Below are 72,089 nucleotides of genomic sequence, written 5' to 3'. Positions count from 1 at the left end.
ATGCAATGTTTTTTACGTTCTAGTTGCCAATGAATTAGTCTTTTGGTTATAGCTTTTAGGTCGCTAGGCGTGGAATTAAAACGGAGTGCCGGATATTAGGCGGACAGTACACCGGATCCAAGCACTAAGGAGCAAGGTTCTCTGTTACAACTCACACCTTCCAACAACACAACATACAAACTCTTACTGTAGATTCACATCAGCATTCAATTTCAGAGCCACAAACAGTCACAGAACATGTGTGATTGCCACCAAAATGACAGTAATGGTACAACAACTTGAATTAGTATGCGCACAGCATACTAATTCAAGTTGTTGTACCCACAAGCAGCAGAAACAAATACGATTGTATTTCTTTTTTTTATAAATCCTACCTTGAGCCGTCACGTCAGTGTTTTCATCAGTTGTGTAAGTGATGCCAGGGTCAAACTGTGGAAACCATGGAGATAGACCCCCTGACTCTCTCTCTCCTGTATAGTTCATGATGAGCCCTTCAGCGCCGTCTCTAGTCATCTCCATCCTCCATACATCTGGCTATCTGGTCAGTACTTTCCTGCTAGTAGCAAAGCCACCGACCAGCCTCATTCTCCTGGCTGCCATCTCCTCACTCAGCCTTGGATGTTTAGTAGGGCCTACTGCACATAGCATTCTGGTGTAGTGCAGTAATCGGGGATTTAAGGCAGGCTCTAGGGTCCAGCAGCATTCACAGCATGTCACACTCACAGCAGAATGGACTCAGGGGGGCTGAGAAGAAGCTGAGCTTTGGGGGTCTGGGGTCATCACCCTGGCTGGTGTACCTGTGGAGCAGGTTGAGAGAGACACCATAAACTTTGAGTATATAAGAAAGAAAGAAAGAAAGAAAGCTGACCAAGAGCCACATACTGTAGTACACTGTACAACTCACTAGCATCGTAGACAAACATACCCAGCCTGTATCCGTATAGCCTACTGCATCCTTCCAGTTACAAATAAATTACAGCCTAGTAGAAACAGTACTACAGTATATAGCCATCCTGTGAAATCACAGCCTAGTATAGTACAGTAGGTCTATATGTCTAATGTTAGTTTTATATCAGATCTTGGAATCTTGGATACAATAAATCGTACTCTTAGGAAGGAAGCTGTGGGGACTTGACATGCCTGGATGATTGATTGATTGAAGTATTTATTAACAGTCAAGCACAACTCAATACAAAAAAAAACTGTTAACTGTGGACAACACCATAAAGCATTACCATACACTTGTTTACAATAAGGCCCACTGTTTTCAATTCATCAAAACATTTAGAGACAAATATACAAATAGGGTATAATTCAATATAACTTTCAATTAAACCAACATTGGTAAACAGCATTGAAGTTCCATGGGCCTACAGGCTACAAGGATTTAGTGCTGTAGGCCTACGTTCGGGGCATCTTCATTTAAGCCTCGCACACGGACACGCACGCACGCACGCACGCACGCACACACACACACACACACACACACACACACACACACACACACACACACACACACACACACACACACACACACACACACACACACATATATCTTTTATTTTTATATATATATATATATATATATATATATATATATATATATATATATATATATATGTGGATCTGCTATACTTTCACTAGTTTGGGTCCCAGGCTGTCTCTCTCACACACACACACACACACACACACGTTAAAGCGTAGCTAACTCACCTGCACTGCAGAATAAAAACAAAGCGACCAGTTTGTTTATATGAAGATAAATTAACTTCCCTTAAACTGCGGTTTTCACTTCCTTCCTAACAACCCAGACTAGCCTACTCACTCAACTTCCATGAGGTATATAAAGTTAGTTGTTATAAGTTGTTAATTATTTCACTCTTTATGTCTGTCTGAGTCTGTGGGCACTGGCAGCAGCTGTGTGTCGACTGTCGAGGCGGGAGGAGGCGTGGCTACAGGGGATTAAAGAAACAAGGTCCATTATTTATTCTGCATGCATTTAAACCACGGACCATGACATATATATAGTCTCTCAGATAGGCTAAATTAACAATAATTTAACTGTTGAGAGCGTAAAATGAAACCAAAAGGTCCTGTAAAGAGTCCATTTGGTTTCAATTTATGCTTTCAACAGTTATAATAAGGGTCCATTTGGTCTCCATCATTTAATTTTAACTGGGGACCACCTGGAACCCCCTCAAACCTGAAGGACCACATGGTGTTCCCCAGACCACTGGTTAAGAACAACTGAAATAGGCTATACAAATGTATTCATAAAAGGCCGAGCTGTCCATGCAGGCACCTAGGTCGCGGGTTTGAGTCCCGGTGCCGACGACCTTTGCTGCATGCGTGTCTTCCCCCAATCCCCCTCATCTCTCTCCCAATTTCCTGTAAAACTACCGTAAAGGAAAATATTCATAAAAGTTATTTATATCTCTATTGTGTCATGCTCTCTAGTACCGTGAAAAACTTTTATTATTTTCTCTCTGTTCAAGCCATTGCTTAGACCAGCTCTGACCTCACCTATATTAGTAGGTCCTATCGCAGCGCAGAAACAGCCATCCACATTCAACAAAATACTCACGTTTGACATGGTACTGTAGATGACATTGCTGAGGTTTAGAAAATAATGAATAATCATGGGGCAGGGAGTGCCTGACGGCTCCACTCAAATTTCCTTGCTGACGGAGGCACCAGAAACATACATTTTCGTGATCAGAAGATGAACCAGAAGACAAATGGTTCATCTAAATAAAAGGCCTCGGCTGGCCGAGCTGTCCTAGGTGCCTAAATCCCTAAGAATATAGGGATACGGGAAAAGGGGCTACTTTTTGTGTATTGAGCATGGAGAGTGAAAACGAATCATTCCTGCTGGTTAAACACCTTGTATAGGCCTATCTCCATATTTCTACTTTTTGTTTCTTGTTGACACAGGAGTGTCATGCTCTTTTTTCAACGTAGACATGAAAGTGGATAATAGACACAATGTTATGCTCGGTAAGAGAGGGACGTCACGTAGCAACGTCGCTCTCCATTGGCCAGAGTGCCATCTAGCTTTCTTATATATATATATATATATATATATATATATATATATATATATATATATATATATATATAAGAAAGCTAGATGGCTCACCCGCACTCTGGCCAATATATCTATATATCTGCCACTGCCTGCATAGATCAGTCAAGGATCTGTGGAGGTGCAAGGACCTGTCCAGTTTGCTGTACATACGTTTGTTCTTCATTTCCGTAACTGTGTAAAGGGTGAATAAAGAAAACCACTTCTCTACAACAAGGACTCTCCTTTCCAGTATTTTTCTGGTTTTTGGCTATGTTTCACCAGTACCAAACATTACCCTCACTCAGGAGTCAGGACTATCATGCTATCAAGCTATCATGACTTGAAACTGAGACTAAATATGAAGACAATTTCGTAAACTATGTTACGCTGTTAGGGAGGGACTAGTGGAGAAGAGATCGAATAGAACTAAAAGACGAGTCTTTTTTTTGTGCTCGGGTGTTGTGCTCTGAAAATAGCCTATCTACAAGCTCACAGTGCAACGTAGCGTGACGCGTTGTGAGCTTGTAGATAGGCTATTTTCAGCATGCAACCAAGAGCTAAATCAGCCATTACGACACAATCAAGGCCCGCCAAAATACACTTTTTTTTAAAACCATGTAGTCGACTAAAGCTAGACTCAAACAAAAACATTTTATTTTAAGACTATATAAAACTAAATCAAAATGTGCTGTCAGAGTCAACATTGGCTCCTCCACCATTGTTGATGGGAGGATGCTGGTGGGTGGAGGTGTGTGACCCACATTACAGTCAGGCCTCATCGACCACCAGGCCATAATAAATGTCCGCGGATGCCCCGCTCTCCATCAACGCCGCATATAGAGTTGGTGTTCGTCGGTCGATGTGTGATCGATAAGGCAAACAGAGGAGGCCGTAAAGCAAAAGATAATTATCCGTTACGGGAAATTCACTCTAACTGGCGGTTTTGAGGCTTAATTGTTTACGTTTATCATTTGCCCAGTTAATTATACTAGCTGGTCTGCTTGTCAGCGTGGCATCACTCATTCATCGGTAGATCCTTGATGTCTTCGGATTGTGTGTTGCATGTTTGATGCCGACAGTTAATTGATTGAAATTTTTTATTGGCCATAAATTCAAAAGTATAAACAGCACACAAGACACCAGTAAGACACTCTGAGCCCTGTCGCCCTCAAATGCAAATTTTAAATATGCTTTGTGTTTCATAAAAAAAAAATGAAAATACGATGAGGGCTGATTCTCTCGCAAAGAAGCTAACAACAAAATACAAATGACTTCTGGAAAGAAATCAAGGTATTAATTAAGTGCAAAACATTGCTGCCTCAAACATTGATAAGGCTACTGGCTCAGAGGAGATTGCTCAACTTATTATGAACTGTTCAATTGTGTTCAAAGCAGCGCCTTTATAGTGGGCAACCTTGACAACAGTGAGGATGTTACCATTTCCCCACAAGAAATCTACGATGCAGTCAGAGTACTTAAAGTACAATTTGTGTTCAGTAGCCTATGTGTTCAGCTTCTGTGAAGCCCACACTATTTAAATATTTTTGCACACCTATGTATACTGCCCATGCACTTGTGGCGGCGCTACAAAAAGAGCAGTATGCAGAGACTCAATTGTGGCTTATAATGATGCCATGAGACTGCTGCTTAAAGTGCCACAGTGCAGCAGTGCAAGCAAAATGTTTGTCAGCATCGGCGTACGCCGCATACCCACCTGCTCAGCTGTGCTGAGGAACCTCATGTACAAATGTATATGTGTAGGCTGTCTGATTCTGCCAACAGCATTATTGTTATTCTGACTAACCCTTTATTGAGTTCAGTCAGTTTTGTTTCTAAACTGTGGAACCATTGGTGTGTAAGCCTGTATAGTATGCATTTGTGATTTTATGTAGACAATGTCTGCCTTTTGTTTGTCTCTGTATTTGTATGTTTTTTTATGTCACTATGGACCTTGTGTCTTTAATAAAGTTTGATTGACTGATTATGGTATGCATACATACCCCTAACTGGCTGTTGATGGTCACGTAATTAAGATATGTGGGTAAAAGGTTTGACATGAGAAAAGAGGCCGCACAGCTCGTAGTCACGATGCTATAAACCTTTTAAGAAACCAACGTTTCGGCAAGCAGATTGCCTTCTTCAGGGTATCAAAAAGGTAAAAGGTAACATATGTATGTCGGTAATTAAGAATGGTGGTCCCTTATTGGCTGTTGATGGTGACATAACAAAGGTATGCTGTATGCTGCCATTAACGGGTCTAAAGGATTTAGAACAGCAGTTGTTATAGACATTTGTTAGTAGCAGTACTCGCACACTCTGCTTGTGCACAAGTAAGCAATGCATTGGCCTTTTTATGTGCAAGGTGCACGTTGGCACCTCGACAGAGTGCATTTCTAGTTTCCATTGTGGTCTTTTACATAAAAGGGGTTAGTGGCTGCAGAATCTATTGACAGTTATAATCGCCATATAAATTAACTATGCGGGGCACTCATGACGAGTAGGCTCATCTTAAGGCGTTTGATCTCACTATAAAAAAGCCTCGCTGTGTTTCATCTTTGGAATCGCTCAAAACAAAATAATGTAAAAACACTGGTGGTGGTGTACAAATGAATTAATAAATACTTGGCAATCAATTAAAAAAGACATGTTATTAAAAATATATATAAAAAATAAACAGTGACCTCTGGGCAGCCCACAGGTTGTGAATGACTAAGTATGGGTGACAATATGTAGTAGATAAACTCTACAAGGCTCAGAGAGGAGCGAGCGAGCGCGGGACTGAATGGAGGGAGGAAGTAACACATGTTGGTGGGAGGGGAGGGTCAGTATCACAGGGCATATGCTGTCTCTCCATGGCCTGGCCACTGCTCCTTCACCGGGCAATATGGTACAGAGAGAGCAAACATCTGACCCAAAATAATACCGGCAACAGACGGTGGCGCACCAACAGTCGGCGCGTATTGCAGGCATGCAGGCCCCCACTCACTCGCCAAGGCCCTGAAAGCCCCCCGTGGCAGTCAGAAACGCACTCATCCGTTCGCTTTCTGTGGGTTTGTTTTTGTGGGTCTATTTAGAGCCTTGTTCCTCAGAAGTGTGTGTGTGTGTGTGTGTGTGTGTGTGTGTGTGTGTGTGTGTGTGTGTGTGTGTGTGTGTGTGTGTGTGTGTGTGTGTGTGTGTGTGTGTGTGTGTGTGTGTGTGTGTGTGTGTGCGTGCGTGCGTGTGTGTTTGAACACCAAACTGGGCGTCCAAATTAAAACGAGCAGTGCTGTAAATGGCTGCGTGTGCCACTGGTACTTCTTGGTGCATTTGGTGCACCTGGTTTGCAGTCACCACCCACCTGATACAGTCCCTCCACCTCCACATATAGGCCTATAATCACTAGTGTTGTGTCAGTCATGAACGAACAAATCAAATTAACTAGTTAGTTCTTTTTAGTGAACGAAATGCACCCGTTCACTTCTGTGAACGATCAGCTTAGGCCGTGCAGTTGCAAATGCGAGGTGGTGAGAGACTGTCAGCTCCATATATGAAGATCTAAGGGTGGCAGCGGGGGCAGTGTCTTGAGTGTACAGAGTTTGATGAGGTCAGATCAACATGTCAGCTCCATATATGGAGATCTAAGGGTGGCAGCGGGAGCAGTGTATTCAGTGTACAGGGTTTGATGAGGGCCCAGGTAGGGCCGGGCCTTAATTTTCGGTCCTGTTGAGAACTCTAGTTTTCACCGGCTGCCGGTCGTGGCTGCACTAATACCTTAATTGGGGCGACATCGAAGAGGAAGGATGGGTGGGAAGGGTTCAACATAATTATGGAATGTCAGAACAGGTCAGCTCCATATATGGATATCTAAGGGTTTGAGTTGAGATGTAGAGTTGCTGGCCAATATTGATGACATCAGGTATGATCAGGGATCTCCATATTGGCTTAATATTGATGACATCATGTGATGTGACGAGGTATGATCATATATGGGGTGTGACTGACTGACTGACTAACTGGAAATGCACAATTTCATAGTTAACACCCATCTATCAAATGTATTAATTAATTAAATAGTAACACTCGACGCTCACGATGGAGATTAATAAAAGGTTGGAACTTTATTGATATCAAAACCGATCGCATCGCTCCACAGGCTGGGAGAGTCTGTTGGGCAACATTCGATGGCATTTCCGGTTGGGACGTCATCCAAAATGTTCCCCCCAATTTAGCGGATCAGATCGAAAATCTTGAAACGTGCATAACTCTTGATCTAAATCATTCCGTCCAATTCTAATCAAAGATCTACAAGCTTACAACACGTCAATGTGTTGCGAGCTTGTAGATCAGCTATTTTAAATTAGTCATTTATTTTAAATAATAATAAAAAGGATCGGTTTTGGACATAGCTAGCTGTCACAGTGAAGCGTATGTTGGCGAGATGAGAAAGGCAATAACAATAATGACATGACAGAAACCACGCAATACTCGGCTCTTCACAATGCGTATTACAAACATTCCAGTAGAGGTGATTTGTGAATTTCTAGTGGGGGGGGAATTTGGAACGTTGTTCCATGATGCATGGCTGGGAGTTTTACATAATTTTATTGACACAGCAAAAATCTCATTTCCTACAGCCCTCTTTCATATGGATTTCATTTTCTGTTCATATAACTCTCAACAGGAATAGCTCACTTAGCGCAGCGGCATATTACATAGCAGCTGTATCTATCAATCAGTCTAACTTGATTTATATAGCACGACATGCATATTGGTTGCAACTCCAATTGTTGTACATACAAAGTAGGTCTATGCCAAAGCAAAAATAAGAAAACCACCACATAAAATGAATTTACTGCCGGTGTTCCTGCCCACACTGCCAGCAATTTTGAGTGTTTTTACTAATCTAAATTCAAGATCATATTTTGATGATGTTTTAACACCAATTATCTCGAAAGACAGATGAGAGTCTCTACATTCATTGGGGGGGGGGGGAAAGTAGAAAAGTAGAGAAAATGAATTTTTATAAAGCATAAACATTAAAATTCATTTTCATTTTTCAGATCATGTTATTTTCAGGTGTACTCCTAGGATCACTCACAGATTGCAGAAGAGCGCCCTCTATTGTAAACCACTGAAAACACCAGCGGACCTGAGGGATTCAGCGGCTCGGAGACCGCAAGCGTTTTATATTCAAAGGAAAAACAACGCCTGGGCGAGACATGCATGCGAACTGGCATACGAGCGGAGTGAACCGTGTATTTTCGCTAACCAATAAGAGTGCAGAGGGGTGTCACTCCAAATGTGGTGACATCAGTGTTCTCCACTGTGTGCATATCCTTATAATAAGAATAGAGGGAGGACCGGAACGACAGCCCCGCGCCCCACTATTAATTTCAATGGAAGTTGCTCAGTGGTGTTTTGAAGCACCCGGAAGAACGCTCTACTTCCGCATTTAAGTGCAAACGAGCACTCGATATTAAACCCCAGCTACACAGGGTTTCCTCGTCATAAATGTAGGGGCCCACCTGCAGTTACAGCTTTCACCACTATACGTCTTGCAGCTTCAACACTGGCCAGCCTTGCTGTGTGGAGTAGGGAGCAGAGACGTGCGGTGGTGGGGGGTCTGGGCCTGGGGAGGCAGGCACATATAGGTTGGTGAACCAATAAGTCCCCGGCTATCTCAGCCGGGAGATGGTCTGCCCCTCATACAGTATGCCCAGAAAACCATAGGTCTCTTTCAGGCTAGTGGCTAGGCTACATAACATAATACCATGCCACATTCAGGCCAGAGCTGCATGTTTGCGCATGAGTGATTTGTAGACCAGTAAAATAATCTTATAAATAGCCGTACCTGCACTTGTGAACATTCAGCTCCACTTGAAATTCTAATGCCAGGCAATCTCCCTCGAGCCTGAGAGAGAATAATAACTGGGCAGTGGGCAGCCCCCACTGCAAACAAATACGTGCAGGCCAGTCGACTAGTCACAATTTCTGATTGAGAGTTTGAGACCTTTGTAAAACACTCTGTCCAGGAAAACAAAAGAAGACATATCACACATTGTTTTGTGCTGTGTTGCTTTTCAATGTGTATGCTGTATCATTTTACAGGGGTATCTAAAGAGGAAAAAGTATGTTTATGAACATGCCACAAGTATCGCCTATCGCGAGACAGTCCATCATTGCCTCAATACAACTCTGTAGTCTGTACTGTGCACTTTGAAAAAACATTGGTCACAAAACAACCTTTGAGACCTCTTTCCTGAACCGATATATAGGCCGTAATGACAAATGTCACAATTGTTCAGAATTATTTCGGTGCAACTGTTTGCCACCCATGGGTGTCATGGAGTGTGGACTTTTTGAAATAATAGTAGACCTATTGACCAATGACTATTTTATGAATAACGCTTTTAATTCTTTCACCTCGCTGAGGACAACAGTGTCAGATGAATCCATGATTGTACACCTGTGTTTTCAATTAAAATGCATGCATTGCATAGCTCAATTTGTTTTGTTGCGCCGCAGTAATCTGATCCTAAAGTTACGGTCCCATGATGGTAGACAAACCCGAGATCCCTGAGATATTAGAACCGATACTGGCCGTCTGGCCTGAGTGATTTTGATCAAATCTGGAACTGACCTGTACGGGTAACAGGTCCTCTTGGGTGTTTTCGGAATCGCTGACCCGTGAAGAGCTTTAGTGTGTGGATGTGTGTCTGCCTGGGTGTGGCCTCCCAATTATAGGCGTTCATCTACTCATCAAGGCATCAATCTACTCATCAAGCTCAGCAGTTAAAGGGACACTTCACCCTTTTTGCAAAAAGATATATGACGTTTAAAAGATTTAGAACACTTTCTTGGGGGTCTTTAGCTTTATGTGTGTCCCTGCGACATACTTGCGTCATGTCCAGGGGGTGTACTTGTACATCAAGCTGCCTCACGCTACAGAAACAGGAGATAGGCTCTTGCCCTATATGGGCCTCATGGCTCGGCAAGGCTACTTACTTTACTACTACTTTATGTGTGTAATATGTCTCAGTGAGACAGCCCTCCCCTATCCACAAGGAGGAGCAGTACACCAACGCATTATGGGAATTGTAGTCCAGGAAGGAAGTGAGCCCAGTGTCCAAGACATCAGAGACACTGCATGGGCTCACTGCTAAAATCTAAAATATCCAAAACCACATATTACACACATAAAGACCCCCAGGAAAGTGTTCTAAATCTTCTAAACGCTGCATATATTTTTTTGCAAAAGGCCTGGTGCTTCCTTTTGTTTATTCCCAGTTTGTCAATCGTATAGCCGTGCATCTGTGCCTCAGTTTTATTGTGTGGAACATGTTTCAAATGTTTCAATCTTTATCATTACGCCCCCCCCCCCCCCCCCCCCCCCCCACACACACACACACACACACACACACACACAAATACACAAATACAAATACTTCCTCGATGTTAACGAAGTCCACATACCCACAACACCAGAGGGGGTGCAACAAACCATGTGCAACCACTGCAACCAAGATTCGGCACAAACAAGGGACTCATTTATTTTCGCTCCTATGCCACCAAAATGCGGAATGCCCTACCAACAGTCATTAAGACATGCAAATCCCTTGACTCCTTCAAAACCGCGCTCAAAGGGCACCTATACGGACGGCTGCAATTCCAAACTGGCCCCTGTAAAATCTGAACCACCCCACCACCCACCCCTTTTTCCCCTCACTATATATGTTTATTTTCCTTTTTTACCTCCTTTATGATGAATTCCTCTTTTTGCTATATAGAAGTAGAAGTGTCTATCTGTATGTCTCTAAATGTTTTTATGATTTGAACAAGGACCCTCTTGTAAACAAGTGTAATGGTTTATTGGGTCGTCCAATCACAGTTAACAGTCTTTGTATTGAGTTGTGCTTGAATAGGCTACTGTAATTCTGCAAACTGTTAATAAATATTTCAATCAATCAATCAAACACTTAACAAATACACACAGGCCTACAATACACTGTGATCTTCGAAGAGCTTCGTAATGAACAGGACCAGTGTGTGTGTGTGTGTGTGTGTGTGTGTGTGTGTGTGTGTGCGCGCGCGCGCGTGTGTGTACACTGTGTGTGCATGTGTGCGCGTGAGTGCGTGTGTGTGTGTGTGTGTGTGTGTGTGTGTGTGGAGTGGGGGGGGGGGGGGGGTTGCGGTGTCTTTTTCAAGGACAACAGAGAGCGTGATGCGCACGCGGACATATTGGCTCAATGCCTCTCTCTTTTTTGTGACCAGACAGTCTGACTGAACACTAAATCTGTCCTGTCGCCACTAACGGCTGCTCTGTTTCTCTGCGTTTATGGGGGGGGGGAATAAGAAAAGATTACACATGGCAGAAATAAGTGCATGAGCAATGATGTGACGGCGGCGCCAAGTTATCGTCCATAGAAACGGTTCTAGCCGCATGTTGTCTGTCAGCCCTCACAGAGGTGTCATCGCGGACAGACTCTGTCGGGGGACCGTCGCTTGTTAGCACCAGCCTGTCACAAATGGCTGTGAGGGGGCCGGGCCACGTGCCGCTGCGTCCCTGAGACTTCACACACACATGCGGTGGCTGAGAAGTGTTCCTTTAGCAGCCTGTCTACAGTCTACCAGACTGCTCTCAAACACCAGTGTGACAGTGCCCTCTAATGTCCACTCTGAGAATGACATGACATCCCTGTCTTTAAAGGCATAGCCTATAGACCAAGTATTTGTTTACAAACATTGGGACAGGGCATGGGTGACTGTCATGTAATCAATTCCCAACAGATCTCCAAACCTGTTGATTTGGGGAGCGCTGGTTTCAGTCCAGGCCTCCTCTTGTGTGTTGGCTAGTGAGATGCACCCTAGGAGACATATTTATACTTCAAAGCGCAACAGTATTGCACACAGAGAACAGCTGATATAGCCTACAAGCTCAGCGCATCGCTGATGCGACTGTTGTGAGCGTAGAGGTCTGCGTGCGTGACACCATCGCGGGACGAAGCATAGCCTACTTATGAGAGCGACTGGAAGTGTGGTTTTGAGGACAACGCAACTCCGGCATAGGTGTGAACGATTTTGCCGAATTGCTGGGGAGTGGGGACAATTTTAAAACAAAGGCAGCTTGCTGTCATTTGCATGCACAGGGGGTGAAGGGCTGCCAATGTTAGCTATCTCTTGGGTGCCGTGTCATTAGTCAGAAGGTTCATTTTTCCGAAATTACTATCCCTATCTCTAACCCTAACCTAAACATAACCGCAAAACAAAGTTAGAACTATAGAAGCCAATGTGTTTCTACAGATAAACACCACTGAGTCAACTGTCAACAGTTTTGGTGGCCATTTTTAATTTTGTCCATATATCTGTGTTTTGTTTACCCAGCAAGGACTGAGAGGGGTTTCTCGTGCAAAAAGTCAACAAACAGAACACGTTGATCTTCCTTAATGATAATAAAAAGGCAGCCCAAGCGGCCAGTGGCTTTATAGGTAGGTTGCTCAGATCTGGACTGGACACGACAGCGTTGTATTTATTTATGTTTTGGACTCAGCGGACCCCATGCTGTAGACCCGCAGATGCATGCGTGCAGATCACAATTGATTTGTATTGTTAAATGTTGCTTTTTTGTTTGTCTTTTAAAAGGAGCATACAAAAAATGAGCAAACAACTTAACAACCTAACACAACAGTTTTTACAAACCAATTACACCTTTAAATTGGCATATGGTATTCAGTCCCCTGCTGGTATAAATAACATCTTACGTGTCCACATCAAACAATAGATCAATGTGTCAACTGCATATCACATCTTTTTTTAAGGTATTGCAGTTGCCACAGAAATACACAAACAAACATGATGCAAACAAACAAACAAACACAAAGCCTGTTTATGAGGGAATATGAAAATGAAATGTGGGCTATCAAAAAAATGTCCAGTAAGCGTCCACCGGGGCCTTCCGTCTGGCTTTGCAGCCTAGCTGGCCAAAGCAGGCCTATAATCCCCAGTCTGAATAGAAATGGATTTGTCTGGGTACAGAGGGCCTGCATGTTGCCTTGAACTCAGAGACAGTCACACAGGGCCCGGAGCTCTGTCACCGTACATTAACCCAGCACAAACAGCATGGCGGGATAGTCCAGCTGCTCTCAAACTTTTGCTCTTCCTCATGGACCTACAGTACCTGTGAATTCCAGCAGTGACAGTTAATCAGCCAAAAGCAATTCAATTTTCATCAATAGGGGGCATTTTGGGGGGATAAATCCCCTCCAAATTACTTACACATGATTACAGGGGTGACATGACACATGTCATTGTTTAGCAAAATTTGTGGGAGGGGACTATATTTCCAAAGCCATACGTGCGATTAAGGCGTCCACACTTTGCAATTTCCCCAGAATGGCACCTTTCCTGTACTATTTGCCCAATGGGCAAGTGCCTCTGAGACCAGACTGATTACACCTCAAAATACACACATCAATATATCTATGATCTATTATATTGCATTACTCACACTACATAATATGGAGTTCATATATTCAAACGGGTAAGCTCCCGTCAGTTGGTCAGTTGGTCGGTCACGCCTCCATATATGGTCACGCCAAGTGACATCACACCTCCATATATGGTCATGCCTCATTACGCCTCCATATATGGTCACGCCTGTGACACGTCACGCCACCATATATGGCCATCTCCATATATGAAGATCACAACACTGACCTCATCAAACCCTGGATAGCCATACATGGAGAAGACTGGATCATCACCTAGATCTGAATGTCTCCCTTTTGACTGACACCTGTCCATTCAAACTCTATATGTTGATGTTATATGTTGTACACTCAAGACACACTCCATATATGGCCAATTGACCATACATAATCAAACCCTGTACACTCAAGACACTGCCCACGCCGCTGATACCCTTAGCTCTCCGTAATATATGGAGCTGACCTGTTCTGACATTCCATATGTTGATCTGACCCCCCATGCCAAAGCGCCAGTGCTCGGCCAGCAGTCTGCGGTCACCCAGGCGGATGCATACATCCGACCTCAGCCTCGCCCATCATGGCGAGGTCTCTTTTCTCCCTCAGGGCGTTTACTGGTAATAATGTGAACCTACTCATCCCGTGGGGGAAATTCAGTTATCAGCTCAACCCAGCCGATCACAGCCATATAGGCAGCAGAGCAATAAGGGACACACACATGGACACATTGCTGACCTGGCCTGGAATCGTAGCTGTGACAACCAGGGGCTCATTGGCTCAAGTACACGTTCTGAGGGTTTAAGTGGTTAACTGTCTGAAAATAGTATACACATTATGAATATAACACAACACTATACAATGACAGAGCTGTCAAACACGTCTATGAAGCGATCTATTCAATTTATGAAATAGTGAAAACTTTAATCTGCAACACAATTTTATACAATAACAGTGTGTGTGTGTGTGTGGGGGGGGGGTCATCCTGCTCTCTCTCTCTCTCTCTCTCTCTCTCTCTGTGTGTAATACCTGAATTATTTTCCTAAAAACATTATAAAATGAATCATAACAATAGGATTTTAATGCTTACAGTACGGCTCCTTAACAACTCGCTCTTAACGGTCCGATTCCTCAATGGTTCCCTCCAACAATTCCTATAGGGACAGGTCTGTAAGAGTGTGCAAATGGAACCAAATGGACCCTTACATATAGCATACCAGCTCTGACATAGTGATAAAACCGGTTCCTGAAATGGCTCCAAATGTGATGGAACCGATTCCGTTTCAATGTCGGATACGATTCCGGATCCCATGCCTCATCCTATATCAGATATCAGCATCGTCTAAAGAAAATGTATAACTAACTATAGGTTATGAGGAGGAAGGAACTGCATTGAGTTTGAATAGAAATAGTGGCATCATGCACAACATGGAGTGGTGTGTACTGTACATTAACCTATGCAGAGGTTGTGAGCGTGATTTCTTTCCTGGCACAGGGCTCTCCTCCTCTCTCTCTCCTCCCCCGAGGGCCCGGTGGACGACAGACGGATCACAGTGAAGCCACGACTCCAGATCCGGTGTGCAGATGGACGCCAGTACCTGCCCTAATCCGCAGCTCCCTGGCACACAGGAGGGAGAGAGAGAGAGAGAGAGAGAGAGAGAGGGAGGGAAAGATGTATATACACTGCCATATGTCATGCACCAACGATGCATCGCATTATGAAATTGTAGACACTTTGGAGATTTTCGATTGCAGGCCCGGATCCAGAAAAGTTTGAGAAACCACAGCTCTGTGGGGGTGTGTGTGTGCGTGGCCGTTTGTGTCTTGTATGTGTACCGGTATGCATGAAGTTATTCAGATCAGTCTCTTCACACATTGGGGTGGAACAAACTACCACAACATCTTAAGTCCAATAGATGTACTGTTACTTGATCGGAATACTGCTCAAGTATAATTTGTAAATTGCAAATACACTTGTAGCAAAGATAATTCTTTTAACAGAGTCAAAGAATCCTGTTCCTTGTTTTAACAGATGGCTTTATGAGTTTGTATCACAGATACACCTGAGAGACTACATGCAACAAGCAGGACAGTTTAGCAACATTCAAATACATGGGGTCCTAGTGTCACACAAAGTGTCAAAACTGTTGTATTGTGGTTGCCTATAGCTATAGCTCATTATGATAGGTCACTTACTCGTTTATTATACAGTGGTGTTTATATGTCAAAGTCATACTATTTGTCACACACGTTACCGCAGTGAAATTTGTTCTCCGCATTTGACCCATCTCTTGGAGCGGTGAGCCGCAGCCAAGGAGCGGTGAGCTGCAGCCGTGCGCCGCGCTCGGGAATCATTTGATTAGTAGATTTGACCCCCAATACAAACCTTTGATGCTGAGTGTCAAGCAGGGAGGCACTGGGTCCCATTGCCTCCATTTTTACAGTCTTTGGTATGACCCGGCCGGGGATCGAACCCCGACCTCCCAGTTTCAGGGCGGACACTCTAACCACAAGGCCACTGAGCTGAAAGATATTAACAGAAAACAAAACAATATTCACAATATGTGAATATAAATATGATTACTTCCATGGCCTACTCCCTACTGTAGCTTAGTATATATACATTGTCTCATCAATGACTCAAACAAACCTGCATAATCAAGTCTGGCATGTAAACATTGAAAACGAATGAAATCTATCCGGTTCACATACAAAATATTACAAAAAAACGGTTTTATGTATGTTGGTGCACGCTGAGGACAGCTGATCTAAATGTCCACAACACATTGTCAGCGCCATGCACTGGGAGCTTTGAGATCAGCTATCTTTGGCACGTGGACTGCAACCAAGTAGAAAAATAAATCATGAGAAAGGGACTGCTGTGGCATGCAAATTGATCAGGGGGGAGAGAGAGACAGACACATGTGTTGCTGTCAGTGAAGACGGAACAGATCGTTCGTTTTATTTCATTTAATGGAATTTAGAACAAGTCGAGGGACACTGTAACTCCTTATTTAATGAGGGGGTAAGTTATGGCTCATTTTCACTACGACAGGTAACCCAGAACTTTCCATAACCTGATTTGTTCCTGTAATGTAGGCTATTATTTTTATTCTATTTTATGTATTTATTTTAACCCATTAAGTAAGACGTCGAGGCCGATTCTAAATCAGTAGCTCTCACGCTTTCAAGATCTTTCAAAAATGTTCAGAAAAATAGAAGATGCACAAGCTTGCAGTGCTAGCAGTAGCTTGTAGCTTGTGCTTTCACAGTTTGAATGGGTTAAGTTATATTCTTTTTAACCTGAGGGAGGAGGTGTGTCATAAAAAACATACTTAATTTAAGTTAATTAAAAATAATAAATAAATGCAGATCTCCAAACCTCCCAATTTGTTGTGTTGCGACATGCTGTGATCTTGTAGACACATCTTTTTGCAGCCACTGTCCCCTTTGTATGTTTAGAGTACCAACAGGTGACAGAGTGAGAGTGCTGCTGTTTAGCTTCGCACTGTGTGCAGGTGCATGATGGGAAACTGAGTTTTAATATAACACCAGTAGTTTTTAGTGAAACACCATGCAGTACAGAGCACAGTGGAGTACAAACTACGGTGTAGCACATGCACAGATGCATGATAAGAGGCAGTACAGTACAGTACAGTACAGTACAGTACAGTACAGTACAGTACAGTACAGTACAGTACAGTACAGTACAGTACAGTACAGTACAGTACAGTACAGTACAGTACAGTACAGTACAGTACAGTACAGTCCGACAGCCAATAGTCCGACAACCAATAGTCTGACAGCCAATATATAGTCCGACAACCAATATTCCGACAACCAATTGTCGCCAGTCAGCCAATAGTCTGACCGCCAATAGTCAGATTAGTCAGACAACAACAGTCCCACTATTCCAATAGTCCGACAACCAATAGTCCGACAACCAATTATAGTCCAGAGGGAGTGCAACAAACCATGTACAACCCAGATTCGGCACAAACATGGGACTAAATTATTTTCGCTCCTATGCCACCAAAATGTGGAACGCCCTACCAACAGTCATTAAGACATGTGAATCCTTGACTCCTTCAAAACCGCTCTCAAAGGGCACCTACGGACGGCAGCAATTCGAAACTGGCCCCCGTAAAATCTGAATCCCCCCCTTTTCCCTCACTGTATATTTTCCCTTTTTACCTCCATTATGATTAATTCCTGTTCTGTTCTTTGACTATATATTGAAGTGTCTATTTGTACGTCTCTAAATGTTTTGATGAATTGAACATGGTGGACCCTCTTGTAAACAAGTGTAATGCTTAATTGGGTCGTCCACTCACAGTTAACAGTCTTTGTATTGAGTTTGTGCTTGAAATGTACTGTAATTCTGCAAACTGTTAATAAATATTTCAATCAATCAATCAATCAATCAAGCACCCCAACAGCGCCACTCAGACGGGTCAGATTTTTAGTCTAAGTTCCCAGAACTCATATAGTCACATCTACTGACTACTGCGCAATGGTCCAAATGATATTCTGAGGAACCGTATCTGAAACGGAGCCATATCGTAATGGAAACAAATCCAGCACCCTGTGAAATGCGTTTCATGGCACGACGTGGTTCACTATAGTTCTATTTGACTCATGGACTCCTGAAGTGACTGCACTGTAGATGAATAGATAAAATGTACTCACATTCTTCATTTAAGTAAAAGTATTGATACTGCAATGTTGAAATACTCTGTTATAAGTAAAAGTCCGGAATTCAATATGTACTTGAGGTAAATTACAAAAGTATTGCCTTCAAAATGTACTTAAAGTACCAAAAGTAAAAGTACTACCGGTAATTGTGCAGAATGCCCCATTTCAAATTTTAAAATGTATACAAATATTTTGAAAATAGCATAGGCTATCTACAAGGCACCAGCTCACAATGTGTTACGGTGAGCTTGTAATCGGCTATTTTGAAATGTTTGAATGTATATAGGGCCAAAGTGGTTATGTTAGTAATGTTAATAATAATCCAATTATTAATTTCTCGTCAATAGTTAAAATAAACGGACTGGGGTGCATACTTAGTTTAGACTAGTCAACGTCCAGCTTTCAATCGGAACCAAATCAGCTCCTTATTGCATGATATGGAGCATGGAGTGAGATCTATTTTGCACCTGAACTGCTATTTCATAGTTTCACTGCATATACTGTATGTTGTTAAGTGTTTAATGGTTCACAGTTGTGTGTTCATTAGACAGGCATCCATATGGGGAATAAACTGAGTGTGTATGAGGAGCACGGCTACACCATTCAGTGCAACACAGAGGATGGAACTGTTGCCACTTCAAAGGAGGGTAAAGAGGTTGTCATTAAAGGGATCAAGGTTAGTTCACACCATGCACCGTAAATCTTTTGATTTGATTTAATTTGATCATCTTTATTTTGAACCTTCAGGTAAAACAGTCAAATAATAAAAAAACACAATGTATATATATATTTTTTTGTTTTGTTGAATGAAATAAGAAAAATATAACGACAACAATGTGATCGTTGATCTTCCACCTGATGTTCAAAAAGGAGTAGGAAGAAGTAAAGACTTATTTACTATACCCCCTTCTTATAATATTCACAATAATCATATAATCCAAGTGTTTAAATCAATGAATCTGTTTTAATAGGCCTGCATGTTGTAGCTGTATTACAATTATAAATATTCAAAAGCATTGTGTGTGTTGTGACTGTAGGACTCTGTTTGCTGTGTTTCATAAACATTTAATAACTATTTCCTGAAAATCCATGCGGGGCACACAACATTTCCACCCAACAGTGATGCTATAATGATATAAATTGTACTGTGATTTTACTTAATAGAAGCCTTATCAGGGAATTGCCTCAGATGTTGATAAGCTGAAAGCCACAATCCATCCACATATTGTGGGCTACAACTCATTCGAAGGTAGCCCTTGCCGCCTTACCTTTAAACTAGTTACAACTTCAACTATCCTTCCATAACACATTTGAGTAAGAAGTATTGCATATTTAACATGAAGTGTTATTGAACAGAAGCTTAAATTGAACACACGTGTGAGCCATCCTAAACAAACAATGTGTCACACGTGGCACAATAATTTGTATTTCTCGTCAAATGTGACAGTGGAAGAGTGCCTCTACATTGTGATGGACCACTGTAAAGGTGGCAATCTTGCTCAAAAGATTCAGGAACAGAGAGAGTCTGGAGGAGGATTCAATGAAGATCAGGTATCATACAGAGCTAGAGTGGTTCATTTACTTTGTTCCCTTTACTAGCAATGCAGACTATGTAGTAAAGTCAAACTTATACTGCCCTACAAAGCCAGCTATTGTGTGCAAAGTGCAGTAAACAATTAACCGATAAAAGGGTTTAAAAGAGTTAATTTTGGTCAGCCAAAAGGGTTATCACTGATATATACCCTATACATAATATGCTAACTTATCAGCAAGGCTGTATCTGTTCTTGAGGTAATTGTTTATCACCCAACATCACAAAGGCTAATTTAACCATTGGGATAAGTGTGTCCAAAAACGTAATTGGCTAAATCCTTTTCAGTGCTAGCCATTGTAGCCTACTTAAGTAAAGTACTGAATTACAGTACTCAATCAAATGTACTTTGTAACTGTCCACCATGATTGTACGTCCCACAGATTCATACACAGTATGAAGGGGGGATATGAAATTTGAGCATAATTTGGCCCTTGGGGGAAACTAATCGGATCAACGTCATTATTATACTATACTGTACCTTGTTTACATGCTATGCCTCATTGAGGTAATGAGGCCATTGTCAGGGCATATAATGCAAAACACATTTCCATGTGAATACACAATTAAGGGTCGATTCATACTCCTATTTTAGAGCCGAATAAAAGTCGGTTCGGCGCTGTAGAGCCTACAATTTGACGTCATTTGAGGTTCGGGGGGGCGGGTACCGTCCTAAAGTCGGCTCTTCGGTGCTACTGAAATTTTCTGACGAGCCGAAATCATTTCGGCACTACAGCGCCGAAACAGGAGTATGAATCGGCCCTAAGTGTCATCATCTTATTGCACGCGCGCGCGCGCACACACACACACACACACACACACACACACACACACACACACACACACACACACACACACACACACACACACACACACACACACACACACACACACACACACACACACACACTACTGTAACATCTCTTACATGGAGCTCATAAGCTATTCAACTTAATGCAAGCTTAATTAGCTTTGCATACCATTCCCATTAAGTTATTCAATCTAGTCTTTGTAAGACTAAAGGGTCGGAAACATGTGACTTTAGCATCCTACTGTATGTTGGGGACAGTCACATGAAGTCTTGTGACATTTATACAATACTAAACATGTTTACTTCTTAAAAGCAGTGGTGGCTAAGTACTGACATTTCTACTTAAGTAAAAGCATCAATACCACAATGTATAAATACTACAGTACATGTAAAAGTCTGGTGTTCAAAACTACATCATTATGCAGTAGCCTATATGTACCATATTTCACAGGTTTGTCATGTATAAACATATTTTGAAAATAGATATACATGTAGATTGGCTATTTTCAACCAGTTGAAGTGGTTAATGTTTTGTAATAATATGCAAAGTATACAAAATTAATGAATATGACCAATTCCGGCTGGCGCAGTTAACTACCATCTATGGCCACGTGGTGGCAGTTACAGTAAGTTGAGTTAACTTGTTAAGTAGACTCAGAGTACTTGAGTATAGTTACTTTTCACCACTGTAGGTAGCATATGCGAGAGAGGCCATGACTTGAACTAAACAAAGAGAACCGTAATCTAGACATAGTTTGGTACTTAATTGTAAAATCCAGACCATATCTCTGGACATATTATCAGGACTATTTTCACCCATGCCTTTATCCCTATTTTTATTTTTTTCCTTTTTAATGTTTAGATTTTATTTATTTATTTATTTATTTAAACTGTTAAACTAGCCAATGTACATTGACACGTTCTGAGCTTTTAGATTGGCTACGGTAGGCCAAAAGGAAAAAACAAAAAGGAAAAAGAAAAGACAGCAAAGTGTAGTGTATAAGGGGTATAAGGCACTGGCAAAAAATATGGACCATACAGTACAATGTGATTTGCCTCAACAGATTCTACAGTGGATTGTTCAAACATGCATGGCTCTGGAGTGTATTCATGAGAATGGTCTGCTCCACAAAGACCTCAAACCTGAGGTACAACAACTCATATTCATACTGTGCACACAGCTGTTTTATATACGAAATCTTGTTTGACTAATTGCACTAATTGTCTTTTTCTTTTGTCTTTCAGAGGATACTCCTCACAGAAAGTGGAACAGTTTGTTTGGGAGTATTCGAGAGCCTCAGTGAGAGGTATACATCATGGTCACAAATAAACTGTCAGAGTTAAACTAACATCTGGGATTTTACTAATAGTTTACAGTACTACAAGCATTGTTTTTTTTCTTCCATAAGGATGCATGGTTACACAAGTCCTGAAATGTCGACATATGGCACCAAAAGGTACAGCGGTCTATTATGTTTAATCAAAATAAGGTATACAGTATGCAGATCAGTATAATTTGTATCACATATTTTCCCCCTCCAGTGATATCTGGGCCCTGGGCTGTGTGCTGTATGAGCTTTGTACACTGGAGTTAGCAGTAAGTGGGCATGTACAATTATGTCAAAGTCAATCTATTAATTAGACCATGGAGAAAGAGGGACACACGCACACTGCCACTTGCTGGTTCAAGAGCTTTTATTAAATAATAGCAACGTTTTGGTCTTCCGACCTTCCTCAGGCTTGGTTCAAAACAGGCTGGCTCACTAAATAGGCCTACATTTCGAGAGGTGTACTGTAGACAACCATTCAGCATGCATACGTGATAATCAGATAACAGATGTGCTGTGCTGACCAAAGTCGTGTGACCTAAAGATACATCAGTGCCTCTTTAACATTCATCATATATCATTGAAAATAACAATACAAAAATAAAAAGATATGCCATGACACATAACAATACAAGGGAATCAATATACAATTAATAAGCAAGTCAATGCCACATATAATATTATCCTGCTCCAATGACAAGAGTGGAACATAGAAGTAAAAACAGTGCAACAAATGGTGCCTATTGCAACCAGCTGGTCAAGAAGTTCGATCGATAATTGATTGACAGTATATTTTTTGGTATGGATAATTACAGCATAACATTTAATAATAGCTTATCATTAAGCCCTTTAGGGTGAAGGGTTTGTAATATGTGTATCCAGTATGCCTCACGTTGTTTGAGCAGAATGTCATGGTTACCATCGCTTCTGCGTAGCTTGACTTCTGTTCCAATAAAGCGGAAAGTGGAGATGTCATGTTTAAGATCATTAAAATGAACGGCAACAGGATAGTCACGGTCATTTTTCAGAAAATAACTCTTACAGTATGTTCACTCATTCTTTGTTTTAGCTGTCTGTAGTAGTTCTGCCGATGTATGCTAAACCACAGGGACATCAAATCATATACACCACATGGGTTGAAGAACAATGAAATTATTGATCTTGAACTGTGTGTTACCAGTACCACACTGAGCACATTGGCCACATGGACAATTTCCTTGTGGAAGAGGACTCAAGAAGGTCTGAGTGTGACCTTGGGAGACTGAATGTCAGAATGTACAAGCTGGTCTTTTAGATTCTTTCCCCGTTTGAAGGAAAACAGTGGGTTATTTAAACAGTGTAGCCAATTCAGGGTCAAAAGTTTTATTTTAATATTATTGTACAATGTTTGACAAAGTGTGTTTTTCTTTACATTATGATTTATTTATTTAGTGATTATTTGCAAAAATAAAGTTTTATGCAAGAAATACTAATCCTGTAACTTTCACTGTATCAAATAAAATATGGATAAATGTCACATTCTGGGCTCTAGGGTAACAGATTTCCATTAGAGGGCGCCATACTGCCACCACAAATTTGAGACTGGCCTTTATGCTGTATATAATGTATCATGTAATCTTTATGCTTGTAATAATGTATCACGATCTTTAAACAGTTTACCACAGAGACAGAATTCAATCAGAGAGCCGGAGATGAGTATCCAACTCTCCCGGGACATTTCTCAAAACACCTACAGCAACTACTGAATGACATCTTCCAGAGAGACCCTGGGTCAAGACCTACAGCCAGAGACATTCTTACTAGGCCCTTTATCACCAATTTCCTTATAAGCAAGGTTTGGTCGTTTCCGCCTTTCCTTCCTACATACCTCTCATTCCTGCCTCATTCCTCTCTTCTCACCAGAACCCTTTCTCTCTTCCTCTCTCAGAGTAAAGCAACTATAGAAGAACTGCAGGCCAACTTGGGCCTGCTAGCGGCCTTGGCTGATGGTCTGGAAAAGGTGCATGAAAGCACCACGATTGGCAGCTTGACGGGCAACATCACTGGAGCGGTGGGGAGCCTCACGTGCATTTTAGGTCTCTCTCTAGCTCTCACTACCCTTGGCTTCTCTCTCATTGTCACTGGCGTGGGTTTAATCGTGTCTATAGCCGGTGGTGCCACCGCCAGCATATCAAACATCACCAACAAGGTGAAAAAGAACAACGTTCACCAGGCCATCGGAATCATCATCAAACGATTTACAGAAAAGCTGAATTCAGTGGTGACATCTCTTGCGCACATCAGCCTGGGCTCAGGGCAGCTGCTCCCGGAGATCCCAGTCTTCCCCAACTCCGAGGGTAGGAAAAGAGTGAGGGAAATGGCGAAAAAGGCTGCAAAGATCGGTGCAGAGGCCGTCAACTGCCTGGGCGGGATCCCGCAGCTGGTCGACCTGATCGAAGCGGGCGGCACCGCTGCGGAGATGGTCAATGTGGTCCAGGCCGTGGACATGGCGACGGGGGTGCTGTCCAGTTTGGCCGTGGCCGTCGATGTCTTCTTCATTGCCAAGGACGCCAAGGAGATCCACGACATTCGGCAGGCACAGGCACAGGTGGCTGCAGGGGAAGGGGAGACGTTGATTGATGCTGATCCTGAGTCGGTGAACATCAAGTCAAAGACCATGAAATTTATCTTGTTGATTAGGCAGAAAGCTAAAGAGCTGCAAGAGATTGTGGATCAGCTGGAAGAAACTGTAGACGGATGCTTTAGGTCAGTCGTCTACAATGATTGATTGAATTGCCGCAATCTTCCCGATATATAGGCTATTGTATTTGATTGGAACGCAAATCTGACTCTAAAAAGACACCTAAACATGCAACATTGTGATTTTTTATTTTATTTTGTATTTTAATTTTTTGACAGGTTTCCTCAAGATTATACTCTGTTCTTTGAGTTTGTATGAGTTTTCAAGCGGCACTTGTATTTATGATTTATTATATATGATTTATTATTTTATTTATAACTTGTATTTATGATTAAAATTTAATTTTGTCCAATCTGGTAGAGCATGTTAATGCAATATATCAAATTGGGATTTTGTGTTCCAGCTATTCTATTGAGACACTTAGATTGTGTCAAAGGTCATGTCTCACCTAGACAGATCTGACATGGATTTCACAGATATTGACCTGATGGTTACTATTCAATTGATCCCCTGATCAAGCAGGCAGGCTCTGCACAGTTCAAATCTGGGGTAGAAGAGGATCGGTTACATATACTGTAGTCCAGTTTTAAATATAGAAATGATCAGTATACAAATACTTTGATGGATAGATTTGTTTTTATACATTTAATATTTTTTCATATATTTCGTAATGCATCACATTCTTGTTAATTGTATTGTTTTATATTTTTATTTTATATGGAGCTTTGATCTTTCTTTCTTGTAGCCTGGTGAAACCAGCCCACTTTCAACCAAGGTTCATGTTTTAGTTTGTTATGAGAGAAAGTGAAAGATGAGTATTATTCTTTTCTCATTTGCTGCTTTCGAGCATGGGGCTAAATATGTATTTATTTTACACATTTTTATAGCGATTTAATTTTTTATTATTTACTATAGTCCTACTAGACCCCAATAAATTACATCTGGCCACAAAAGATCACACGCTCTACTGAATGTGAAGGTAGCCTATATACTCATGGGGGGAAGCCACACGTGTGCTCAATATGTCAGTTTGTCACATTCAGTAGATCCCGTGATCTTTTGTGGCCAGATATAATTTCCTGGGGTCTAGTAGGACTAAAATAAATCGCTATATAATTTTGTAAATAAATACATATTTAGCCCGATGCTCGAATGCCCCTGTCAAAAACAGCTAAAATCCCTAAAACGAAAGAAAGCAGCAAATGAAAAATAAATTACACTCACCTTTTACTTTCTCTAATAACCTAAGACATGAACCTTGTTGAAAAAAACTAAAGTTGTCCTTTAAAACATTTTGACTGGGGCGTCATATTTTGACAGCAGAAACTACTGTCATAATGTCACCCCCCTTCCTATCTAATTATTGGACAGTATTAGGATGTTGATATTCATATTGTACATCCTTATGTGCCCAAAAACACCTTAGAAAGCACGAGTGTCTATTTAAAATACAAAGTGTTTTACTGGGGTTTCATATTTTGACAGCAGAGGACGAGACGCGAAGACCGTATACGAGCGACGCCTTGGTGCTCCATGGAAGGAAAGAAACATGCGCAGTTGAGATTAATTTACTAAGAATATTGTATGTGGATTTACCGTCACATATAGTTCTTATAAGTTACAAACTTATATAGGTTTCACTTTACAAAAACTCACTATGGCTCTTATATGTGCTTTGACTGTTATATATAGTTCCTATAAATGACAAAATTATAAGTTTCACTTTACAAAAACTTACTATGGCTCTTATATGTGCTTTGACTGTTTTATATAGTTCCTATAAATGACAAAATTATATAAGTTTCACTTTACAAAAAAATACTATGGATCTTATATGTGCTTTGACTGTTTTATATAGTTCTTATAAATGACAAAATTATATAAGTTTCACTTTACAAAAACTTACTATGGCTCTTATATGTGCTTTGACTGTTTTATATAGTTCCTATAAATTACAAAATTATATAAGTTTCACTTTACAAAAAAATACTATGGATCTTATATGTGCTTTGACTGTTTTATATAGTTCATATGAATGACAAAATTATATAAGTTTCACTTTACAAAAAAATACTATGGATGTTATATCTGCTTTGACTATTATACTAACTACAAGTTTCATGTAAAACATATACAAATTTAGTATTTTTTTTTCCATATGGGCTATTAGTACGTTGGACTACTAAACACATGCACACCTGTGAAAAGTGGACCGACAAACTAATAAAATGGGTGTGGGGAATTGGCTCAGGTAGAGCCTGGGAAATCGACAGGTACAGTATGTGGGGATTTAAGCTCATAGCGACCAAAGATTGCAAATTACTATTCCGATTACTATAGGCGTGACTAGATTACTATATGCAGAGTCGTGACATCACGCCTTGTGACACGCTCCGACCGAACGACTGTTGCAAATGAACCAAGTTGGTACAACACATGGATCTATGTGGAGCTGACTATCAACACCTGGATCTCCATATATGAAGATCACAACACTGACCTCATCATAACATGGACAGCCATACATGAGAAGACTGGATCATCACCTAAATTATATGGAGCTGGTGAGCGAATCTCCATCTGACCTCACTGACACAAGATTAATAGTTTAACTTGTGCATCTCAACTGTGCCATACCTTGGACAGCCACCCCCAATTTTTTTGTTTGGGTAACAAATTGGCTTATTTTTAATTAATCATTTTAACATTAATAGAAAGATCTGATGGTTTGAATAGATCGTTTTCATGAAAATGACAAAGCTAGTGTCTTCTCCAAAATGTCCACCAGATGGCGAGAATGCACCATTATGCTGATTTTGACAAAAATAGACGTATCTAGGGAAGTCACTTCCGGTTCAACGATCATCAACATCCGGCAGTAGTTTGACCCCAGTCACTGCCGTGACTCCCGGGGATGCTAGGCTAATGCTATATTTTTTATAACTAAGTCATATTAACCTCAAATCAACCCAAAAACATCGCATGTTTATATTTTTCGATTAATTCCGTTTATTCCGGGTTTAGTAGTCCAAGGGTTAAAAAGCTCTGTTGTTTCAAGAAAAAAAATATGCCCATATATGGGCATTCCCAGATGATGCCCTTATACAGTCCTTAAAGAGGAAGAACATCTTAAAATAAAGTAAGTCTGGAAGCTCTACTGGTGTTGGAGGGTTGTCTGAATATAGGCATTGAGATGTGCACACAATCTTCTCTGTGAACTACAATACAATCCTTATAATACCCATATATGGAGATCCCTGATGTCATCAATATTCAGGCCATTATGGGAATGTCAATGGCCATATTGTGAAAGTCTCATGATAACCAGTGTAGATTGCCGCAACGCAAGTCACACTTGCAAATGAACCAAGTTAATTTGGAAGTGTGGAGCTGACTATCACCTGGATCTCATATGAAGATCACGACACTGACCTCATCAAACCCTGGATATCCATACATGGAGAATACTGGATCATCACCTACACCTGGATCTCCATATATGAAGATCACAACACTGACCTCATCAAACCCTGGATAGCATACATGGTTTGACATCTGCGTATATGGAGCCTGCCAGCAACTCTACATCTGACCTCACTGACAACAGATTAATCGTTTAACTCCTGATTCTCAACTGTGCCATATTAAGAAGCTCTGTTGTTTAAAGGGCGATGTTGCTTCTCGCCCTCAGTGCGTCTTACTGGTTAGGTGCACTGGCATAGCCTGATTAGAGCCTCTTCTGGTGGTTCTGGACAACCGTGTATCCAACCGACTCAAAGGTGGGCACTGCACTCCCCACATTGTCGAATTTGAAGTAGGTGGGACCAACTGTTCTCGAGTTACATGGATTGCAGATGTACACACACTCATACAGAGTCTGTGCATTTATTGTTAAGACAACGTCTGTAAAAAACATATACTTTGGATAAATGTGTACTTCTTCACTGTCAGTTGATGCTTTATACATAATGAGTGAAATTGCAGGAATGATTTGTTTATTTTCTGAACACAATTATATGACACGATCTAATTTACAATTTAAAAAACAACTGTGACCCAGGGGGATATAGCGGCATCTAGCAGCAGTGATGTCAGACTTTTGGTTCTCTACTGACTAAAATAACAGATCGCAGAATGACATCTCTTAACATCTCTTCAATGTTGTTAATGCAGCAACTAGCTTGTACACCATTGTCAACTTCAACAATCAGTTAGTGCATGGGGTCCAGTGGGGTGCAAAATTCATGGATCTGAAGATTGTGCAGAAAGGACAGCTCGGCCATAGGGGAGGGAGTGGGAGAATATTCTATTGGCGCACAGTGAAGGGATGGAGGGGGCTGATACGTCACACTTCCTACTCTAATAACCAACACAAATTCTTCTTCATCATCATAATCATCATCATCATCATCATCCAATTCGATAGCTGTATCAGCGGGCGGTTCAATTTCTATTCCTGACTGGGTCACAAATGCCTCTTCCTCCTCATTCCCTTTGATCTTGTCTTCAAGCTGTTCATTTTCTGTTTCCGGGTGGGTCACAAATTCCTCTTCTTCCTCATTCCCTTTCATTTCTTCTTCAAGCTGTTCATTTTCTGTTTCCGGCTGGGTCACAAATGCCTCTTCGTCCTCATTCCCTTTAATTTCTTCTTCAAGCTGTTCATTTTCTATTCCCGGCTGGGTCAGAAATGCCTCTTCTTCCTCATTCCCTTTCATTTCTTCTTCAGGCTGTTCAATGTCTATTCCCGCCTGGGTCAGAGGCCACTGACATCTGCTAATGTTGGCCTCTGGCTGTAGCTTTTGGCCGTCCTGCTCAATCGCTGGAGCCCTCCTCTTTGTCACATGCGCCTTGTCAAGCTTTCCCTCAGCCTTGTCGTTTTCCACCTTTCGAATTTGACTACGTACCACCTTCCCCGTACTGGCACATGGCTCTCGTTCAGAGCCAGAGGCCCCAAAGGGTTTGCTCTCCTTCTCCTCCTCATCCTGCCGTTTTCTTTTCCCCCCAGGTTTAGAGCACGCGTCCAAATAAGGTCTAGAACTATCAACGAGGCGGGGCTTGTCATCGGGGGTCAAGGCATGTACGGGCGGAACAGTTCGAATGGGTCCACGCCCACCACCAACACACTTGTGTGACTTAAGGTGGCATGACTGATTGAAATGCCTGTCACACTGCGTACATTGGTAGGGTTTTTCCCCAGTGTGGATACGCTGGTGTGTCTTCAGGTTACCCAAGTGTTTGAAACTCTTGTTACACTGTTGGCAAGGAAAGCGTTTTTCTCCGCCGCACACATGCTCCTGTGTCTTCAGATTACCTAACTGACCGAAACTTGCGTTGTCCCGTTTACTCTGGAATGTCTTTTCCCCAGTGGAAACAAGCTTGTGCGGCTTCAGATCAGCTGAATGATTGAAACTCTCATCACGACCTGTGCAGTGGAAAGATTCGCCTCCGACGTCGAGACGCTGGTTTCTGCTCACGTTATGTAACAGCTTGAAACTGTGGTTACCTGACCGATAGAAACTCTTGTTACACAGTTTACAGATGTGGGCTTTCTTTCCTTTTATGGAAATCAGCTGATGTGTCTTTACTTCTGGTTGAATCAAAGCCTTTGTGGTCAATGGTTGATGAATGTGAGATCTTGATTCATCTGGTTCTCCTTGCTTCTGTCTGGTTACAGGGCTATTGATTTCTGGCTGGCTGGCTGCTGAGATATTTACTTCTGGTTGAGTCAAAGCTTTATTGGTCAACAGTTGATGATTGCGAGATCTTGATTTGTCTGGTTCTCCCTGTTTCTGGCTGCAGGTTACAGGGCTCTTGATTTGCTGGCTGGCTGCTGAGATATCTCCATTCTTCAACACCTTAAAGTAGAGGTCATTGTGGTTCCTTTTCAAATGGGTGAGGAGATAATCTTGAGATGTGAAGCACACGTCACACTCAGAACAAGAGAAGATCTGAGACTGGGAGGATTGGGACTTTGCTCCTTGCAGGAGCGGCAGTTTATTGTCAATGTTTCCTTCTTGTTGTTTCCGACTGGCATCACAGTTCCTTAGCCTTTGGGTGTAGAGGGCATTGTGGCTCCTCTTTATGTGTTTATCAAGGAAAGCCTGAGATGTGAAGGCATACTCACACTCAGTACAATCAAAGACCTGCGCTGCTTGGAGGGGCGGCTGTTTATCGCCAAAGCTTTTTGCTGGGTTTTCCTGGATGGATGCAGGGCTGGTTATTTGCAGACGTGCTGAACTTTGTTTCTGCACTCCATGGTAGAGGTCATCGTGGCTCCTCTTCATGTGATTGTGGGGGTGTTCCTGAGACTTGGAGCCATGTGGTCGCCCAGGAGATGTGAAGAACTGAGGTTTGGAAGATTGGAATCCAACTCCTTCCAGGAGCGACGGGTCAAAGCTTTTGTTCCACATGACCTGTGAGCGGCTGTGTAGATGATGAAAGATTGATTGGTCTACCTGAAAATTCACACAATCTTGATATGTGATATCTCTCACACTCTCTCTCCACCCGCTATCTCTATATTTAATGATGTAAGTTTGCTTGCCTTCGCTCGATCTTCCTCTATCCCACTCATCTCATGGGACTCAACTTATATAGCTCTGTTCTGATGTCATACATACCTAATGTTGCCATGACAACAGGTAACAGCATGATGCCATGGCAGTGACATCGCCATGACTATAATAGAGCCTAGGTAGAAGGTTAAGGGCAGATAGACATAGTGATTCATAGCACATAATATCAAATAACACCACAAACTACTTCTACCCTCAAGATACCATAGGCCGAGTGCCTCGGCTCTAATAATCGGACTCATTGTCTCAAGTCTTGATTATACCTAACAACGCCAATTTGTACAGCTTCCTTTGTTTGTCAGGAAGTAGAGCAAGCCTTAATAATGTTAAATCCCAAATGATGTTTGGGTTTTGGCTGGGTTGGTACAGATGTGTCTGTCTGTCTATCTGTGTTTTTTTGCGAACGCAGTGAGCACTTACTACGAGTAAGACGCGCAAACGCGGGAAGCGAACGCAGATCGTAAATTGCAATAACAATTAGAATAAATTGTGTCCATATATGGGCACAAAAGGGGCCAGGTCCACAACAAACAAATCACTGGCCCCTTTTGTGCCCATATATGGAGCTGAGTGGACCTGGCCCCTTTTGTGCCCATATATGGAGCTGAGTGATTGCTGATGCAACACACTCCATATTTGGATAGCGGGACAGACACACAGACACACACACACACATGACATGATCTGCTAGGTCTCATAGTAAGTGCTCACTGCATTCGCAATCACTGCGTTTGCAATGAGACCTAGCAGATCATGTCTGTCTGTCTGTCTGTGTGTCCAAAACATCCGCTCATACGCCGTACGAGCTGCTTTGACAGCTCAGCATGAAGAATGAGAAGAGAGCTGAGACTGCTTAAGAAGGCTGCCTGAATTGCATTGTGGGTATGAGGGTGTGAATGAGATAGCTCGCAGCGTATGATTGAGAAGGGAGATGGACTGGAGAGGCAGCAGATTTAAAGATGCAGTATAGATCACTAGGGAGAATGAATCTGCCTTCCGTGCCGCAATGAACTAACGCTACGCTTGAATTGTCCAGCTGCCATTTTTAACGCTATCTTGGAAATGACGCCTTTCCCGAACATATATTTTCCTAAATTTGTAGTATGTTCTTAAGCATGTCCAGAGGTACTAGAATAAGCTGAGAAATACTTTGCAAATGTTAGACTCTGGAATCTGGATAACTTTGTAGTCGAGAACAAGTCCCAAGTTTAGCATGGTTGAAAATAGAGCCCTTGGTCTCTTGTTCCGGAACCAGGACGGAATACACATTGTTCCTCCTGTATCTACGTTTTTGAGGAGTGCTAGCACCTCCAACATCGCTTTCGGAAATTGCGTCATACAGGTGTCATAAAAAGTCCATGGACTTTTTATGACATTTAAAAAAAACAGCACCCCACGTGATGGCTGAGTAATATGTGATGCCTGTATAATTGGCACACACCATCTGGTCCACCCTTTTAAAAAGTGAGATTTTCCACACATTTATCCTGCAGCTCCTCCGGGGCTTTGCCACAGTGGAGTCGTTTGTCTATAGTCTACCTCAGGGACTTCCTCCAGGGACGAAATTGATGTTGATCCTCCATTTATCCGGCTCTGTCTTTAACATAGACGGCAGTATAATCAGGTATAATCAGGGTTCAGGAATTCCTTAAAGTGCTCCTTCCGCCACCAGACAATAATTTAAGGTAAACAGTGTCCCATCCTTGCTGTATACAGCTTGGAATGCTTTGCCAATTCCCCCTGAAACCCACCAGAAACGCGCCAGTAACAAAACAATGCCGATCAAGAGTCCTTCTCAGGGGCGACCCTGGGCTGGCCAGGCCATTTACTGCATGTCACTCCCCTACTCTCTCTCCTTGTTCCCTGTCTATCTCCTTCTCCACTGTGACTATCAGAAAGCCTGGTGCCCGCCGCATTGTATCCACTCGGTAAGTCCCTGGCTTGTCCCAGGGGCACACAACTCACCACCAGATGATAATCAGTTGAAAGTTCTGCTCAAAGGCATGGATAGGTGACCCTCTCGTCCACTAGGGTAAAACTGAAAGTAGCCACACTCAACTGGAGACTCATGAGTATCAAACACCCACCTGGCAACTCCCTGGCAGCTCTAAAGAATAGTGTCCAACCCCTCTCCAGGAGTTTAGTCCCTGTCTGCGGGATCTACTTGCTAGTACCCTTGTCTACCTTCACCATTATTTTCTCGGACCTGATTCTGTCTGTAAAGAGCAGCGCTTGGCATGCACGCACATTATTTGAGGGGCACTCCAACATCTATCTGGCTTTCAGAAATTATTCATGTGGCAGCCAAGTTTATGGACTTTTAATGTTTGAGGCAAAAAATCAGGACCCCACTTGTGACAGCATGTGGCAGCCAAGTCTATGGACTTTAATGTTTGTCTTTAAACAGGACTCCACTTGTGATGTTATGTGGCAGCCACAGGGGCGTCCCTCACTTCAAAGGAGTGTGATTTTCCAAGTGTTTTCAAACTTGAACGGCAGTGGATACAGCTAGTACACTGAGCAAGTGATCAGAATGATATGATGAAGCTGTAACACACAAGGCAACCTAGAGACTGTGTATAGTCCATCTTCTTTCATTTGGATTTTCCTGTAGTGTGGGCTGTGTGGCCATGTTTGTTTTGGTACCTTCTAGAACAAAGCGGGGCTCGCAACTCACATTGGACTGCTCCAAAAATATATTTATTCAGAGACACATCTGAAAAGACATAATACATTTCGACCCTGTGGTCTATGTAAGACCACACGGTGCAGAAAGTGTACTGACAAATACCACACGGTTGAAACATTGTATTATTGTTTGCTAATCGTCGCTGAATAAATCTTTTTTGGACCACAAGTGAATTGCGAGCTCCATGCTTCGTTCTAGAGAGTCCATTTTTACAGTTTGGCTCAGCACCAAATAACGGAGGATGTATGTCATATGTTTCTCTGAATGTGTTGGTACCTTCAACACCCTTCGGTTGACACGGTTGCAGAGTGGATGCGCTGATGTGCGTTCAGCTGACCTAACTGATTGAAAATCTTGGCACAATGTTTACAGGCGAAGGGTTTTTCGCCAGTGTGGAGACGCTGATGCGTCTGCAGGTTACCTAACTGACTGAAAGTCCTGTCACACTGTTTACAGGCAAAAGGTTTCTCTCCAGTGTGGATGCGCTGATGTGTCTTCAGGTTGCCTAGCTGACTGAAAGTCTTGTCACAATGTTTACAGAGGAAAGGTCTTTCCCCAGTGTGGACATGTTGATAAGTCATCAGGTCACCTATTTGACTGAACGTCTTGTCGCAGCGTTTAGAACGGGAAGGTTTTCCTCCATTGTGGATTTTCTGGAGTTTCTTCAGTTTTCTCGACTGACTGAGACTCTTGTCACAGTGTTTAAAATGAAAAGGTCTTTCTCCAGCATAGAGATGCTGGTGTCTGTTCAGGATATTCAGTTGCTTGTAGCTCTGAGTACCTAAACGACAGAAACTCTTATCGCACAGTATACAGACGTGCGTCTTTTTTCCTGTGTAAGTCAGCTGATGTGTCTTTACTACTTCTTGTTGAGATGCAGTCTTGGTCAACCGTTGATGAATATAAGATCTGGGTTCTTCTGAATCCCCTTGTTTCTGTTTGGTTGCAGAGCTAGTAATTTGCTGACAGGCCACTGAAGGTATCTGTCCATTCTTTAGTACTTGGCAGTAGATGTCATTGTGTATCCTCTTCATGTGCTTTTGGAGGAAGTCCCAGGGTGTGAAGGCATATTGACACTCAGAACAGGAGAAAACCTGAATCTCGGGAGATTGGGACATCACTCCTTCCAGGATTGCCAGTTCATCATCAAAGCTACTTGTATGCATAAACTCTTATGATGGGCTGTGTACGTCTGCAGGGGATGGATATGTGCTTCTCTATCTTGTTATGGACCGACCTCGCCTATCTCTCTCAATCTCTCGTTACCACTATATCTGTCTTTCTTTCTCTTGTTCAGGTTTTCTTCCTATCTCATGTCTCTGTCTCTCAATGTTTCACTGTACTACACTGTCTCTCGATGTGTAACACTTCCTTTGGCTATATGCAGATTTTACATAGACAAAAGGGACATTTATGGTACTTTAATCTTCACATGTTATATAGGCTCACCATAGCTCTGTTCTGACATCACACAAAACAATAACTGTTGACAAGCATGCCTAAACTTGCTAACCTTCCCCGGCACTATTCCAGTTTGTCAGAAAGTAGAAGGCAGCCTGCTCATCATCTACCTATAATTACTAGCATAATAATTGGGAAAGATCACAGCCTATACCTAATCAATTTGAGCTGAGTTGGTTCTGACCAAAACTCTTAACTAAAATTCTCACCCAATGTGAAGTGAGTGGTGCCTTGATGATGACATTATGTTGATGATGTCCAACGATTATGTATTGACTCATATGACATCACAGGGGGGGGGGGGGCGGAATAAACAGGAATAGACACACAAAGTCACATGTGTGTGCAAAGTTTGGCATTGGTCAACAGAGCATGATCCGACGGAGCATTGGTTCGACATGCGTCCGCACCTCTGGACTGGCGCCTGCTCCCGTGCTTGCGGTTATGGTTAGGTTAGGGTTAGAATAGGGCATGGGAACTCGCTTGTGCAAACTTGTTTTTTGCAAATATTTGTGAAAACACGTAGGCTATGGCTTCTCGTAAAGCGTAGGCTATGATACAAAGTCTCCCAAAAACAAACACAGCATTCCTGCATAATACCGCCCTCATATTCCCTTATTGGAAATCAGTCTATATGGAACACAGCTGTTTCGTGCTGTGTGCGTGCTGTGTGCGTGTGTGTAGGAGGGGGCTCAGCTGAACAGTTTGTACAGAGACAGTCCCTGGGTCAGTCCACCCCCAGTCATGGAGGATCTCTGTAGGGTAAAGACATGGAGATGGATTCTATCTGCCTCTTTCAGCTGGATGTGTATCAGTCAAGCAGCAGCAAGGCCGTAAGTCCTAAGTGGTGGTAAACGTACTCGCATTTCTTACCTAAATAAAAGTATCAATACTGCAATGTAGAAGCACTTACAAGTAAATGTCCGGCGGTAATCAAAAGTAAAGGTACTCATTAGGATGTTCCTTTTTTAAATATATGATAATCGTTTGAAAATCTATGGTCAATTTATGTTTTCTAAATAATAATCAAAATGGTACATACCGGTAAGTGGAGTAGATGTACTTAGTGATATTACTGTAAGTGTGCGTATTCATGACATCATTCTCATGCCCATAAAATCTGAATGACTGATTTGAACCTTGACCCCAACATGCACTCTGCCTTGGTTTTGAGTCACGCTGTTTCTCTAAAACAAACAAGAATTAAACTCTGAAACTTTGTCACAATATAAAAGAGACACCAATGGGTAATTTTTTGTTATAACTCAATTTCGACCAAAAATGTAGTACTGCACTCTGGCTTTGTAGGGCAGTATATAGCTCCCAACGTGTGACGCTCCTTCAAAACAGTGTGTGGGTATTTTAATGGGTATTTTAGTACATAATACATTGTGTTGATGATATTGTATTGGTGAGATTTTGGTGTTATTAAACTGCTTTGTTTTTTACACTTGTTTTGAATATAACAAAAATTTACCTTACCTTACCATTTACCCAAACATGACATTTAATTGTGATTGTATAGGCAATACATGGTTGCCATTCCTGCAGTTCTCGAGGCAGGCTCTGAGGCCAAGTTCTGTGTGGATTTTCTGCAGCTCAAGGAGACTGTGAACATGACCATCTCTCTCTCTGGAATGACTATCTTCCAGGAGACGTCTGACAAGCCATTCCACCTCTGCAGATTATTCCAGGTGCACTTCTTAATTTTGCCTTGTCTTGTTCATGTTTAACATAAATTGTGTGTGTGTGTGTGTGTGTGTGTGTGTGTGTGTGTGTGTGTGTGTGTAATCTGATGCTGGATAAATCAATATGCATGTGTTTTGTGCCATAATTCATTTTAGTTTTGGACAACAACAACATAATGATATCTATATGAATTCTTCTTAACTTGACATACCGTATATCCATCGTAGGCACCAGCCGCACAGTCGACTGAAGTGCAGGTGGTGGTCCAAGGTCAAACATTCCAATCCATGGAAAAAAGGAAAATCATGTTCAAATTTGCTTACCAACCCATGACATTCATCCAAACAGATAAACCATTCTACCTCCCAGGACAAACAGGTAACCCTGTGTTTGATGGTGTGGTCTATAGGTGTGCATTGACCCTGGCCTCACAATTCAATTTGATTACCATTCACCAGGTAACAATTCGATTCTACAACGCATTGCAATGCATCACACTTTTCTGTGTTACTGCACAACATGGCAATTATTTTCATCTGTCAGATACAGTATACTGAACAACACATTACTATATTATAATTATCTTATAATGATATGTGATAGTATAGGCCTACTTATATTGAGGCTTTGATTATCAATGTCACATTGCTGCATTGCATTTCTGCACGGCTGAATCACGTTGCATTGCTTAATCGATTATTTTTGACACCTCTAGTGGTCTGTACTATTTATTAACATTAATGAAATGTTGCTTTATAGCTTTTAGTCAACAACCACTGTACATATACTGTATGTATGTATGTATGTATGTATGTATTTGGTTAAAATGGGTAGGGTTTAAAAAAAGGCAAGAGCTTGCTCTGTTGCACTGGCCTAAAAGTGGGTATGTGATCCACACTGTTTATTCATCTTCTTTCATGTGTCATAGTGAATTTCAGAGTGGTTACCATGGATACCAAGTTCAGACCTGTGAATCAGCTGGTGAGTTACGTATAAACAAAAAATATTAATTGAAGTGTTGCTGAGCTGCAATGATAGGTTAAGATCTCCAGATCTTTATAGTAAAATGTCAGGATACCGGTTTTATCCAATCAGGAGAGAGAACTCATACAGGATACAGGAGTGAGATGACACAAAGAAATCAGCAACACATTTGGAACTTGCTGATACTTGGCTACTCTTTCCTGATTGGCTGAAATTGGCAACCCATCTGAAAATATATTTTCAGTTTATTAAAAGCTGGAGAGACAAGCATAGAGAGAGCCCAGTTATTGAATAAACACCCTAGCAATGATCAAAAGCTTTAACTTTTTAACAAAAAACTTTAGTTTTAACCAAATAAATACACTTACCCTAGCCTGACACTCAGCCTGAATTTTCATTTCGTTTCACTTCATTATTCAACATGTTCCTCCATTTGTCCGTGGTTAGCCATGCTTCTGGGCTTCCAAAGACGAGTGAGCACCGAGCATTAATTATATCACTGTCACTGTGCACCCCAAGTTGCATCGCTGTAACACCAAACCTTGCAGCTTCTTTGATTTGGTCCTCCATCAAGGCAACCAGGGGAGAAACGACGATGATAATGAGTTTATCCCGACCCATTTCCTCCAGTACAAGAGGAGCTAACTGGTAGATTAAACTCTTCCCAAATCCGGTAGGAAGAAAACCAAACACATCTCCCCCTTGAAGAAACGCCTTCAAAGCACGAAGTTGTTGTGGTTTTAAGGAAGTTATTCCTGGAATTTATTTTAAAACCGTTTCAATAGCCAGATCGATACGATCACACGTTACAGCAGAGGGGGCAGCCATGTTTGTTTGTGTCTGGAGGTCTGGAGTGGAGTCAGTGGACGCCGGCGCTGTTGTTTGACGTCATCGAGTTGAAACGACGCTGATTCGTCGGTTGGATTTCCAACCGAGTCTGAGATCTCCTTCGGGAGCGTCACCAGAACCTAATCGCCTGAACATAAATTTTTAATGTGGCTAGCGATTCAGGGGCTGGAGCCAGGCTACACTTACCCTAACATTAAGCAAAAATAACAACACTATATTGTATCTATAATATGAAGTTTCATACATTTGTTTTTCTACCGATGACCACATTTGTATTATAGGCTATTGATCTCATATCACAGTCTCACTGTGAACTATGAATATGTGTCCACTGTCCATTGAGTGTGTATACACTAGTAAGAGAAGAAGCATTGCCTGTTTAACATAATATCCATTTTGTTTTCTGTCCTTTGTAGTACAACACTGTAGTGATCGAGGTAAGATACGATTTGTTGTTCATACAGTGATGAATGAATGGTGCATGTTACTGTTAAATCCACATGGGAATATAATAGTTCAGTCTACAAAGATTTAGTTTCCTTACTTCATTACATTAACATATTATGCATTGTTCTTTATTTATTTTATTTTCATTCTTATTTATTTTTTTACAAGCATCCAAGCAGACCAATAACTTTAATTATGGGTAAAAAAAAAAAAGGTTGAAGATACACTCCTTGTGTGTGTTTGCATAAAAACAAACATCACAGATTGAATGCTTTATCGATCCATCCATCCATTCATCCATACGTTGGTCGGTCTTTATATCGGCCACATGACAAAACGTTGTCATGTAGTGCCCTAAACAAACAGTCCACAGACTTGGCTGGCAAACAAATTAGTCTTAAGTGCTCAAAACAAACATTAAAAATGTCACGGTGCGACTCCAGAAGTAGGACCCAAAATGCAGCAGAACAGACTGGTCAAAGGCAGGAGATCAAATGCAGAGGGATTTATTCACCCAAAACTCAGGCTAGGCCTACACACAGGACTGGGAACACTACTATTACAGAACATCTATACTTAAGCAGGGAACATAAGGAACTGAGGGTTTAAGTACACACAGGGCCACAATACACAGGTGAACAGAACAAACAATCAACACTGGGATTGGCTGGGAGACTAACAGGACCAAGGAGGTGAGACAAGACAGGCAAACACAACTAGGCAGAACAGGAAACACTAGGGCATCACTACATAATAAAAGTACACAGTAGCCTACACAGATTGTAGTTCATGACAGATTGAAAGACAGTTCGTGACAAAAAATCCCATAGACATAGACACATGATGTAATGTGTTGGAAGGCCTTCAAAAATCGTTTTAATTGTGGCAATCTGACTCACCTCTCTTCTGTTTGAACAGGATGCTAATGGGAACCGGATAGGACAGTGGCTGAAACATAATGGGACAATTCTGCAGAATTCCTACTCATTGAACCCTGAGGCCCACGAAGGAACGTACAGAGTTATTGTTCATATTGATGACAAGAACATATATCATTCCTTCAAGGTCGAGAAATACGGTAACTGGTTTCATTTTCATGTGGGAGGGAGAATAGCCAAACTAAAATATAAGCCTACAACTGCAATTGTTATCTCCACCAGGCTGGAACGAATAATATATAAACTATAAATAGAAATATGTGTATATGCTATGTATTGCGTTGTATCATGATAACAAAGCATTTTGCTCCCAGTTTTGCCAAAATTTGATGTAAACGTAAAAGCTTGTGAGGAGATAAGCATTGAAGAAGATGAATTCACAGCTGAAGTCTGTGCAACGTAAGTACAGTAAGATGCTTTCTGTAGTACTGGTTGACAACAAATAACACAGCTGCACTTTCCTGACATAATACTATCATAGCATCACAGAGGATAAAAAAACACAATAATTTCCATTGAGGCCTTCTAATTTCCCTCCTATTTTCTCTTGAGGCTGTCGGGAAGAAACCACCTAACTCCAAAAAACAAGAAATACTGCCTCATCAAAGTTTGTATTGTGACTTTATAGACCTGTATTTGTCAATTACTTGATGAGAGGGGGACAGGGGGATTTAGGTGCTTTCCTTCCGACAGCAACGAAATGCATGGAAATGACAACATTTATTTTAGAAGATATTACTGTAGATTTTGAAATATGCTGTTGAAATAAACATTTCATAGCATCTTCTGCATAGGTGATACCGGTATGTCATTACTACTCATTAGTTAAACAGCACCATTTTTACCAACGAATCCTAACCCACAGTGTAACTAAGCCTAACCCTAAAAGTCCTTTTCATACAGGTATTTTTTACTCATTACTTCATCAGGTATACCTATGGGCATCCTGTGCCTGGTAAGGCAGAAGTGGAACTGTGTCGATCATTTAAAGGAGGCATTTTTATCCCCCTTACGTTCACTCCGGAACACCCAGAGGGCATTGGTATTACTGCACCCTGTCATAAAGAGAGAAAACAGGTCTGTCTGTCTGTCTGTCAATACTCCTTTCTAATCAACTCCAAGCCATTCGTATATCGACTAATTATTCACTTACTCACTTCTTGAGGGTTTTCTTTGTTCTTTCTTTTCTTCGTACTGTATATTGTACAGACGGACAAGAGCGGCTGCGCCAGCTTTACTTTTAAAATGTCTGCCTTCACCGGGCTTGATCCAAAGGTTCTCGAGGATCGCCTGCACCTCAATTCTAAAGTAGAGGAAGATGGAACAGGCAAGTCTTAACACCTGATGGAACAGTTAAAAGCAAACGATGAAGTAGCCCCATTTGGAACCTCACCCTCCGCTCTGAGAACAGGTTCTGTGGAAAATATTTATTGCGAATGCAGTGAGCACTTACTATGAGACCTAGAAGATCATGTCTGTCTGTGTGTCTGTCTGTCTGTCTGTGTGTCTGTCCCGCTATCCAAATATGGAGTGTGTTGCATCAGCAATCACTCAGCTCCATATATGGGCACAAAAGGGGCCAGGTCCACTCAGCTCCATATATGGGCACAAAAGGGGCCAGGTCCACATATACAGTAACAGCGGGACAGACACACAGACAGACAGACAGACAGACATGATCTGCAGCTGCGTTCGCTTCCCGCGTTTGCGCGTCTTACTGGTTTAGAGGGGGATGAAACAACCGCTTACAAAGCTTATAAGTCAGCCAGTACCATGTTTTCCAAATCTTACGAAAAGCAGTACTGCGCATGTGGACGGGGGTTGACTGACCACAGGCTCACTAAATTATCAATTTAAGCCTGATTTAAGTGGTTGTTTCACCCCGCTCTAAAATGTTTACTTTCCACTCCTAATTTTATCATCTGTAGCTCTGTAGATATACTTTTTGGATACGAAAAGGGTTTTTGCCACTGTTTTTGGAGGGCTCGACTCATTTCGACTTATGCAGGGATATCCTGTCACACAACGTCTTCTCGGAGCTAATAGTTGAGGGTGAGGTTCCAAACGGGGGCTAACGATGAAGAAGATGAGCTTCAGCCTCACCTGCAGCTCATCAGAGTGACACTGAAGTGACATGGACAGTCTTTTTTTCTCCCCAGGAGTGATACGGCCACAAGGAAAAGTGATCGATATCTCATATGCTACTGGAGAACTTTCCTTTATTGATGTGACATCCAAGGTATATGAGGGCCAATCAGTGATTGAAGGAAAAGTAAGTCAAAATATTAATCATTTCCACCGATATCGATTCAGTACAGTTATACCAGTGGTGTAAAGTACATTTACTATACTTTACAAATAAATAAATAATTACATTTAAGATATTATTATTACCCCTATTATTACAACAAAGACAATGTTCTATTTCTTAAACTTATGTATTCACTATTCATTGATTCACTAGTATACCAGCCACAATATATATACAGTATATATATATATATATACTTTAATGGAGTATATTTTCAATACTTACATCTATTATTCTTCTATTACTTGTATTTTACATATATTTTCCGACAGGTCAAAGCACGCTACTTGAACAGCATGCCCATCCCTGGCATGTTGGTGTACATGTTTAAAGGTGAAGGGCAATCAGCACGTAACATACTGACGCTCAAAACGGATGGCGATGGTGTGGCCGCATTCTCATTCAACACGTCAGACAGGGAGATCACGCTCACAGTAAGTCACAGACAGTGGTCCACCACAATGATATAGGGATAGGGGGACCAGGGAGATCACAGAAGTCACAGACAGTGGTCCACCACAATGATAGGGATAGGGGGACAGGGAGATCATAAGTCACAGTGGTCTACCACATTGATAGTGACAGGAGAGACCAGGGAGATCATAAGTCACAGTGGTCTACCACTGGTCTACCACTGACTGACGTACACTGGGAATAAATAATGCCGCACAGGTGAATGCAGTACACCAACAGGGAATGATAATGGACATACGATTTTGAGATAGCTTGTGTGCAAGTGGTAAACTTAGCTCTAGGTGAAAAGGCTTTGAGTCGCCAAAATCTGTTGGGGGCATCCTCCGGAGAACAACAAAGTAGAAGCAACAGTAGAAGAGCACGCACATCCAAACAATTAAACAACAATCTCATCCTCCGTGGTTCATGCAGGCACAGGCAATTTCATGGAAATCAACCTGTAGTTTTATGAGGCGGACTAATGGTCAGATCAAATATATTGAAGAGGCATGTTTCCATGAAGTAATGAATGAATGAATGAAAAAAAAAACATGTTCTGTCTCTTTTTGCTATGATGAAGGTTAGTGCTAAACCAGAGCTAAATAGACACCCCAGTGCCAGAACGGCATACTATGTGGAACGGCAACATCGCCTGTCGCTCAGGAGGCCAGGGAGCTCACTGGAGGTGAAGAAGGTAGAGAGGCCACTGCTCTGCGGTGGAGAAAACCCCATCACCGTCCATTACACTGTAGCTGGAGAGACGGCAGGCCCTGTGGACCTCATGTACCTGGTGAGTGGCTCGCTCGCACGCACACAGTGCACACACACACACACACACACACACACACACACACACACACACACGCACGCGCGCACGTCTTGTATATTAATATTCCTTTGCATATGACTTCTGAGCCATGTATATCTGTAAAAATGCTATTGATATTGTATTGGCACCACCACACAGTATGTGTTGATGTCAGCATGAATGCTTCTCCATATTTTCACCTCTCTTTTGTTTCCAGATTTTGTCCAAAGCAACCATTATCAAGCAAGGACTTGTAACGGTCCAAGTGCTGCATTCTTCAGGTAAGTCAAAATAAATTAAATTAAATATACATTATATTATAGCTTTGGATACATGGACCAACAGTAGTTTTTGTGTTGGCTGTTCAAAAACAGCGCTGTTTGAACATTTTTAAACATCTTGAAAGTGGGACTACTGATTTAGAAGGCAGTTGTAGAATCTGCCTCAGGTCTTAGAGACTCATCTGTATATCAATGAAGTGTTCTCTCCTCTCCTCTCCTCTCCTCTCCTCTCCTCTGATTCTAGTCACCGAGGGTGAGATCTCCTTGAAGTTGGAGGTCAGCCCAGAAATGGCTCCATTGTTGGAGGTGCTGGTATACGCTGTCCTCCCCAGTGAGAAGATCATCGCTCACCATGCAGAATTCACCACAGAGAAATGCTTCTCTAATGAGGTCAGTTCAAGTCTGGCAGTTTTCTATCATCTGGTCACTCTGGAGGACGAGGGGCCAGAATAAAGTAAAATTTAATTAAATTACCGGTAGGCCTGTGGACTGTGAAATGTACATTGGTCGAATATATGGATAGTGAAGGAAAGGATATGCTACGGACCTATAGGCCATTCCTATACCCAAGGCTACATGGATAGTGCAAATAAAAAACTGATAAGCAAGACCAATACCAATACTAAAGGGCACAAGGAAAAATGACATACTAGTGCTGCCCGATAGAAACCTTTTAAATGTTTCACTTGACAGTAATGCCCTACTTCTTAGAACAGAGTATGCACAAAGTATCCAAAATAGCTAGGGATGTCCCAATCACGTTGTTTTGCTTCCGGTCCGATTCCGATCATTAGATTTTGAGCATCTGCCGATACCGATTTTTCGACAACCCTAAAAATAGCTGATAAAACAGTCTCACCGTGAGCTGTATCGGCAAATTGTTCCTATATTTGATACATTCTGAACATGAAATCAGTTAAATCTGAATGTAAGTTTTGTTAATGAAAATATCAAGAAGAGATATATTAGTCAGGTTGACCCAAGCAAATAGCTTGGATGTGAGTGGGGGCTAACAGCGTTACTCATCACAAAGTCAAAGGTGATGTTCTTTTTGTTGGCGTGATGTCAGGTGAATCTGGCGTTCTCTCCGTCCACGGCCACCCCGGGAGAACAGAGCACACTGCTGGTGTCGGCTGCGGCAGGCTCGCTGTGTGGGGTCAGTGCCGTCGACCAGAGTGTGCTCGTCAAGGAGCCAGGCAAACAGCTGGATGCAGACAAGGTGCGACTATAGAGTTACCAGTATAAAGGATAGAGAGTGGACCGTCACCTGCTATTCATTTAAATGGAAGTTGTTCAGTGGCGTTTTGAAGGACCTCAATGTTAAAGCGGCACTGGAAAAAAGTGCTCGCATTAGTTTTTCCACTCAAACATTTAAACCTCATATAACCGGAGTCCCAATACTAGTGTTATTTATGTTTTGTGTTATTGTGGGGAAAGCTTTCGCTGAAAATTGCCGATCGACAACGCGTTGCGTTGTCAGCTTGTCGATCTGCTATTGCCTTCCTCACAATACGGATGCTGCAGGGTTTAAGGCATGGTTTCAAGACCACGATGTACAAGTAAAAGTCTGATGTACAAGTCTGATAGGCCTAAAGAATTTAGTTGAATAAAAGCACAAACATATTTGGCATTACAATATAATGTAAAGTATCAAAAGTAAAGGTAGTCATGATGTAAAATGTCCCCTGATGGAAGGTCTTTGAACAGCCTGTAGGTTGACAATAACTATACTGTAGGTCCTTTTTCGTTACATTGGACTCAGCTAACCTAGTGGTGCATGCATTGAATTGAAATGCAAATGTTTATATATATATATATATATATATATATATATATATATATATATATATATATATATATATGTATATATACATACATATATTACATATATTACATATATTATTTATTTATTTAGCTATGCTCTTTTCTTTAATTAGATATTTAACCTGTTACCAGTCATGAGAGGAAATATACCATTTGTACTTGACGATGGAGAGCGATGTGATGAAATCGAGCATGATTACGAAGTGTTTAAGGTATTGTGCCACAATTGTCATTTATAAATTGTCAAGCGGATACATGTTTGCTTTTCATTGTATTATTGTTTGAATTGCTACTTTAGGATAATAATTTGCTATATGACATATATTCTAGGATCTGGGACTGAAGATGGTAACAAATTTGATCAAGTTATGCACCGGACTTCATCGAAGTTATGCACCGGACTACAGCGAAGAGATCCCAGGCTTGGGTATACTACTATATATTCAGTCCACCCTCTATAGAGCGTCGCAGTCCCTCCCCCTTTCAGAACGACGAGTGGCCCAGGAAATGAATCCCAATGCATTTTTCCCAAAGCATTTCAAAACATATTTATTTAAAGACCTTTTAAGCTAGCTACCCCTAGGGTAGGTACCCTCACAAAAACATGCAGTAATCCTGGTCTCTAAACTGCCTCCCCCTGGCCAGCCGGGGCGCCTGATGGAGGGGAAAGGAACTGGTTGGAATAACGTGTTCCTTCCACGCGCTACGTCCAACCAGGGAAACTCCCCCCTGTCAGGTGTAAAGGAGCAACTTGGACACTCAGGCATGAAGGGAGCATGAGTTAAGTCCGTTGCTCTCCCCAGGTTGGCGGAGGGTGTGTAGAGCCCAGGATCACAGTAGATGATTGGCACAGGGGTGAAAAATGGGTTACAAAATCGTGGGATAAAAAATATATATAAAATAAAAATAAAAAACTTTTAAGCGTCGTACGAAGCCAACTCTTGTCGTGACAAATCATGACAACACACACAATATTTCGGACCAAACAAATAATTACAAAGAAGAAAAACAACAAAAAAAGTGTTGTAACCTGCCGGTTTTTTCTACTTTCTAATTCTTTGTTTGGCCCGAAAAATAGTGTGTGTTGTCATGATTTGTCACGACAAGAGTTGGCTTCATACGACGCTTAAAAGGTCTTTAAATAAATACGTTTTGAAATGCCTATGGGAAAAATGCATTAGGATTCATATCCTGGGCCACTCGTTGTTCTGAAAGGGGGAGGGACTGCGACGCTCTATACTTTATAACTCTATGCTATATAGTATATAGCATAGATAGAGTTAAGTATAGAGGGCGGACTGCCCCGCCCCCTGTAATTAATTTCAATGGAAGTTGCTCAGTGGCGTTTTTAAGCACCCGGAAGTGCTCTATGTTAAACCCCCGCAGCTGCACGGGGTTTCCTCGCGCTAAATGCAGGGGCCCGTCTGCAGTTCCAGCTCTGACCACTAGGTCGCGTGGCTTCAACGTTGGCCAGCCTTTCTGGGGGCTTGGTATATAGCAGTGAATTACACTTACTCAGTTACATTTGCTTTAGTCAGTTTTTGAGAGTAGCTATAATAAAACATGTTTTACACTTTAAATCAATATTAACAAGTCTCATGCATCAGCTATACAACAATCTGTTGTGACCGTGTGAGTGAAGCCTTAGGCCTCACTCACACATCTAGCATACAATAATGTTGCATGGTAGATGTAAACAAAGGGTAAGTGTCATGGCCGCCCCAATGCATTTCCAATGGAAGTCACATGGTTTGACACAACATTTTTGTTGTACGGCTTTTTGACTGCCCCCCCCTCCCCCTCATACAACAAAAATGTTGTGTCAAACCATGTGACTTCCATTGGAAATGCATTGCGAGCTAGCAACAGTCAACAAGTCTCATCAGCTATATACAACAATCTGTTGTGCAGGTGTGAGTGAAGCCTAGGCCTGACTCACACCTTGATTTGGTCATGGTTTGACACAACATTTATGTTGTACGACTTTCGGCTGTGTTTCGACTGAAAAATGTTGTGTCAAACCATGTGACTCCCATTGGAAATGCATTGCGAGCTTAAATCAGTAAACAAGTCTCATGCATCAGCTATACATCAATCTGTTGTGAAGGTGTGAGTCAGGCCTTAGGCCTGAATTATACCTATACAACAATGTTGCATGCAAGATGTAAGCAAGTTGTAAGTGTCATGGCCGCCCCAATGCATTTCCAATGGAAGTCACATGGTTTGACACATTTTGTTTGATGGCTGTGTTGTGCCCCCCTCCCCCGCATCAAACAAAAATGTTGTGTCAAACCATGTGACTTCCATTGGAAATGTACTTGGGCGGCCATGACACTTACAACTTGTTTACATCTACCATGCAACATTGTTGTATGCTAGATTTATAGGTGTAATTGAGGCCTTACCAAGCATTACCAAGTCAGCTCATTGCAGTGTGCTGTCGTAGTTGTTCAGTTTGCTTCAGGATCGGAAGGTGGGTATGGGGATGGTTTCTGGAGTTCTCCACTTCCACCACCCATAAGAACAATACGCACCTTCTTCCCAGAGACATGGATATGGGAGCTGGTGGAGATGGGGTGAGTGTGACATCAAAATGTACAAAAAAATGTATAAGTACTCATGTATGTATGTATGTATTTGGTTAAAATGGGTAGGGTTTAAACTTCTGAGATGTATGTATGTATGTATGTGTGTGTGTATGTACCATATGTACCGTATTTATGTATGTATGTATGTAACGATACATTTTAAAAGCGATACGATATGCGTAACACGATACATGGTTGACGATACGATACAAGACACATGGACGATATTGGTTCATTATTTATGATGATACGATATGATTCAAGATTTGAAATTGATACAGTAGCTATTTAGCAAATAGATTAAATGTGTGTGAAAAGAATAGTGCAGGTTTTTTACGGGAAACATTTATTATTATGGATATAATAAGTAAACAGTGATTATCTGGCAAATAGATGGACATTGTATTTGAACACATGGACAAACCCACGCCTTGACATGAACACAGAGAATACACACATTTATCGATAGACGAAGTGCAGCGATATGGAATGGAAAAGTAATTAAACTCCTATTTTTCTCCTTAAAATTGATAAATACAATGTAAGTACTTAGTATTAATACAATTGATTTGATTGATTGCATTGCAAAACGATATACAATACAAGGGATGTCCCGATACACTTTTTTCATTTCCGATCCGATCCCGATACCACAATTTCTGTGTTACCCGATATCAAATACCGATACTAGAGAATAATAAATGTAATAATAAAAAAGAAAGATATTTCTTATTTTGAAGTCCACCAACAGGAATAGTGTTTATAGCTATCTCGCTATATATCTCGTGTTGTGTTTATAGCAGACTTCTCACTCAAATGTGCACTTGCAGTTTGGGCAACTCCAAAGCAAACTCCACATATCCCAACATTTTATTTACCTGCCATAGTTTGAACCCCTTACCCCTGTGTCGGATCGGTGGTTAGACTGGCATATTTGCAGATACCGATATGACCCGATATGACCAAATAAGGGCTGATCAGACACTTTGGAAGAGGCCCGGAAGTAGGCCGAGTTATTTCTAAAATGGCGTATGTGCATACTGCATAGAGCTGTGTGTCTTATGTTCATCATTGTTCCACCCAGGGACTCAGGGGTGGAGGACATGCCCCTCACCGTGCCAGACACCATCACCACATGGGAGACGGAGGCTTTCTGTTTGTCTCCGACAAGTGGCTTCGGTCTGGCTCCTCCCATGGAGCTCCGAGTGTTCAAACCATTCTTCCTGGATCTCAGTCTGCCATACTCCGTCATTAGAGGGGAGAGCTTTGTCCTGAAGGCTACCGTCTTCAACTACCAGTCTAGCTGCATCATGGTAATCCATTAGTCAGTCAGTCAGTCAGTCAGTCAGTCAGTCGGTCAGTCAGTCAGTCAGTCTGTCTGTAATCCCCTTAGTGGTGGCATGTTGTCTCTTCCCCATGCAGGTGAGTGTGACTCCGAGGCCCTCGTCAGATTACACACTCTCACTCGTCCCTGGCGAGAAGTACTCCGCCTGCCTCTGTGCCGACGGACGCAAGACCTTCCACTGGACTCTGGATGTTTCTGTCCTAGGTGAGAAGACGTGTAGTCTGCCTCAAGGGGTTATCAAAGTGTGGCCGGGGAGGTTTAATGGGTTAATATACATACAATGAACGTGTTGCTGGGTGTTCCTTCTTCCACTGTTGACACATGTAGGTGTTGTCAATGTGTCTGTGAGTGCCGAGGCGGTGACGTCGTCCGACGCATCGTGTGGCAGCCAGGTGGTCAGCTTTCCCGAGAGAGGTCACGTTGATGGAATCACACGCTCTCTGATAGTCAAGGTAGGCATTTGGTATTCAGTGCACGTACAGCGACATATTCTGTCACGATCCTGCAGCCGGGCATTTATATAGGACGTTACAATTAGAAACTAGAGAACAATTATTCATGCAGCCACATCATGTGCGTGTGTAAACAGAGTAATTACGTTGGGCCAATGCGTGAATTGAATGAATGTTCTGCCTTTTCAGGCAGAGGGAATAGAGAAGGTTAAGACTGACAGCTGGCTGCTGTGTCCAGAAGGTAACTGTGGATTTTATTTTTATTTTATTTTCGTTATGCCAATTGATTCCTCCCCACATACAGTACATGTCTGTGTTGTCAGTGCTGTTGTAGCCTAGGAAACCCAGACGTTTTTATTTCCAGTGCTGTTGTATCCTACTGGCTCACCTGCCAGTGAGGAGCCCCCACCAGGAGGACGTGGAGCCTTCGTCCTACTACTCTCCCGCTCAACATTGCCCACAGACAGGTGTCCAGTATAGGAGAATATGCAATGACCAGTATCTCTCTCTCTCCCTCTGCCTAGGAGAGACCTTGACGAAGGAAATCAAGCTACAACTCCATGATTGTGTCCAGGATTTTGTGATTTGGGGATCTGTCCATTCTTCTGTATCCGTCCTGGGTAAAGACACAATTTAGCCTTTAGATCTTTTGGATTGAGTACTTGACAACTTTCTTTCTATCTCCCACAATGTCCTCTTCTCAGCATCCTGTAGCTGTCTCTTCTATGCTTTGCTAATGCCTGTTTCTCACCTACACAGACCTATTAAATTCTCTCTCTCTCTCTCTCTCTCTCTCTCTCTCTCTCTCTCTCTCTCTCTCTCTCTCTCTCTCTCTCTCTCTCTCTCTCTCTCTCTCTCTCTCTCTCTCTCTCTCTCTCTCTCTCTCTCTCTCTCTCTCTCTCTCTCTCTCTCTCTCTCTCCCTAACAACAGGAGACATCCTGGGTCGTGTCATGCTGAACCTGAGTGGACTGCTCCGGATGCCGTATGGCTGTGGGGAACAGAGCATGGCACGCTTGGCTCCCAACATCTACATCCTGGAGTACCTGAAGAACACAGAGCAGCTGACAGCCGCCGTTGACTACAAGGTCACTCAGTTCCTGAAGAGAGGCGAGTCAAAAACCGCCCTGCCTACGGATTGTTTTAATCTATTTAGAGTTCTCTTCAACTTGCTTCCATGGATAAACGTGTCAGCAATCCACCTTTAACATTATGGAGACTGTACTCCTGTTATCACCCTCCAACACTGTGTATTTGTCATGACTTTGTACTAACCATGAGGTAAACACAGGCTTCCAGAGGCTACAATACTTCAGGTACAGAGATGGTTCCTACACAACGTTTGGAACTGGACAAGGGAACACGTGGTGAGGATATGTTATAAGAACCTTCTAAAGCCCTCTCGTGTGTGTGTGTGTGTGTGTGTGTGTGTGTGTGTGTGTGTGTGTGTGTGTGTGTCCACAAATGTATGCACAGACCTTGATAACTTTGCGAGCAGGTCATTGTCCTTACATAACTAGAAATAACGTTGACGCACTCAGGGGCATAATATACTTGCTGTCTGGAAGAAACCACCTAACTCCACTTTTTAGGTTTTGATATGTGCATGAATCAGTGCTATTGAACACCCTTTACGTCTGTAAGGGGTGTTCAATAGCGGGGAAAATTACATTTTTAAATTGGTCGTTTCTTCCAGACAGCAGAGATATACATAATTGATTGTGTATCCAATTAAATAAGTTTATAGAAATGTTATGTCCCACCCCATTTATATAAAATCTATCTGTGGAAACATACCATGACAAAAATCACACCTGTGTGAAGTGAGGAGCGCTCTTACTAAAAAATACATCGCATGGATGCACCTGGGACGTATCTTCAGTGATGTTTCCTGAGGTCAACAGGGTTTCGGGTCATCCAACATCATACCCCTCACTCAGGCGACCCAGCCGGGGTTGATCAAATCCCGATTTACGTCCCAGTAGCTACCCTCGATCAGTCCATCAGGGAAGGCCACACAATCCGTTGCTCCAGAACTACTCTGCCGGGACTGGGAGAACCAGAATCTGGAGCGTGGAAGCTCTTATTATCTTACAACATTGAGGACAAAACAGACAAAACAAACATTAAACTCTGTTCATTGTTAATGACATTTAATGTTTGTGTTGGTGACAAAACAAACATTAAACTCTGTCCATTGTCAATGGCGTTTTTAATGTTTGTCTAAGGAAAAACAAACCTTAAACCTGTATATAGGAGGCCCTCAATAACCTTCTCTGGCCACCAGGCTGTGCAGCAGTAGCCGGCCCTTGGCCCATGAAATAAGGTGTATACATGCAGTATTATTCACTGAATGATTGGGACTGGGACTGAATGATTGAATGATGGGATATCCATCTAAACAGTGTCTCAAACAAACTTGAAAAAGGAGTCAGTAAATGTTTTTGTCCATCTTTAGGTTGACTGCATTTGTCCTCAAATCCCTTGTCAAAGCAAAGGCTTTCGTCTTCATCGACCGTTCGAACATAAACCAAGCGAGGAAATGGCTGGAGCGAAAGCAGAAGAGCAACGGCTGTTTTAAACAATCTGGGAAACTCTTGAACAACAGACAGAGGGTATGGGAGACCTGTCATATATCATTGCTCTTGGGTCCATATTTCAACTTATGCTTTTTTTGCTGTAAATACTGTGGCAACCCAGGGGAGAATAGGCACAGATTCACAATAAAATAAGAGGCTCAGTCAGAGTCAGATTCAACATAAACTTAAATTGTCTTTTATTAAAGTGTTAGGGAAAGGGGAAAACGGGGCAAAACGTCAACATAGGGTTCCTCTTGTCAGGGGCTTGGGCTTCTATTCACATGCAGTCCTGTGGGTAGAGCAGAGAGAGAGACTGACTACTTTAGTTGGGGGAGAGTGCTGTAGGCTCTCCCTTGTGGAGTTCAGTCGGCTTGTGAGATCTATTACCAGCCTCCTCATGAACAGAGTGATTCCTCCTTCCTCACTCCTCCATTAGTTCAAACTGACTCACCAGACAGCTTGGGCGTCGGCTCTTTAAAAGCTTCTGGTGATTGCCTTACCGGCTGCAGGTGCGTCCATGTCCAGGCTCCCATTGGCTGCAATACCTGTACAGGGTGATATACTCCCTCTATCACCTCCCCCAGCCTCATTCTGTGGGGAATAGGCCTGACTGTTTCCCCTGGTTTGCCACAATACATGGCATATTTTGTCATACTACAATGTCACACAAAAGTAGAAAGGTGCCACATTTTGAGGTTTACGTAGTTCTGCTATGTTATTTGCTACTTTCAAATTGCTGAAATGATTTAAGTTGCAAACCATACAAGTATCGCGCAAGTAATGCTAAAGGGATAACAAAAAAAGCATTGATGGTCTGTTTCCATTGTGGTCTGATGTATATTCAATTACATTTTAATTGTTCATTCATCTGAAACATATAGAAGAAGACATGCAATACATTACATTGTAATGTATATGTGTGATTTCCATGCGTTTCCTCTCTACAGGGCGGAGTGTCAGATGAAGTGACTCTCACTGCTTACATCACTGCTGCCTTCCTGGAGATCAATGTGTTGCCTTCAGTGAGTCATCTTTGTGTTAAAGATCACTGAGAAGGAGGTTCGTGGTGGTTAAGGTGCCTGCCCACCACCGCAGAGTCTGGGGGTTTTGAAACCACCGCGGTGCGTCCGGCTTGGTCGGCCATGTTCGGGGACGGTAGCCAGAGCGGGGAGAGTGATACTGTATTTTGTCACTGCATGCATGTACAGTACTCAGGGAGTGTTGGGTGGGAGGAGCAGGACTGAGATGCTATGTCCTCCTGGTGGGGGCTCCTCACTGACACGTGAGCCAGCAGGATACAACAGCAGTGACAAATTAGAAATGTCTGTTATGAGGATAAAAATTACATAACGACTAAATTGTGGAGAAAAGGAAAAAGAAGCGGTGATAATTAGGTACTTGAAAATACACTCTTATGTGTCTGTAACTCTGGAGAGTGTACACAATTGTCTGTGACTTTGAGAGTAACATTGAAAGTCATGATCCAAGCAATTTAGATTTTTTGATTTGGGAAGCACTGGTATCATATGGATTGGGGTTGTGTTTGTGTCTCTGTTGTAGGACCCTGTGGTGAAGCAGAGTCTGTCTTGTCTGAGGGAAGCCATCGATGAGGCCAAGAAGACCAACACCTACACCACAGCTCTGATGGCCTACACCTTCTCACTAGCCGGAGAGACGGAGACACGCACACTTCTGCTTCAACACCTGCGCAACAATTCATTACAAGATGGTGAGATAATTCACAGTCTGTGGATCTCAAACGTCTTCATTTCAAGTGTACAAAGTGTACAAATAACCTCCTGAAGGAACACTTTGAGAACCACAGGAGGTATAGGTTTAGTTCCAGACTATATAGCATTCGGAGATTGTGGAATAGTTGCCTGGCTACGCGAGACTACTCGCACCCCTTAAAAATGGGTCCGCGACCCACACATGGGTCCCGGGCCTATACTGCTTGGGAAGCAGTGCTGTATATTAGTTGATGTACAATATAATGCAGTTGATTCATTATTAATGGCTGTGTGCGTCTGGCTGGTTCCCCAGGTGGTTTCCTCTACTGGTCTCAGACCTCCAGCGACACCTCGGCCTCCCTGTCAGTAGAGATGAGCTCCTACGTGCTGCTGGCCCTGCTGACCGGCTCTCCCACCACCGAGGAGCTGAGTGATGCCGCACGCATCGTCCGGTGGTTGGCCCGCCAGCAGAACTCCTATGGAGGCTTCAAATCCACACAGGTACAGTAATGAACAGTCCCCTGGCTTGTTCATTTATAAACCAGAGATTGTCGCTGGGAAGTAGCTGTTTTAGCCTGTTTAGCAAAGTACTAATACGTGCTTTGTAGGACACGGTGGTTGCTATCCAGGCATTGTCCCGCTACTCCACTCTGGTCTCCAGCAAAGAGGGCTCCAGCATTGTGACCATCAAGTCCTACAGCGGCTGGGAGACCTTTCACGTGGATCAGAGCAACAGGCTGTTGTACCAGGAGAGGGCGCTCCGAGATCTGTGTGGAAAGTACATCCTGGAGGTCAAAGGCGACGCATGTGTCTCAGTGCAGGTTAGCTTCTATCTGTGTCTTATTACTATTCACCTGTTTCCTAGGCTGTGTGTGTTCCACTTCCTGTCGATTTGATCCAATGAAATCCAATGAAACTGGTCAGATGACCAATGATATCCAATGAAATCGACAGGAAGTGGAACACACACAGCCAAGGAAAAAGGTGAATACAACGTATTCTACGCACAGTATTTTCACTGTTACTTTTCAGGAAATAGAAATTGATCCAATGTTGTTATTTATCTCTTTTTAATACGTTTCATTGGTTAAGTATTCACAAAGCCCACATACAGACAGACTTAACTTATTTCAAACTGACATGTACATGAATGTACATGTAATGTAAAGAAAATCACTATTCTGTTTTCCACATTTTGAAACATTGACATTTTGAAAGGGTCTGTATTGATTTTGACAGCACATTTTGATTTAATTTTAGTAGCAGATCAACAAGCTCACAACGTGTCGTGCTGAAACACGTTGTGAGATTGGCTAATTTTGGAGAGTTGCACCCACACACAACCACGCATAAAATGACCTGTCTTTTAGTTCTACTGGATGTCTTCACCACTCCCTCCCTGAAATTGTCAGTATATTTAGTCATAGTTTTAGTCAACATTAGTTGTTACGTTTTTGTCAGTGACATGTCGACGGACATTTTTTGTCGACAAAATCAACACTGGAAAGATATATATATATATTATATATTATATATATATATTATATATATATTATATATGTTATTATATTTTTCCTTTGGGGAAAGCCCCTCCTATGTCCAGCTTGCGGGGTTTGTGTGAACAGAACACAAACATTGGCTCGTGTTTGGCTGATCACCCCATAGCGATGATTTGATTGGCTGACCAAGTACATATTGAAGCTAAAAGTGAGGGCAGAAAAGTGAAGGCGGAAAAGTGAGGACGCAAATTGTGATTGGCCGGCGTGATGATGATGTATGATGACAAGAGCGCCCCTCGCTTCACACGGGTGTGATTTTTCTTTACACGTGGACGACCCTTTCGTGCTCTCTCCTCAGATGTCTATTCGATACAACATTGCGACGCCAGTGGAGGACAGCAATCTGACCGTCAACGTGTTGACCGAGGCCAGCTGCGGCGTGTCCTCCCACAGACCGCACATGACCTTGAAACTACAGAGCCTGTAAGGACCTCGTGCAGAGAACCAACTGCTGCAGTAGTTCGCAAACGTGTTTGGCAATGTTGTAAAGTAACTACATTTACAAGTACATTTACTTAAGTCTACTTGAGTATTTAGTTTTTTTTTAGTATTAGTTTTACTTCTACTCCACTATATCTCAGGCAAATATTGTACTTTTACTCCACTATAGGCTACTATCATTTGAAAACTTTAGTTACTAGTTACTTTGTACATTTTGTTTCACAATTATTTTGGTTATTGTTACAAAACATACATTAACCAATACAATAACCACTTCAGCCCTACTGTATTTATATAGCCTACATATCGGCCATTTGAAAATAGCCAAACTATAAGCTCACAATGCGTCAAAATGAGACACATTGTGAGCTATTTTCTATTTTCAAAAGACTTTTATACATTTGAAAAGTACATTTTGATACCAATACTTTTGTGCTTTTACTCGTATGTTGAATTCCGGACTTTTACTTGTAACTGAGTATTTCTATATTGCAGTATTGATACTTTTACAATTGAGTATTTTTTCCACCACTGGTGTTCGGTTGACTCTCAGGGCACCCCATGCACCTCTAGATACTACTTTCCTTTTACCATCTTATATTCATGGCATCTTTTACTATTTTGTCATTTAGTATACAGATAGGCTGTACTGTACCTATTTGTATTATAATAAAGATGATGATGATGATTTTATACTGTAAGTAATATTGGTCAATTGCAAATATTATCAAATCATTCTGTGGCACCCCTGGAATGGCATCAGAACACCCTGAGGTGCCATGAGCTAAAGTATACAGCCATGTCAATTATACACATGTGTACACAAATAAACTGAATTTGCCGCACAGATAAACAAAAACCACAGTAAAAAGGCATACAACAAAGGACAAATATATACCGGTATATATATTTTTGTATTATTATTCTTTTATTATTATTATTATTATTTATTTATTTTAGTGTATGAAATATACTTTAATATAAAACACAAATGTAAAAATATGTTTGTTTGTTTTCCCCCCCCTCTACAGATACACTGGAGATAAAACACCTACAAACATGGTATTAATTGAAGTAGCGATGTTGTCTGGATTTGTCCCTGAACCTGAGTCTTGGAGCAAGGTGAGGTATATTGTAAAAAGAAACCTTTCAACTGTACTAGTGTAGACGTTAGTTAGAGTCCACATAATAACCAGTTGAATGTTTTCTTCTTCACAGCTGAAGATTCAGCTGGGAGATCGTTTGACACTAAAGGACAATTGCGTCCACATTTATTTAGAAGAGGTGAGACTGGTGAATGACACTTGATGTTTAATATATAAAACTAACCTCATCATTGCAGCAAAAATCTTTAGCTCAGTGTGTATAAGAATCGACCCATTCACACTCTGAATTAACATAATGTAGAGAAGCCGCATGCACTCCTCTTTTATTAAAGATGTGGTGCCATAGTTTTTGTACTTTGTATGGAGGTTATGGTGGTTATGATATGCTTATATCATGTCTTCCCTGTGTATTTAGGATATGGGCATGGGTCCCCCATTTATTGAGGAGTGGGCCGATCAGGCCCTTAGTAGAGATATAGAAACAAACTCTTGATATAATCTTCTTCTCTGACAACAGTTACACAAAGACATACCCATCAACCACGAGTTACAGGTCATACAGGAGGTCGCTGTTCAGAACCTGCAGCCAGCCCTGGTCAAGATCTACGATTACTACCATCCAAGTGAGTTATGAGAGTCTACTTGTGAAGACCAGCATTAGAAAATATCTTCTTAACAAACGTAATGTGTGATTAATTGTGTAGTAGGAAACATTGTGTAAAGTAAAAAAATATATATAGAAAAAAATCTAGCATCTAGTTCATGCAGTAGGCTACTTGAGTCTTGTTTTCTTGTAGGCTATTCCTTGTTGCTCCAAACATGCATGCTGACAGGGCTTTGTTTCACTCAGGTGAACATTGGCAGACAGAATACAGCTATCCTTGTGGCTCACAGTAATGACCATGCATGTCTGTCACAGTACCGCAGGTACGGTTCCATTATTTCATCATCACCATATCATATAATGTGGAAAATATGTATATTTACATAATGATTGCTCATTGTGTTGTGTTCCTGTTTGTTATTGCGGCAAGGTGAAGATTTGAGTTGACTATTTACCTTTACCAGATTAGAAGTAGACTAGTGTATCCAATCACTTTAAGTCCCATATACAGAAGTAATATAGGCCTATGTGGAACGCTATCTGTACTTGTAAATACTGATCTCCACGATTAACTTTGTACTCATATAGCATGTAATTTAGCATCTAGAATGACGTACTAATGTCAAGAGCCACCTTTATTTGTATAGCACATTTAAAAACAACAGAAGTTCATTGACCCAATGCGCTTCCATTCAAATTAACATCGTAAAGACCTCATAAAATGCAACATAGTACAAGAAACGTGTACATCACTGTAGATATGTTTACTGGATTATCACAATGACAAGCCATGAGGGACAAGTGTTTTGGCTATTGCTGAGTATAAAGTATAATAAACTCAGGTTCAAGTTCTGACAGTAATGTTGAATGAACAAATAACACATTCAATTATAAGAACTGTTTTTTTCCTGATATATATATTTTTTTTTCTAGCCACAGATGTTTGAAGAGACAACTCATTCTTCCGCCTATAATCCAGTAACATTGGCGATAAACCTGCTTATAGCGTCGCCGTTGCTCAGAAATCTCCATTATTTCAACTTTTTTATATAAAAAGCGCACTGCAAAATCGTGGGATAAAATGTATTAAAAATTGATTATTGTGTCCCTGTCTGGTCCAGGTCATCCCACACACACACACACCAAGTGGACACCGAGCTCAACACTACCTTGAGAAGCATAACTGGGACTATTCGCTCAACTCCCCTGGCTCCCTGTCTTATCAAACAGACACACTTTATAACAGGGAGAGAGCTCATACTAATGCTGTAAACTCAAGAAATAATCAGGTGCAACACAAGAAGGAAGCACATCCAATTGCTTTCTCTGAGTTAGTCAGTCACATATTTAGACAAAAACTGCCAGTCAAGAGTCCGGTAATCTGTCTGCTTAGGCTTGCAGACCTTGTTTAAGGATCAAACTTAAAACAGCGTGGTTCTGAAGCAATTGATATTAATGCTACAAGATTTAAATAACAATATCACACATTCCACTTCTGGAACCACATACACAAGGGCGAGACATACTGATGGCATTCGAGAAAGATGTAGGCACAATCTTGGCAGAGACAAGCAAGTATGATGATGCTATTCATTTGAATCAGGCTGCTTCAATGCTAAAACATGAGATGTTGCAACACAAGTCAACATTTGAGTCATTTTTGGCAGGTGACACTGTGGTTCTTTGCATGATAAGCCATTAAATCACATAACTGGATCATGGGGCATCCAAATCTGACACAGCTAGTATAACTGCTTTGCCAAGTGGAGGGTGCTCAAACTCACGATCATGAGACACCTTTTGCAGTGTATACAGCCTTGAGTGTCTTCTGCAAACCAGAAAGCAACATGATTTACTTCATCAGAATGGTCTAAAAAGTATTTCATATGATCTAGTTCTAGAAATCTCTGCCCAGAGAGAAACTGTTTTAGCTAAGTATGTCAAAGTTGGTGTTGTTTACCCACCAATCCTGAAGGAATGGGTTGTTCACAACTTCTGCAATTGATAATATCGACCCAACTGCCAAAACAGCAAGCACATCCTTTTATGGCATTGCAAAGGAATGTTCACGAACTGAATGATCGTTCCTAACACCACTGTACTATTTAAAACTGCATAGACACATAAAATGTATGAAAACAAAAAAATATGAAGTATAAAAAGAACAAAATAAACACTAATGAAACTAATCTTTATGGCATCTTCCATTGATTGATTGAACTTTGTATTTCACATTATGCAGAATGGGTACATTTCAAACGAAAGTATGGTCAATACAAACACTGTTTATACTTGAGGATATAGAACCAAGAAAAAAAGAAAACCTGTTTGACAGGAACTGTTTGCTGAAACATTCCCCTTGTTGCAGGCTTGCTACCATGGAATCTCTTCCGTGTGGCCTCCTGGCACACACAGCCAAAGTAGTTGGCTGCTTGCCAGTTGCCACCCTATAATGTAATCTCTTCCATGTGGCCTCCTTCAGTAAAGATTGAAGAGGACATATACTTCATTGATCTCCCTCCCTATACTCTTTGGACTTGCTGTCCAGTGTGGCTGTGAAGTTGTCGGCCTGCTGGGCACATGATCCATGATGGCTTTCCAATTCACTGTACCACCAGTAAGACGCGCAAACGCGGGAAGCGAACGCAGCTCGTACATATTTGGGTTTTGGACGTATAGCTGCTTTGGGGACTCCTTATATGGTTATGGCTGAGTCATGGTGACGTAATCACTCAGCTCCATATATGGGCACAAAAGCGGGACACACAGACATGATCTGCTAGGTCTCATAGTAAGTGCTCACTGCGTTCGCAACTACCATTCCATCCATGAGAGTTAGGAGTTTACAGGGGGTAACCATCACTGTCACTGGTAGTACTTTGTGGTTGCTGATCAGCATCGCCAAAGCCATCAGTAATCCTCTCCTGGCCGGGCAGTTTCTTGAGTATCGTCATGTGCTGATCTCGTCTGTGCATAGCAGGTTACCACTCACTGCGAAGAGGGCATGGACGTGGGTGATGATTGGTGCACTTGTGGTGGCCAATAGCTTAATTATTTCAGATTGATCTCTGACCATCCTTCAATTATCACCTGGTCAGCCAGTGTGTGCTGGCTATATTGTAGCTATTTCCTGGTAGCCATTTGTATCTATTTTCAGCTTGTTTATTACATAATTTATGCCAATTATGCATTATTATGCACAGGGTTGCATGAAGTTAATCAGAAGCAACATTATAGCGATTTCCAGTTTTTGGCCAATAATTTAAGCTAATTATGTGAATTATGCAAACTAAACATAACAATGGAGAGTGAACCAACAGGATCCACCACTTTCAATTAAGGTCATTCAAGCTCCAAATTCCTTCAGAACAATACAACATGATGTAGTGAAGACAATCAACTGAAGGCACAGTGCGCTACAGGCATGGTGGAATAAATGTTTAGCTTGTTTGAGAAAGGCTAGTGTCACAAGAAATATTATAGAAACTTAATTTGTACAGGATTGCTCCAAATTCCTTCAGAACTATGCAACCTCGTGTAGTATTTTTGGCACAGATGTTATGTTCTCTATTACCTAAGTGGTCCACAAAAGTACAAATATACAAAAACATAAATTATTCATTATTCTAACAAATATATAATTTTGTCCAATCTGTATGGTGTAGTATGTTAAAAGTAGGGATGTCCCGATTTTCCTGACTTTTTTCGCTTCCGATCCGATCCCGATACCTCAAATTCTGTGTTAGCCGATACCGATACCGAATACCAGTGTTGTGATCTCATGTTGTGTTTATCTCATGTTGTGTTTATAGCTATATAGCTATATCTCGTGTTGTGTTTATTTAGCTATATATCTCATGTTGTGTTTATCTCATGTTGTGTTTATAGCTATATAGCTATATCTCGTGTTGTGTTTATTTAGCTATATATCTCATGTTGTGTTTATCTCATGTTGTGTTTATAGCTATATAGCTATATCTCGTGTTGTGTTTATTTAGCTATATATCTCATGTTGTGTTTATCTCATGTTGTGTTTATAGCTATCTAGCTATATATCTCGTGTTATGTTTATAGCAGACTCCTCACTCAAAGGTGCACTTGCAGTTTGGGCAACTCCAAAGCAAACTCCACATGTCCCAAATTTTCATTTACTCATAGTGTGAACCCCTTACCCCTGTGTCGGATCGATGGTTAGACTGGCATATGGGAGGAGATACATTTTAAATGTTTTTCATATAATTCAATGATCTAAAGGTCAGAGGTCAAAAGTCAAAACACGAAAGTTGTTCGGCATGAGGAGACACATTATGTGTATCAAAGTGTCATTGCCAACGGTCAAACGGTTCATGAGCTATGCATGTTCAAAGTTTGCATTTTCAATTGAGAGCTATAGCGCCACCATTTGGTCAATCGTCATGGGCTTCGCATATAGTCACCGTTTGGCATGGCCCTCTACCAGACGCACCCAGCCACCCACCCACCCACACACATAGCTCCGTAAGAGAGTGGTTGCACCACTCAAAAAAGCCATACGTTGGAGCGGTTAGCACAGCTCAAAAGAGAAACGACAGCAATGAAATGTGAGCTCAGATTGCGTCCCTTGGTCAATTTCCCACAACCACCGTGTCGTTGTCTAGGAATTCGTAGTAGGGGACCTCCATGTTGAGGGGGGCGGGGCCTTTCCTGACCCTGCCTGAGCCGTCGTAGTGGGAGCCGTGGCAGGGGCAGTAGTAGCCCCCGTCCTTCCCGTAGTCACCCTGGTCGGCGATGGGTATGCAGCCCAGATGTGTGCAGACACCCACCACAATGAGCCAGCTGGGGTTCTGCACGCGGTCCCGGTCGTGCTCGGCGTCCCGCAGCGAGGAGATGTCGATGGCCTCCGCGATGGCGATCTCCCTCGCTGTGCGGTGGCGGACGAACAGCGGCTTGTTCCTCCACTTCAACGTGACGTTCTTGCCCTCGGGGATGTCGCTCAGCTTGACCTCGATCTTGGACATGGCCAGGACGTCGGCTGAGGCGCTCATGGACGAGATGAACTGCGTGACGACCGTCTTGGTGGCGTACACGCCTACCACGCTCGAAGCCCCGGTGAGCAGGTAGGAGAATGTCCGCCTGTACTCGCTGCTGTCCTGGGAGGACTTGCGCGGGTCCTGCACCTCGGGGCGCCTGTAGTCGGAGAAGTCTGGCACCTTGATGTCCGTGTGGGCCAAGCGGATTCCCGCGATGGCAGCATGGCGCCTCTTTGGTGGGGGAGTACTCAGAATTGTGCGGCACATGAAGCGCTTCTGCAGGCCCCTGAGGAACCTCATGCTCCAGTGCAATGTGTCACACACAAACAAGGAACATGGAGCGGCCTACCATTTATATTAGTACAGCGAGCGATGACGTCATCGGTATGTCATCCAGCTCCATAACCATGCATATTGTTGGCGATTAACATGCCTTTAACATTCCTATGGCCGATGGTCGTTAGAGTCTATTGTTCCGCTGTTGTTGTTTTCGCACGTCTATAATTAGACGTGTTACAGCAACAACGACGCAACAATAGGAAGCCTGCAGCTCAGTAGCTATTGCTTTCGGGGGAAGGATATAGTGTTACTTTAGGTCAAATCAGGCGGAACACTTAAAGGGCTGTATTTTGCGTGTCTTAAGTACCAGGTCTTATTCCCTAACTTGAGTAAACTAAAGACCTGGAGGCGTGATCAATGCCATTTGGCTATTCTGAGTGGCCAAAGAGCATTGATCACGCCTCCAGGTCTGTAGTTTACTCAAGTTATAGGGAATAAGACCTGGTACTTAAGACACGCAAAATACAGCCCTTAGACTCATCAAACGGAGCACCAAAGCTCCGCGACACATTGAAGACATGTCTGCAGACATCGAGAGTTGTCATAAGCAAAATTATGACGAGTGGGAAATTTGCACTGCAAGTGGATTAATCAACAGATAAGTGGACACACACAGCTGTTGGCAAACGTGAGATTAATTGATTGTGACACGGATGGTGACTTCATCAGAGAGAATTACCTGTTACCTTTTCCACAACCTACCTGTGTGAGCTTAGTTTTTCAAGCCTGACTTGCATAAAAAACAAACGCAGAGAGAGACTGAGCAGTTGATGAGGAGCTCCGTGTCAGTTTGTCCAGCGTCTCAGCCAGGATAAAAACTCTTTGTTCAGGAAAACAAGCTCAAGGTTCACACTAAGACAGAACTTACCAAACATATTTTCTTTTCTTTTTTTATAATTTTTTTTTCAAGTTTAAGACCATTGTATTGTGGCAAATATTTTTGTTCTTGTTTTTACAACTCCTTTTTTTATTTAGAAGTATTACTTTGCATTGACAAATTGAACATAAAATCAAATCAAATCAAAAATAAATTTATGAAACTGAGGCACTGTCTCTGTCCTTTTCTTTCTCTTTAAAGTTATTTGATGAGTACTGTCATGTGTGTTTTTAAAAGTATATTGGGTTCAAAGAAGTTTTACTCTGTCAAAAGTATAATGTGTTTGGTATCACTAGGTGTTCCCCGAGATTTTTAGGGTATGAAAAGTGTTCCCTGGGACAAAAAAGGTTGGGAAACACTGCTGTAGATGATGTGGTTCTCATGCAATGTCTTGTCCTGGGCCCACCATTATTGGTGTGGTTTCCAGAGACAACCAGACTAGTAATTGCCCTTTCATGCTTTCTTTCTTTCTTTCTTTCTTTCTTCTTTCTGTCCCTGTGATGTCATGCGGGTCAATACATCATCATCATACATACACCAGTATTATATTTGCATTTAGTGAATAATGTTTTGAAGCTATTCATGACTGAATTTCTGACTTCAAACGAAGCGACGTCAACGGATCTCCATAAAATATTGATACATCTGTGAATCCCCATATATAGCCCTACAGTATAAGTACCCTGATGCCATCAACATGACTAGACTGGCCTGTATTCCACTTTTGGGCACGGTTCATATATGGATAATTGGATATAAAGGGTACTGACCACAGCCACACATTTGCCGTCATTTATCAAAGTGGTGTAGACCAAAAAACGGGAAACTTTGACTTGACAAAGCTCACGTCTGGTTGGCAGCTCGTGCAGGCTTTTTTATCCGTCGTAGACAAGCGGAGCTGAAGAACAATACTTTGTTTCTTCCAAAATAGCAGATCTACAAGCTCACAATGTGTTGCAAGTTGCAATGCATCATGTTATAATCTTGAATATTTTCTATTTTCAAAAGATGTTGAAAAAAGAAAACGTTTTTATGACAATACTTTTGTATGTGTAACTTGTAATAGAGTACAAGGTTATAGTTCTAAGTCATTGTGGATAAGAGTGTTATGTCTAAATTGTAACTTGTACTCCAGTAAAAATGTGTTAATGTATGTACTTACATAATATGACCTTTGACATGATCTAAATGTCTCAATAGAAGAGCAGGGAGACAAATTACAACCACCCCAATTGTTTAAGTTATATTGTATATAAACATAGGCCTACAGATTGGACACAATTACATTTCCTTCCCTTAAAAAAAAGTTATAGGCCTATAATGCCGCTTTTAAAACTGTTAGGAAGTAGCAGGCATTTGTAGAATCAACCTCACAGGGTCCTATGTTTAAATGTGATCCTTTCACCCCCTCTGCTGGTGGAAGTTGTACATTGATTGTAAAATGTCTACATTTCAATGCAGCAATGCACTGCAGCACTGATATTACAGTAAAAATTTACTTTGACATTTGTTACTTGCAAATGTAGAAGTAAAAGTATAGAACACATGGGAATTATTCCAATGAAGTAAAATGAGCTCAAAGTTTTACTTAACTACAGTACTTGAGTGATGTACAGTACTTATAGTTACTTTCCACAGTGCACGTGTAGCCTACTTTATCCATCACTGCATCTAAGCATACAACCTGGCATCTGTCTAAACATGGCACGTGCACTGTGGAAAGTAACTAAAGTACATCTACTCAGTACTCAAGTACTGTAGTTAAGTAAAACTTTTAGCAAATTTTACTTTATTGGAAAACTTCCCATGTGTTCTATACTTTTACTTCTACTCTACTAGAAGTAAAAGGGGTGCATTCCACAGCTTGGGAACCATATGGGAGAAGAATCTATGATGCTTGGAGGACACCCTGGCCATCAGTCCTAGAGGGAGGGGGGCCCTGTCTTGTCCCTTCTGAAAAATAAAGTGTAATGAAGCATTATAGTTTGATCTGAGAAGCGAACATCTTCCAACAGAGCTTCTGTTTGCTACTAGCAGTGTGCAAAGTTTAGAAAAAAAAGAAAAAAAAGAAAAGAGAAAACAATCTGACTTTTAGATTCCATTTCATGCTGCATTTTCCCCCTGGAATGTCTCGGGTTGAATTATATTCAGTCTTTCCATTGCCAGTCTTTCACAAATGGAAGACAAATATATTTCTTGGCTGGCCATTGTGTTTTGAAGGGGGAGGGGGTTTGATTGGTAATATACAGGGCTAATTAGCTTAAAGAAAGTGATCTATTTTTTTTTCTCCTTGGCTCCTGCTTTCCCCTAAACGTCAGCTCACATTTCCCAGGTGCCTCTATGTCTGCCAGAGAGGTAACAAAATAATAGCCCTGCTCTTGGTAGCCTATTTTTCAACCGTGTGTGTGTGTGTGTGTGTGTGTGTGTGTGTGTGTGTGTGTGTTCGCATGTGCGTGTGGGAGAGACAGATTTGTAATAGATTACGATTAGCCTATAGATATTCAGAGGGAATTCCTTGATCTTGTAGACTGTAGAGGCTTTTATGTGAATTATGCATTTTTTTGTTTTTCATAATTCAGTTCCACTGTATTTAGGTTGAGAGCATTTCAGTCCAACCTAGTGTGTGTGTGTGTGTGTGTGTGTGTGTGTGTGTGTGTGTGTGTGTGTGTGGCCTATATGGACGGACCTTCTGTTCCAAGTTGTGGTATTACAATATAGCATTCAACCATGTCCTCCTCCTACTTACTGTATAGTCAGCATCAGTACATCCCATTTCATCCCACATTTGTACAAAAACTGACTTATCAATTACTGACTTACATCAATTACTGACTACATCAATTACATAAATGACTGATCAATTACACACCCCATGGAGCCTTGAATTCATGCATTCCTAATCCTAAACCAATCATTCGATGACCGGCAGAGTCTCCAGTAGGAGACTCAAAGAGTAGGACACTGCCCCCACCTAACCTCTTCTTCCATTTATTTTTTCTTGGAATAATAACACGATGGGAACTATGCACAAAAACAAATTTTACCCACTTTTTGATGAAATGACAAGATGTCTCATCAATGTGAACCATTGGATTTCAGTGATGAGATATCTTGTCAATGCGTTAAGTACTGGAATCCCAGCATCTGCATGGATGCGACGTTCGGCAAACCGATCTACAAATGCAACGTGTTGTGTACCGGCTATGTATGGTGAAGAGATTATGAATAAAAAAGCTCTATACCAAATACAGTTGCACCTCAGGTCCGTTTTACACGACGCAAAGCGACGCGTTGTGAACTTGTAGATCTGTTATTTTCACTAGCTTGGGTCCCGGGAAAACGTCGAATTTCTCTTTTGGGTCATGAGCTAAAACGTTTGGGTAATACATGTTATTGAGGGTCTAAGTGGTTAACGTTTTGCCCCTTTTCACTTTTCAAAACACGCCGTGTCTCGGACGGCAAATATCTCCACGCATGACAAGTCGTTTTGGCGGAGGCCAGGGCGAGCCTGGTCCATTTCACAGCTCCAGCGCTTTGGGCCCATGCAGCAGCTCCTGAGGTAATGAATGGCCTCTTCACAAACACATGGGAGACAGAATATTGTCTTAGCGGTGCCGCTTCGGCTCTGACCGCGGAACTTGGAAATCAGCACGATGGCATGAGGGGGGCTGCATGCTGAGGGAGTTATTTATGCGTTTTGGATCGGGTGGCGGCTGTTTAAGATAATGTTTGATTTCCATCCATCCATTAATCTTTTTATTTTTTTCTCCTCAATGAGAGCGGGGCGGGGTATCTGCTTGGACCAGGGACTTATTTTATAACCAAATAAAAGGGAGAAAAGGAGCATAACACTTTCAGGATTTGAAAATATTGTATACAGTACAACAGTGGTTCCAAGACGTTCTAATGGATGGCTGCCTGGTGCAGCGTATTGGATTGCATAAGAGGGAGCAGGGCCCTGAAGCCCTGCTCTAAAGCAGCGGTTGCCAAAAAGAGCTTGTACATCTGCTATTTTTGAGTGGTGCAACTACTCCCTTACGGAGCTATGTGTGTGGCTGGGTGGGTCTGAGCACGAAAACAGCATGGTTGTTTTTGTGCGCAACCTAACACACACACAAACGCACACGCACATTTAACTCTATATATGATGATTTCAGGTGTGCCAGTACAGTACAGTACAGTACAGTACAGTACAGTACAGTACAGTACAGTACAGTACAGTACAGTACAGTACAGTACAGTACAGTACAGTACATATTTTTTATCCCACGATTTTGTAACCCATTTTTTACCCTTGTGTCAATCATCTAATGTGTGATCCTGGGCTCTACACACCCTCCACCAACCTAGTCCCCATTATATGGGGGACAAGGGGAGAGCAACGGACTTGAACTCACGCTTCCTTCATGCCTGAGTGTCCAAGTTGGAGGAGGAAACACGCCGCCAGCGCCCACAGCGTCCCGAGCAGGAATCGAACCCAGGACCTTCTAGCTGTGAGGCGACAGCACTACCAACTGTGCCACTAGTACAGTACAGTACAGTACAGTACAGTACAGTACAGTACAGTACAGTACAGTACAGTACAGTACAGTACAGTACAGTACAGTACAGTACAAAGTAGAGAGGACCCCCACACGGTAACTCTGTCATTTCTCAACCGTTTCGGACGTGGGGCCCACATTTTAAAGACTAGTTATCAACTCATCATTATCAATTACACGCCCCATGAAGCCTTGAATTCATGCATTCCTGAGCCAACCATCCGATGACCGGCCGAGTCTCCGGTAGCAGTCATCAAATTATTGGCTCAGGAATGCAACAAAAAACAAATCAATCTCCATGAATTCAAGGCTTCATGGTGTGCGTAATTGATAGAAAAGAAGTCACTATTTGGGTGAACTACTCCTTTAAGTCCACATGAATCAGACCTCACACACATTTAATTGTAATTCTAAAGCCCACTCTAAAGCATGGCTTTTCAATCTAACGCCTTGCATCTGAAGGTTTAGAATGATAGGTCTGCTATGTTCGGTGCGCCGTGCACGACAGGGTGCGCAACTGCAGAGCAAAAATCTGCCCTTTGTTGTATGCGCATCCATCTGCACACCGCACGTACGGGCTGTACTCCACACAGACCGCGAGGCTTTGGCGCTCACTTAATGCCAGCTATTTGTTTTCCTTTGGTATTTATGTTCTTTTGCATCCATTAAAGATAATTGTGTTTTGTGCCGCAGCAGACTGGCACCTCCTCCTCCTCCTCCTCCTCTTCCTCTTCATCGTCAATCCACTTCCATATATATATATATATATATATATATATATATATATATATATATATATATATATATATATACACATACATATATATATATATATATATATATACACATACATATATATATCATTCCTAAACCGCATTGATGAGCGGTAAAGTCTCTAATGAGTCTCCTATACTGACCGAGTATAGGAGACTCATCAAGTTATTGGTTTAGGAATGTGATAATAACCAAAAGCTCTCCACGAATTCAAGGCTTCATGGGGTGTGTAATTGATAGAGAAGAAGTCATTTTGCCATTAAAATGTACCGGAGTAAAAGTCAGGTAAAGTGTCCAAAAATACACATATAGGCCTACTCACGTAAATTACAGATGAGTACAGTAATCAAGTAAATGTATAGAGTTATTGTCCAGACTGCAAGCAGGCAGCAGTGGGCCCTCTCCTCTCCTCTCCTGCGTGTGCGTGCGTGCCTGCGTGCCTGTGTGCTTGTGTGTGTGGTTTCTGGCAGCTAACAGCAGATTCCTCCATGTCTATCATTGTAATCAACAGACCTAGGCCCTGCAGATGTCTATCATTGTAATCAACAGACCTAGGCCCTGCAGTGCTCAAGCCAAAGCAGCAGCAGCAACAGGCCTGTCTGACACAAAGCAGCAGGGATGACTGGCTGGGCAACACACAGTGGTGGAAAAACTACTCAAATGTTTTACTTGAGTAAAAGTCTCAAGACTGCAATGTAGCTGTATTCCGTATTCAAAATGATACTTAAAAGTATGTTTTTGCTTTTGTTATTGCTTAATGTAAGTCGCTCCGGATTAAGAGCATCTGCTAAATGCCTAAATTGTAAATTGTAAAAGTAGAAGTATGGAAATTGGCCGAAATATAGAATAGGGCTGTAGTGTGTTCTGTAATAATAACAAAGTAACCAAACCACTCAAAGTCATTCGACAAAATAGAGAGAATGGCTGAGTAGATTCAAGCTTGTAGATTCTTGCTGCCCCCCCCCCCCCCAAAGAAAAGGGTTGTATTTTTGTGCGAGTCCTATCGTTACCACATCTCTCTCTCTCTCTTTCTCTCTCTCTCTCTCCCCCAATTAGATTTTTCTGAGCATATCGTACTACACAGTGAAATCCTATATTATTTGAACTCAGTGTACAAATCACCAGCCTCAAGATCAATCTAAATAAATGACACAGTCACACAGGATATTACAGTTGAGCAAAACTGAAAACTCTCTCGAACACTTATAAGCCACAAAACCTAAGTTGGTAAAAGTGTGATTGCGAAGAATTTATAGACAGTGACTATAGTGATTTGGGTTGGGCGCTGCAGTACTGCCTCATCATCACACTCTGTCCTTCTATAAATGCCATTGAAGGAATCCTCCTGGCATACATACCTCCATATTATGTCATTACTCCTCTGGGCCAGATAGGGGTAATGACATAATATGGAGGAGGCTCTGGCAGACTGGCACGAGAAGATCTGATTTATAGTTTGTTGTAGGACAGTGTTGAGCAAGCAGAGCCATACAAGTAGAAATGCCACAATGTAGAAGTACTCAGTTACTGTTACGGACTGGCTGTACGTTCCTCCCTTTTCCCTATATGGTCTGGCTGGCGTGTGGTGGGCATGTGAATGTCTGCCTGGCTGTGACGTTCCAACTCCCTCATCACGCTGTCTGCACACCTGGGGTTCATCTTCTCATCAAGCCCAGCAGATAAAAGGCCTGGCTCTTCACTCCAGCCCTTGCCAGTTTGTTCAGTTGCTGACCGGTAAACATACTGTACTGTGCTGCATGCTCTCTTTTTGCTTATCAGAATGTTGCCAAACCTTCAGCTCCTCCATTCCTAGTTTTTTCATTTCTTAGTTTTTTGGATTAAGGTTGAATAAATAACCTTTGCTTGTTAATATGGTTCTAAATTCAGCTTTTGCTTCCTAAGATATACAACAACACCCTAATTAACCAGACAGACAGACAGACAGACAGACAGACAGACAGGCAGACGTATCAGGCACAGCAGATGAAGGGTTAAGTTCAAACAGTCACCAGATACAGAAATTCTGTGCACCGTCGGCGATGTCTGTTGTTGGTGTCCGACCAACCGATCTCATATTTAGAGACTTCCTTTTCTTCACTCTCAAACTACATAAAAAACGAAATAAAAGCTCAACAATGATGACTAGCCTATATGACTAAATATATTGACAATCGTGTCAACAAATGACAGTAAAACTGGACGAAAATAT

General features: G+C 41.9%; 2 protein-coding genes across 2 annotated transcripts; one reads left to right on the top strand and one right to left on the bottom strand.

Moving 5' to 3' along the window:
• Positions 1-32,319: 32,319 nt before the first annotated feature.
• Positions 32,320-58,787, top strand: LOC308323342 (alpha-2-macroglobulin-like; the record flags this gene model as incomplete). The annotated part of the gene is made up of 29 exons (XM_080775063.1): positions 32,320-32,329; positions 33,100-33,132; positions 36,039-36,111; positions 36,880-37,048; positions 37,271-37,421; positions 37,972-38,024; positions 39,293-39,313; positions 40,242-40,388; positions 42,845-43,006; positions 43,606-43,815; positions 44,051-44,114; positions 44,359-44,504; positions 45,184-45,333; positions 48,393-48,514; positions 49,611-49,839; positions 49,949-50,075; positions 50,199-50,323; positions 50,513-50,564; positions 50,848-50,943; positions 51,255-51,431; positions 52,815-52,936; positions 53,848-53,922; positions 54,461-54,629; positions 54,944-55,131; positions 55,239-55,451; positions 56,488-56,612; positions 57,662-57,752; positions 58,254-58,359; positions 58,771-58,787. 29 exons carry the CDS (start codon positions 32,320-32,322, stop codon positions 58,785-58,787), a joined length of 3,423 nt encoding a protein of 1,140 aa, XP_080631189.1.
• Positions 58,788-62,944: 4,157 nt separating this feature from the next.
• On the bottom strand, positions 62,945-63,649 carry LOC308323341 (cytochrome b-c1 complex subunit Rieske, mitochondrial-like; the record flags this gene model as incomplete). Its single annotated transcript, XM_080775062.1, has 1 exon — positions 62,945-63,649. One exon carries the CDS (start codon positions 63,647-63,649, stop codon positions 62,945-62,947), a length of 705 nt encoding a protein of 234 aa, XP_080631188.1.
• Positions 63,650-72,089: the final 8,440 nt, after the last annotated feature.

This window comes from Protomyctophum bolini (genome assembly GCF_963924005.1).
Source record: "Protomyctophum bolini genome assembly, chromosome: 11".
In the NCBI taxonomy this organism is placed as follows: domain Eukaryota; kingdom Metazoa; phylum Chordata; class Actinopteri; order Myctophiformes; family Myctophidae; genus Protomyctophum; species Protomyctophum bolini.
The sequence above is the reverse complement of the archived record's forward strand: the minus strand, read 5'-3'. Positions and strand labels throughout refer to the sequence as shown.